At 47.6% G+C, this 72,089-nt stretch overlaps 1 protein-coding gene across 2 annotated transcripts; it reads right to left on the reverse strand.

Moving 5' to 3' along the window:
- Nucleotides 1–10,799: 10,799 nt before the first annotated feature.
- On the reverse strand, nt 10,800–54,789 carry LOC106744488. 2 transcript variants are annotated; one of them, XM_014619318.1, is made up of 4 exons: nt 54,685–54,789; nt 42,968–43,218; nt 23,875–24,290; nt 10,800–12,638 (listed from the first exon to the last, which is right to left on the reverse strand). In XM_014619318.1, exons 2-4 carry the CDS (start codon nt 43,095–43,097, stop codon nt 12,456–12,458), a joined length of 729 nt encoding a protein of 242 aa, XP_014474804.1. In that variant the 5' UTR covers nt 43,098–43,218; nt 54,685–54,789; the 3' UTR covers nt 10,800–12,455. The 2 variants fall into 2 exon arrangements, with proteins under 2 accessions (XP_014474804.1, XP_014474803.1); XM_014619317.1 differs by lacking the exon at nt 54,685–54,789 and adding an exon at nt 43,731–44,165.
- Nucleotides 54,790–72,089: the final 17,300 nt, after the last annotated feature.

The following is a 72,089-nucleotide window of genomic DNA, read 5'->3' on the forward strand; positions in this document are numbered from 1 at the left end:
GGCGGGCGGGGGTGGGCTCAAACTGGTTCGCGAATGTATGCAAATAGAAATGTAATCTGGTGTCAGCGGCGCGACCAATAATGTCAATCAAACGCACTGGTGGCCGAAAGCCAACAATGGGGAATTGGCGAGCGAGTATATGGCCCAGAGCGAATATGCAGTATGTAAATGTTGTCATATCAATGGGGATCTGCATATGGATGCACGCCAGATATACCGGGCCGCGTCTCTCTCGCTCCCTCTCTCTCTTTCTCTCTTTCGTTTTCTCCCCGCTGACACGCGCGCGCTTTGGCGACATGTGCACTCGGTTTAACTCCGGCCCCGCCATCCCCGCGCCCTTTTATAGTCCCCCTTCCCCCCTTCCCGCCGGTGAGATTTTCGAGAATTCGCGTGGAACGCGACTTTCATTTAGCCGAACGCGATCGTTATCGCGTTGCCTACCCCGCGATTTTCTCGAAATGCCCAACGGCGGAGGTAAAATTGGAGAGAAAAACTTGCTTGGGATTTTGCGGTCGAGGTCTTTGGACTAGCCGTACAGTCGAATGGGGTATAATTGGATTCAACCGACGAGATATATATTTGGGCCGATCGGGGGATTTTTCAAGTTCGATTTCTTCGTTCAAGCTTTATTCGAATGCGCTCGATAGGAAAATGAATTATTCATCGACCGAGCGAATCGGCGTCGTTATGTCTTCGATTCTCCGTCAACGTTTTGGCAGTAAAGTATGACCAGTTTAATGTGTGATATGCCGAGACAGCGGTGAATCTAACTTAACTTTTCTGACTAAGCGGACATGCTTTCCGCGCAAATGCCGGCTTCAATACGGGACTCGTTACCATGAATTCAGTTCCGGGCGATACGTCGTTTAATCATCGCGAATGCAACGTGATGTTTTCCCGCGAGAGAGACAGAGAAACAGGGAGGAACGAAGAGAGAGAGAGAGAGAGAGAGAAAATACACGGAATAACCGATGTATAGTTGGCGCGTGTTCGGTTAAATCTATTGTCTCACATTGATCACTGGTCTACACGCGGCGCATTTCAATCGCGCGTTTCCCCCGTTTTATTCCGCACCTGCGTGTCCCGCGTGCTACCGCCGCATCGCGCCCGAACGTTATTAAAAACATAGCGAGGCGTTGCAAATGTTTTCCATCGCGCATCCCCGTAGTAGTCATCTTCGCCCAGTAACACGTTGGAAGTGCGGACGCGCGCGAGCCCTCTATCTCTCTCTCCCTCTCTCTCTCTTGCATGCTGTTGTTTCGAATCGAGTTAATCCGCGGGGAAAAGCCGCGAGCGAAAACCGCAGTAAAAATGAGACTGGCAATAACCAAAGAGAACTCCCCGGCACCGCGCGAGAAACTTGCGACGCGCACTCGTTATTGTGAAGCGCTTTTTCTTACGAATGCAATAGCGTCGTGGCAATTTTCTTACTTCGGGCCGCGTTGAAGTGTGCGGCGCGATAATGAAGGAAAAAACAAACTAGTGAACGAGCGAGCGTATCAACGGCCGTCGATATTTCAATTTTCCGATTCGCCGGTGTACCGTTGCGTCACGTCGCGTCCGTCCGCGTCGGCCGGCAGTTACGAAGCAATCGCCACGCTCTAATCCGGCGTACGGGACGCACCGGCGTCTTGCGGTTCGCATTAGATTCAGAACACTGAATAGAACGGGCAGGACGCTCGATTGGTTTGCGGTCGCATCCCTTAGTAATGAGCCTCGCAGATGGCACGTCTCGGGAAACCCATTAGAACGATTCTAAACACCGTGACCAATCTCCGTGCGCCGATCGATACTCGAGAATCGGCCAGCCACTTCGTTTATTAGCCGCGGCGCGCGTACATACACTCTTCCCGCACGTCCGCGATTAACGACGCCTCGAGGTGACCCTTCGAATCTGACGTTGTTTCATCCGATTGTGCCATGCTGATAAAATTCGACAATAAATTCGACGTGTTGATCCTACGACGATATGTAAAGAGGAAAGATTACGTTTACAGCGGATGTTTAAAATATGATGACCGTTAGTATCAGTGCAATTTCTGTTGAATAAAGGACGATGCTTAAAACGGACTCATATTTTGAATATTATTCTGAGTGGTGATCATTATTGCCTTATCCTTGATATTTTCTATAGATTATTTTCTAACGTTTTCGAGATAATATAAATAATAATAAAACTTACCTGTGTGACGCGAGTCCAAGGATAGAACGAGGGGAAGCGTGTGTGACGGGAACGAGGGGTATGAAATCAAGACACACGTGTTAAATGCTCTCTTGCGTGTTCACATTTATTCAATAAAAAAAATCAAAACGTACAATAATGGTACGGTGGCGCATAGCGGCCGCCGTCGCGATCGACGTTGCGTAACGTTACGATATATCGATAACTATATAAAAGTGAAAAAATCTGTACAATGAAAGACATGCGGGTAGCGGAGAGATGCCCCCGTCCCTTTGCGTACCCCCATTGGCCGACGTCGCGCCTCGTAGGCGCCGTGTCACGAGAGAAACGAGCGTCGAAGGATAAGAACGGAAAAAAAAGGTGCATGAAAGTCGGCTCGTTGCAACGGCATTGAAGGCGCCCCGTCGACCGGTGGTCGGGCAACGGACGCGAGAACGATTCGTAAAAAGTAATCGACCACGGGGAGTGATAATAATTACAAAAAAAATGTTATGATTACATTAATAATAATAATAGTAATAATAATAATAATAATTACTGTAATAATTATTATAATAAGAATAATGCTATTAGCAGTATTAAAAAGTGATACAAACGCAGTAATCTGTGTCGGAACCCCCTCAAGTTTCTCACGAATCTGGTCAACGGAAGGGTGATCGCTCGATAACGCTCTTAACATCGTCGAAAATCGACCGAACAGACCTATCAGACAGTTTCGACGATAGTAATAATAATAATAATAATAATAAAAATCCGGGGTGATAATAGTAATAAATTCTTAATAGGTAGTAGATAATAGATAATAATAATACACGTCCGCGCACATAGTACATCTTAAAATCATACTCAATAAAATTAATAACATGAAAAATTGTCATAAACTAAAATCAAAAGTAATCAATAACGCACTGCCTGTAGTGACTTAAATAACACAGCATCGTATGATTAGGTCCGCGCGCGTCAGGCACGCGTCGGCTACTCCCTCTCTCTCTCTCTCTCCATCTCCTTTCCTTTCTCGTTCCTTTGTATCGTCACTCATCGCTCTCTTCAATCCGCTCGAGATAATCGAGAGCGATTTCGCGAGAGGAGCCGAGACACGTACCGACGATTGCGCGACCACATGTTCGGTTATAAAAGTAACTTGGATTGAACGTGAAGGAGGAGGGGAGGGTGCGAGAAAGTGAAGAAGTGGAGGAAGAGGAGGAGGAGACGAAAGGTCAGAGAGACGAAGTACGAGAGATTCGAAAGCGAAAGGGTCCCCGCACTCTCACGCGGATTACGCGGCGACCCCGGCTGCAGTCGCTGCTCCCGTCGCAGAAGACGGGAGGAAATCGAGGAGACAGGAGGAGAGAGCTCGGGGAGGGGGGAGGGGGCTCTGCTTGCTCTCCTACGTGCCTCAAGAGCACTCTCGGGCCGCTCGGAGAGCGACGCAGTTCGCGTCTTAAGCCGAATCTTAATTGGAGGCGAGACGAGAAAGAAGAAAGAGAGAGAGAGAGAGAGAGGTAGAGAAAGATATAGAGAGACAGGGGAGGAGAGAGAAAGAAAACGAAGGGTGATGAAGAAGAGAGAGAAGTGGGTCGTTAGAATGGAAACGGTAGAGATTGACAGAGAAAAATTATAGAGAGTCACAAAATAAAAAAAAAATAAAAAACAAAAACAAACAACAGTATCGCTTTCTTTTGCTTAAACCTTGCGCGCGCTAGGGGGAGGGGGGAGATTATTATTACATAATACCATATACTTGTATAATATATCACGTGACCGCCGTACATCTTCCGCTCAATCACTCGCGTCGGGAGAGTCGAGAAGCAAAACGAAAGATATACATATACGTCTTTAAAGAAAGAAGAAAAATAATAAAAATGTCGGGCGCGTGCATACATACATATACACATATACTCTCTCTCTCTCTCTCTCTCTCTCTCTCTCTCTCTCTCTCTCNTTCCCTCCCACACATATCGATAGAAGAAAGAAGAAGGAAAAAAGAAAGCACCTCAAGCGTCATGCAAGCGCTCGCATTATTTCTCTCCTCATTTATTTTGGTCGCTTCTTTGGATTGGTCAGCTGGACGAAAATTGATCGACGAGTTGTATTGTCTCTTTTCTGTGCTTTGCTTTCTTTCTCTTTTTTGTCTCTGTGTCATCGTGCACACACGCAAGATCGTAATCCTTCGACGGTCTTTTATAATCGTCTTATCGATTTCGCCTCCTCTCCTTCTCTTTCTCTTTCTTCCCCTTTCTCTCTCTCCCTCTTCCTCTCTTTCTCTACACGTCACGCACGTGTCGGAATTTATTTGCAGTCCAGACTCTATCACAAGGTAGCTGCGAGCTTTACATACGACTTGAGGAATTAATAAGAAGGGGAAATTGCGACGGTCAAAATTTCGTGTTTTATATCTCGAATACTACTACCATATCCCCATTCTCTCTCGTTCGCTTTACTCTCTTAATTCTCTTTTCTCATCCGAACCTCCTCGCTCTTGCTCTCTCTCTGACCGACCGATCGACCGATCTCTATGACTCTATTTTCTCTTTCGCGCGGCGAATAACGAACAGATCTCGGCGGTCTATATGGTCCACGGGACATTTGGCTACAAGTAACGCATTTCGTAGGCATTCAGAGATTTACGAGCTTCTTGCTACTTTAAGTGGAGCACGAAAGATTACACAGCGAAGGGATACAGGCGAAGTCGGTCCGCCGAGTGTGACTCGCTCGTTCCTCGCTCTCGCTTGACTTTTCCGCGGCTTTTCTTCGCTTTTCCCGCGGATCCGCGCGGATCACGCGAATTGTTCGAGAAAACGGCGTTAAGCGCTCTCTCAGGCAAGAAAGTAGGATTCAACGAGAACAGAGACGGTTAATTTGTATTGTATATATTTTCGAGATTTCGTGTGTGACAAAAAACATTACAGTGAAGAGGTAAAAAAAGGCGGAATAAATAACGACAGTGCGAATCGTCGGGCGAGATGGGCACGAACGAGTCGTCTCGGCTGAGACCTCGAGAGAAGCGGGATTTCCAAGTGGCACGGCGACAGACGATCGACCTAACCGGCTACTTTATCGGAGAACGCGAGAAACCGTGGCGAAACGGTTGGCACCTGACTGTGGCTGGAGCGACAGAGTAATCGCGCGAAGGTTCCCTTATACTTCTAGACACGAGTTAGTAGTACACATCCGAAGAACGTACAACAGTCATTTTATGGCAAACTTATACAGTCTGAGCAAACGAAATTTCTCGTTAAGACCTTAGACGATTACAATAGTATTAAAGGGCAAGGGTACGTGTGTGTATATGTGTCTGTGTGTGGCCGTTGAATGTATGTCGGGTGTACATGTTCGCATGTATATATATATATAAATGTGCGTGTGACTCCGTGTATAACATGTACACGGCGGGCTCGGTTTTCGATACATTCCAAATTTACGTGCTATTTGAACCGGGGCTCGTTCACTCGTTCGCTCGCTCGCTCGTTCGACGCGAAAAGATCGCAGCGCGGGACGATCGTTGTCGAGACTCGTGGGGATCCTTGACGCGAACGCGGCCCGCCCCGGTTGAAATACTGCTGGAAAGATCAAGTATCTCCTGTGCGCGTTACGGCCTACTACAATAATTTATTACTGGTAGAAGTGGCCTTATACAGTGACGAGCGCCTCGACCGGGGACGTCACGTTCACTCTACCGTTCGTTCGATCGTCCGCTCGCTCGCTCGTACCCGTCTCGCGTCGAACGACACATCCTGGGGGAGTTTCGGCGAGAAGGCGGACGAGAGCGCGTCGCCGCCCCCGATGCTCGGCTCGAACTTTCGGCACCTCGGGATCGCGATTACAGAAGAGGCGAGAGAAAAGCGCCTCTAAGGAGGAAGGAGGGAGATTGATCGATTATTTAAAAAACAAAAAATATATATATATATATAATATATATGTATGTTTATGTATGTAGAGGGGGAAATCTCGATCTTAGAAAATACGCGTCGTTAAACAAAAATACACGAATCTCAATGGTTGGTCCGATAAGACTAGTCGATTATCTCTTTACAGCGCCGGGGAGTTTAAGAACTCGAGCCATTACACTTTTATGCGCGCGACGAGTACATACTAACTAATATATAATATGTGTGTGATAATAATAAAAATAAAAATAATAATCATTGATGATAATAATAATGATCGATAATCGGTAATAGTACGTCGTAGGTGAATAATGAGTGCAAAACGCAGCGATAAACAGTTTTCGTTGTTATAAACCTATCTATTCGAGTAAGATCGCTACAACAACGTCGTTATCCCTCGTCTTCTCTTCTGCATAATGTTTCTCTCTCTCTCTCTCTCTCTCTCTCTCTCTAATTCTCTTTAATTCTTTCTCTTTAAGCTTTATAATTATATACTTTATTTAACTGAGGTATACGGCCAACCGAGCGCCGATACCGTCCGTTTTGACGGAACGTGATGAGCGGAAGGAAAAGAAAAGAGATTAGAATGAAAATCGAGAAGGAGAGACGACGACTTCTCGTTGTGCGCGGACGGGCGGAAACGAACGGCATCGGCCATTGAACTCGCCTGACACAATCGATACCTCCGGGAGAGATCATATGAAAGATTCGTTAATAAGATAATATTATTAATATTACGGTTACGAACTAGGATGCGCGCGGGCACGCGCGCGCGAACACGTATTATGAGGGAAGATTAAGAAGAGAGAATAAAAAGGAGAAGTGTGTAAAAAGAGAAATAAAAAAAACATTATCGCGGGACATGACGAGACGAAAGAAATCCGGTGAGAGAGACGCAAAACTATGATTCCGCACACGGTAGCGAGAGTACATTAGATCCTGTCTCCAGGCGGGTTTTTTCTCTTGCTCATAATGAAAGGGGAGGGGGGGGGGCAAAGGGGGTAATATTATATAGTATTCGTATAATTATTCGTTATAATAATCGGATATTTTATTAATAATTACGAGATCACAGTGACGCTTTGACGCGCGGGGATCTCGGATGGGCGGGCTGTCTCTGCCGCTGGTTCCGCTTTTGTTCTTTCTTTGTTTGTTTTTCTCTTATGCTTTTCTTTTTCTTATCGTCGCTGTGTCAGATGTGCCGCGCGCGAGATCTTCAGATCCCTCTAGATAGGACGTGACGCGAAGAGACCGGCTCTCTCTTCCTCCCTCCCTACCTCTTTCCCTCTCGTGGAATACGTAGAACTCGTCGCGTTATGTTCCGTCCCCTCCGCTCCGGAGGAGGGCGCGTGAAATTTATCTCGGTGTAGCCCTCGACGAGTGAGGCAAATCGACAGCCTGCCCCCCACGATCCACATAGTCACAGTTACAGCTTATTTCTCACCTTGGACCTACGTCCTTCGACCTCCATCGATCTCGAAGAACCGCCGTTTCTCCACCTCCACCATAAACACCACCTCTCCCCGCTATATTTTCTCTCGGGGTTCGCTCCCCGTCGAAATATACGACTATCTTCGCGCACACACGCACACACATACACACACAAAACGGGTTATCATCTCTCGAAACAATATTTCGATTATCCCCAAATATATACCATTTAAAATATATATATATATACTTCTTTTTTATATATATATATATATATATATATATATACTTCTTTCTTATATATATATATATATATATATATATACGCGTCTTCCATTATATAGATATACTTTTATATATATATATATATATATATATATGTTTACTCATATATAATTATTATATTTTCAATATGGCTGACTACTATCTCTAAAAGTGCCTCTACAAAGTGTACCATTTCTAGCTGGTAATTAACTGTAAACAAAAAATAATGGGAAAACGAACGAAGAGAGTAAAAAAAAAAAAAAGAACAAAAGAAGTAGAGTACCGGAGAAGAAAACGTAGTCCGTTAGTGCGTTTACGGCCCCGAAAGAAGCGACTATGTACATGCGCCTTGTTTTCTCACTTTCAATTTTCCTCCGAGACGTACATACACACATATATATATATTCCCATCTTTTCTCTTATTTCTTTCTCGTCAACGTTCCTCCCTCGCCAAGCCAAACGGCGAGGGAAGGCGGAGCGGGACTCGCGAATTCGCTGTGCCTTTTTCCCTATCTACGGAGTAAAAGGATTAAATGCGACCCTTTAGGCTAACTTGCGCGCGCGCGCCTCGTTTCGCCGCGCTGCAGGAAAACGGGAATTGTCCCTTTGGTCGGAATGCAACAACCACCACGAGAAAGAAACCGTTTCTCAGCGTTCCTCGTGGCTCTCCCCGCGACAGACGACAGACGATCACTACTTATCATATCAATATGTATACACGATAATCTTGTACCATTGCGTGCTCTCTCCGTGAAAGGAGCAAGCGGCACAGAGGGAACTCGACCCGAGCTAGATTCTACTGGCGGGAACGGGACGCGCTACGTGCCGCCGAATCCGGACCGACGTATTCCCCCCCACCCCTTTGTCGCGGTTGTCGGCGATTTTCAACAGCTCGCGCTCGCGCGAGTTTTCTCTCTCTCTCTGTCTCTCTCTCTCTCTCTCTCTCGACCGGGCTGAATTACCTCCGACAATTTTAACGTGCCGATTTTGGACGACGAATTGGCGCAAAATCGCGAGCACTCGGTGAAATTAGAGTTCCGCGACGGAACGAGCGCCTCTCTCTCTCTCTCTCTCTCTCTCTCTCTAAAACCTCTGTCACGATTCGGCATTTTTTCTCTTCCAAAAAAAATTTTCTCGCGACTAAATATTCGAATGAATTTTTGCTTTTTACTCTTTCAAATCCTCGTAAATCGTGAAATCGCTCGAGGCGCATTTCGAAAATTCTCCTGATGTTCGCCGGATCCAACGGGGCGGTCCACGTTTCGCGGGAATAGGTCTGAGCTCCTGACGTTGAACAACGGCTCGCGAGAAACACGACAGAATGTAGCGATACACGATGAGAAACACGAAGACTATAAAAATCCGCGCGTCGCAAGATCATAACGGCGCATCGCTGTGTTTCGCCGCTCGAACGGTCCCGTATTCCTTCAAATCTCCTTCTCTTTGTCTCTCTCTCTCTCTTTCTCTCTCTTCTTTTCTCTTTCTTTCTGTGTAACACTATATCTACTCGTGTCTTTGCTTTACTTTTACACGTCGTGTGGACATACGTTGACGTTTATTGACCTTCCAAAAAGCCGCTCCCGCGGAAGCGTCTGACGAGGAGTCGCTTATCTCGAGGTGACGGTAATATATCTCGCGCTCGCGATCATGTGCGTACATTTACCCCGAGACGCGGTCCTATCAGACGGTAAAGAGAAAAATCTGTGTGTATGTGTGCATGTGTGTGTGTGTGTGCATGTGTGTGTGTGTGTGTGTATGTGCCTATAAATAAATACTATGGTCCTATACACTGGAATATCTCGACGGAGAACGTCACGGTCCTATCGATAGGGAGACAAAGGGAAAACACGATGGACTGCGACCGGGCTGACAGCAGCCCCGACAATTTCGGTCTCTCCGTTTGCGACCGAACGAGAAAGCCCGAGATATACACGTTCCGCCCCTCCTCGCTCGCCGGGCCAACCCCGTCGTCCACCGTGGCCGTGCCGTAGAAAATCCTAAGAAAACTCGCGAAATGAGAAAGGGCGATCCCGCTCGCCCGCGAAAATTGAGACCCTCTGGATCGCGCGGACGAGAGCGAAAAAACACCGAGAGGAGAGACCGAGCACCGGCCGAGATACGCGCTAAGTTCGAGATCGGAGATTACGTTAGGTCGTGCGCAAACAGAGCGACGGCGGAGAGAACCGTCGACGCCGTCGATAAACGCGAAGCGCAATTGCGAAGCGGGGATGCGATATACGGAGGGAATCGCGCGGAAGAACGAGAATAGCGAGCAGAGAGAGAGAGAGAGAGAGAAAGATAGTGAAAAAGAGCGAGAGAGAGAAAAGAGGAATGAGTGAATCAAGAGACGGTTTCACCGACAAGCGAGAAAAACGAGAGGGAAATAAGGAGAGAAAGAGAAGGTGAGGAGATATAGACGAGTTATTAAAAAGGACACAGGGGAAAGAGGAAGAAGTGCTCCTTCCGATGTGCCGCGAAAGGCGTCCTGCATGTGACCAGGGCCGCCACTAATAGCTAAGCTACCGGAGATCATTTGAAAACTGTCCACGGGACTCGCAGCTAGCCAATTAAGATGCCGCGATCCTCGGCCTATCGATTATCTACTTTAACTATTAACACGTCGACTTATTACTGAGTGTTCACGTAATTACTTTAGATAAATCCCCTATACACACGCATACTCACACAGACACACGCGCACACACGCATACACACGCACACGCAGATTCTCTGTCTGTCTCCATCTTGCGCGTCCTTGCTCGTCTCCCTACCCCCTCCTTTATATCATTTCTTAACTTTTTTGGAATACACATCGCACTCTCTCTCTCTCTCTCTCTCTCTCGACGTCTTTTTCTTTACAGTATATATATGTGTATATATATATACACATATATATATATATATATATATATATATATATTATATATACACACACATTCCGTCGGCGCCGTAGCGACGTCTTGCGAGGTCCGTTCTCGACCGTCTAGCGACGACTTCTCCCCCCCTCCCCCCCCATCGAACCCCTTTCCTCTTCAACGAAGTCCAATGTGTCTCTCTCTCTTCCTCTCTTTCGAAAAGAGACAGAGAGAAGGAGTGAGAAAGTTCGCAAAGAATGCTTCGTCGTTTCATCTTCTCGCTCTCTCGATTTCTCGCCGACCAAGTGTCTCACCAACGAAAGCGCACCTCGCGAAACGTTGCGGTGCGACGTTGTTAAAAAAAATCCAGCTCGAGAATCGGCCCGCCATGTCGACGGGAAAGACCGCGTTATCTACAAGTTGCACACACCGAAGACTATCTCTCTCTCTCTCTCTCTCTCTCTCTTTCTCTCTACCGGCGAGACCAAGAGAGGGACGGACGCGCGAAGAGAAGACGGGGAATAAAAGGGGCCTGCGTGGGTGGTCCGCCCTTCTCTCTCGTTCCCGTAATCACACTACTTTATTTAATTCTCTTTATTTATCCGTAATGAGATCATCATTTGATTATTGGGTTTAATCCTCTTTGGATCTCGTCCTTAGCTCCCCCCGTCACCCCTAAATAATACCTCTTCCTCCTCGTGTCTCGGCCCGATCGCCGCGTAATACGCAATTCGGTCACTCTCGCCCCTACCCCCTTCCCCGTCGGGGGTTACCTCCCACCTAAGACTACAAGCCCGTCCTTCGACCTCCTACGCACCTATGAAGAAATCATTCACGGGGCGAACTGCCGGCGCGAACGGCTACACGTTCGAGATAACTCCTGCCCGTCCGCCCGTCGCGCTCTCGCGCGAGAATGCACCCGGTGGATTTCGATGTTGCCGCCTTAGCCGTTTCGCCGTCGTTGCCCACCCTCGCTTCGTCATCCGCGCGACAATCACAGTCGGCAAACTTGCTCGGTAGCGCGTGACGAACCGTGAGTCTCGACCGCGAAACTGTTTTGAAAGAAACGTTCTTTCGCGCATCTGGACATCTAGGCGTTAATCCCCCTTGTTAATTTCTTTTCTCTCCAAAACCTCGCTGGTTTCTCTCCCGTGCGTGAATTCCACGAAACCGCCCGCGTCCCGAGGGAACACGCTTAGAACGATTCTCGATTCGTCGAATCACCGAGAATCCATTATTCGCGCGGATCATCGTCATTTCAATCATCGCGACTGACCGGTACCGGTACTCGGCAATGCTTTTCTTTTTACTTGACATCAAGCAATCCCGACAGTCCCTCGGGAACCGATCGTGGTCGGCCGAGCGCATTCTCACCGCGGCTGGCGGACAAGCGACGATACAAAAACGGTTATACAAAATACAATCCGAGTTGTCGTGGATGTTCGAACGAGAGAGACGGCTCGTGACTTTCGACGCGCGCGCGCGTTCTCTCTCTCTTTCTCGCTCGCTTTCTCTCTTTCTCTCCCTCTCTCTCTCTCTCTTTCTTGTTCTCTACCTCTACCTCGATGAAATCCGCCGTTCGATCACGAAGAGAGACCCGGGCTGTGGATCCTCCCACTCTCCTCTCGACGACGTCCGACGCGTCCGCTCGAGGATTCCGGAACACCGGGGATCACCCCGGGAGAAGGAGTCGGTGGTTTTATGGGCGGTCCGTGCGGTCCGCCGCCTCTAACAATTCCCAAACGCCGTGTTGTGCCGGGTGCCGACACGGCCGCTTGATCGGGCCGCAGGACCGCCGGTGTCATCCGGGACGACGGCTGGGCGAGACCGGCGCGTCTATCGTAGGCGGGAGACGAGTCTCCAGCCGAGATACAGGGCCACCGTTGCCCAGAGGGTCTCGCGCAACGGTGCCGGGATCAGCAGCGACAGCAGGCTGTCGGTGGACGACGAGTTGCTGTTGTGACCGCTCGACAAGCCCGAGCCGATCACCGGCAGCCGCGCCTTCTCGATTTCGGCGTCCTGCAAAAAAAAACAAGCAACGCCGTCCGTTTAGTATCGTCTCTCTTGGTCGATTCTGATGGGATTGAAGCTCGTATTGATGGTTCTTACTTGGCTCTATACTTATGCAAGAATGATCCAACCCACACATGTACGTTTTGAGAAAAATGAAGATGAAAATTGAAATTTAAAACTTATCTCAAACGAGATACTCTGAGTCCGGAATTAGATGTGAGTTTTTCAGTTGAATAACGTTCACAAATACAAAGTCAAATATATCATAAGATTCAATTGAGAAACTCATTCTGAATTAAAAGTGCGATTATTTCACATAAGACGAGTTTCAACCTTTAACACCGGCCTGAATGTCGCTAATTTTGTCGAAACGTAACTCTGGCAAAACGGCAAAGTGTTGTGCATGGTGTGGATTTTTGCGATGTCGCGAGTGTCTGCGGAAAGTGTGAGTGTAAAATCGCGCGTCGAAATGTAAAGCGGCAGAATCAAGTGAAATGAACTCGTAATAGCGGTAGTTGAGACGAGCACTTAAGCCGCGTTCGAGCGTTTCTCCGCGAAAGCGGACGGTCCGAGGGGACTCGGCGAGCGGAGCAAGTTTCTTCGATACTCTCGCCAAGATTCGGCGACCTGTCGTAAGTCCTCCGCGACTAGACCCGGGAAGCTCGGGGAGTGCTACGGGGTCGAACGCGCCGGTGGGCGCGGGGTTAAGGGGTTTCCTAATTGGGAGTGTCCTAATTGGACGGAATTACCGACGATCCGGCACTCTCTCTTTCTCTCGGTCTTGTTTGCGGCTAAGTCTCCGGCGAGAAAGAAAAAAAGAGAAGAAAGAAGAAAGGAGGAAAGGCGGTACACGGTCGTTTTATCGAGTCCCCCTTATCCCTGCGAATTTACACGGAGACGAGGACGACGAGTCGTAGAGGGGAAAAAATCGCGCGGCTAAAGTCTACAATGTCCCGCCACCCCGGGTAGTTAATTCCCTGTCTCCTTTAGGAACCGCGCAAACCGCTCGCTACGACAACGGGGAAAAGAAGGGAGGAGAGGGGGGAAAAAAGTTCAATTAAAGCCTGCTTATTAACGACACTAATTACCCAATTAACTTCCATTCCGCTGCCGGCGCAGGCTACCGGTGTTGTCGGGTGTTGTCGGCCGCGTCTCCCGCCGGCGAGGCTTCTTTCGTGCCGGGAAATCGTACGAATCGTTCGCGCGCAACAAGGAATCCCGTTAGGACGATACTTACGAACGATACTTATTACCCAATTAACTCGCGCTACTTCGGATCCGCGAGTCCGATATAATGATTCGGTGCATTAGCCGCGGCTACGCGAAAGAGGATTCCGCCTTCGAGGGACGCGCGCGGCGACCCTTCCCGAGGCGAAATTCAATTCGGCTCCGCGTTCATCCTGTAAATTCCGCCGAACACTCGGGAAGATATTATATTACAGGATATTGTTATACCCTGATGCTACAAATGGTTACTCTATGTCATTTTCCATTCGCCGCTGAATCAGTTATATAATTGATATATCGTGACTTTGTAATTAGGAATAAAGAATAAAGATTCTAGTAAAATATATTTGAGGTAATTCTCGAACGAGTGCTTCTTTAACATGGAGAAAACGGCAGTATAGTTTTTTATACTCTTCGTTGAATTTTCAAAAATTCAACCTGCAGGATTAACGTGAAACCAAAATTTCGATTCGGGTTGCCGGCATTTCTCTCTTTGATTTGTTAATTGAGTTCATTCGTGATGTGATATATTGAAAGAGAAGTGCTGCCGTTCGAGTAATAATTACTTGACCCAAGTAAAATAATTACTCCAACACTTCTTGGCAAATATTTATTAGAAATAGAAGCATAATCGACTATATACAATATAATATTTCCTTCGTATAAGTAGACATTTACGTGTGTATTAAAAGAATTATGACAAATATTAAATTCATAATATTGAGAAAATTAGAATTTATTTTTGGAAAATATTTACTGGACCGGAAAATCGAAGCTCAAAACCAGTAGATTTCTTCAATTGAAATATCGCATAATTCTAGTAAATATTCTCTTCTAAATTTAGAGCCATTTTACATTTACATACAATAATTCGTTTACAAATGTTTACTGCGTTCAAATAAGTATTTACTACAAGATATTAAAATAAACTTAAATTGACGAAAATATTACTTGATTTAAGAGGCTGAAAAAGGATAATCGTTTACTTGATTCTAGCACTCTCTCTTCTGTGTATCAATGAGAATTTCGTTCATTTTCATCGGCAGTTTTCGCGGGATCTAAGAAGGATATTTCGCGGAGCACGTCTAGATATCCACTTGTTTCGGAATACGCGCTTAGACATACTTCACTCGGCAAAAATCGGGGTATAATGAGCGCACAAAGCACCCATTTCGTCGGGGCAGGCAGAGCCCCAGAAAATTATCGCGGATCTCGATTGACGACGGCCTGGTAATAATCTCTCGCGGCGAGAAAGAACGATCTCCCGCAACACGGGACGATTAACTCCGGAGGGTTCCTTTTGTTTCTCTCCCGCGCCGTCCGCCCTCGCCCGCCGACACTATCTCCACTCGATCTCGCGCGACTTCCGATTCCCGTCTCGTCTTAATCCACTCGGCGTGACCGGACGCGCAATAATAAACGCCCGGGGAAAGCCCAATCGCCGGCTAGGCGGCGGGCTTTTATGGGACGACCATAATATCTGGTCAGCGTTCGGAGCTCGAAGGGAGAGCGAAGAGAGGAAGAAAGAAGAGGAGAGAAGAGAGAAAAAGAGAGAGAGAACATACACACGCGGCTTCCCCGGGAAGAGGGAATGCACGCTCTCTCGCAATCACGTACGGGAAAAACATTCGATTCGCCGGCGCGTATAGGAGACGCGAGAGGAGGGATTATCTCGGAAGAGCATGAGGGGCAGGAGGGGGCGGGGGAAGAGCATAAGAAAAGTGGACGAAAACGTCACATTAAGGGAGAATTATGTGGCAGGGCGTGAGTGCGCCCGTGGGAGTTTCGCTCGTCAATTAATAGTGTCCCTTCTTCGCGCCGCAGAATCACGCGTTGATCTCGCAGGGCGAGTTTTCCACGCGGGGGAGAAGCGAAGGGGGGCGCGCGCACTATCCTCGCTCGTTAACGTTTAACGCTCGCGACTGGCGACCGGCCACCTGCGTCCGTAATCGACCGCGAGATGGACTTTCTCTATGTCTCTCTACGCCTCTCGACGTGCCTCGGCGCATATGAAAAGCCACGGAGAGATATCGGCGGGATATTTTATTGCCCTGTGGCGCGCGCGGCGGAAAACGCCTGTTTGAGCAATATCCACTTCGTCGTTGACGTGTGAGCGGGAAAACCTCGAGTCGAATTGTTTCATTTTTCCCCTTTTTCTCGTCAAACGACACGCATCGGTACGCGGAAAGAAGTATTGGATTCAAGCAATAATATTCACTCGAATACTCCTTAACAAATTTTTATTTCGATTAAATCAATTTTACTTGGACTAAATAAATAGATTTTATTTGGATAATTTATACTTCAAGGATATTTTACTTGATCCAATTTACCAAGGAGTGTTGCGATGATTGTTTTATTCGAATCCGGCATTCGTTTTCAGTGTACTCGTTATTAGCAAAGAAGAATCCGAAATGCACATACATGATCGTCGATTTCGATAAGAAGGGAAGGGGTAGAGGGCGAGAGAACGGTCGTTAATGACGGCAAAACATCGTCTACAATCGAAGGTGCATGGAAGCGCATTAGGACGGATTAGAAAGCAAAACCGTGGAAAAGAGACGCGCAACACGATCATTCGCCCGTTCGCTCGCTCGCTCACTCCGTTTTACAACGGATGAATCGTAAAATGCAAATTTCCCCGTGATTGCCCGCCGTAGCCAGCCGCGACCGATTCCTCAATTTACATTGCGAAAACGCAATGTACGCGAAGGAAAATCAATATATCGCTTTACCGTGCTCGCCTGCCATTCGTGAGCCATTCGCGAGTATTCGCCGACGAAGCAACGAGAGAGCAAGAAAGAGAAAGAGGGAGAGAGGGAACGAGAAAAAAGCCGCGAGAACGATTAGCGCGCGGAACAATAATTCGTGTGCTGCCTCGCACGGTCACCAAAATAAATCAATTTGCCGAACGGCGCGAGAGATAATCGCCGGCGAGTATCGGCACTCAACGAAACCGCGCCCGCGGCGATTTATCTCGCGAATTGTCGATCGCCTGGCAAAAAGGCGGCAGATAAAAAAAGAAACGCCAACAATTACGCGCGCTCGCGGCTTTCGCGGGAGAACGCGATGCGAGCGATTAAACGAACGTCGTAATCCCCGTCTTCGTTCCGCCGTCGGGAACGGCGCGATAGAGAGAGAGAGAGAGCTTACGAGCGCGCGCGTACCGTGCCGTGCCGCGCGACTACTGGCAAGATAGATTATTGTGCAACGTAATTGCGCGGTTTGCCGTGGAAACGGCCAATCGCCCCGGTGCGCTCTAAGGTTTTGCCGCGGACGTAAGAAAAAGCCGATGGAAAACAGAAGTTGCGGTCGGCGCTCGTTTGTGTGCGCGGGCCCGCGACGCGCTCTCCCTCGTCGGGGGGGATCTGTCCGGGAGATGCGCGGCGATACGCCGGTAGCGAAAGAGTGTGAGTCGCGAAGAAGGCGAAAACAAAACGCGCGCCACAGCGTCGGCCGATCTATCTTCCTCCCTTTTTCTTTCTCTCTTTCTTTAACGATAATAAACGCACTTATCTACGCAGAAATAAAAAGTGCTAGAATCAAGTGACCGTAATTATCTGTTTTTCAGCCTCTTAAATCAAGTATAATAATACTTTGATCAATTTAAGTGTATTTCAACAGCTTATAGTGAATAGTTACTTGACAGTAATACCTCAATTTGTAAATGAATTACCGGATGTAAGTGTAAAATGGTTCTAAATTTAAGAGAGTGTTTATCAGGATTTATGTAATACTTCTTTTCCATTGAAGAAACCTTAATGGTTTTAAATTTCTACTTTTCGATCTAGTAAATATTTTCTAAAAATAGATTCTCTTAATATTAATAAATTTAATATCTCTCGCAATTGTTTTAACATGTACAAGTAAATTGTTATTTATGCAAAGAAAATATCGTATTACATTGTCGTCAATTATAATTCTACTTGTAATAAGTATTTGCCAAGTATTTGAATAACTATTTTTCTTGGATCAAATAAATATTACTTGAACGGTAACACTTTTTTCAGTATCTCTCCTTCTCTCTCTCTCTCTCTCTCTCTCTCTCTCCGTTTTCAAATTTAAACGAAATTTATGTAAAATACATGACTTTTTAGTTTAAGTTTTAGTTTTTTTTTAGGTCTAATATCGCTAATTCTCATTGCGACCACATTTCCTTTTGGGTTAATTTAGCCTATGCAAGGCAAATATCTTAACGAATTGATTAAATTTTGGTTGAACATTCTCAGAAAAGTTCGATAGAGTTCTAGAATGATAATAAGCGTTATTATCTATCTAGTTATCTCTCTCTTTCGATCGACGAGGATCGAGCGAGCGCTTCCGAGAGACTCGTGGAGACGAATAAATCTCTCATTTACTACGTCACGTTATTATTCTCACGCGCGGTCGAGTACCGATCGTCGCTAATTATCACGAACGAGCGCGATAACCAGGCGCGCGCAGCTAGATAGTACTCGTTACCGTCGTGTATCGCGGAAATTACTCGCGCGACTTTCACCATTTTTCGCCGGGTCGCCGCTTATCGAGCGGATTATTATTATGCGCGTCGCGCCGGCACACATATGTACACACATGGGACGTATGTGGGGAATATTATATAAATTATCAGGATAAACAGGGCGCCGCCGGGCGAAATCTCTGGAACGGTCCGGACATGATAATAATTTTCTCGTTTCTTTAAAGCGTTGCACTCCTTCCATCGGGAGGGAGGGGGGAGACGCAAAGAGAGCGGTTTCGCCCCGCATAACAAAGAGTTGTAAATTCGCACAGGTTACGCGCAGTAGCGTTGGAGCCGCGAGAGGATAACTGGAAGAGTGTGCGTCGCGGGGCACAGGCGAAGGTGAAAATAAGACGTAAACGAGAGTTAAGCGGTTCGCGTGCGGCCGCGGACCGAAGAAATATCGGCTTTCTTGCGCCGAGCAGTCCCCCTTTAGCGGCGGCGGTGGTTGTTCGACTTGGCGGCCCCGGCTTGCGCCATCGCGAGAGATCCGTTATCTCACCGCGAGGAGGGTATACTAATGTATCAATTTGCGCGTCGGTCAGATCGTTTAAACAACTAGATAAATGTCAGGCGAGCGTGCGCGTTCCGCCGCTTCTCGCGCGCGCGCCATGCGGATATGCGCCACTTCGACGCCTCGCGGGAGCGAATCCGGATCATCGGGTATCCGAGAATTCCCCTTCCAGCGTGAAAATATGTGAGAATATTCTCGGAAATTTTTCCTGCTTGGAATATCGACACGTTCGAGATATATACAAGTTGCAAGCTTTCTGTATCAGATCAATATCTAACTAATCTAACTAATCTAGTTAATCCAGCCAACTGACAGCTAGAGATGTCACTTAGAGACTTTAATCATTTTCATTGATATACCGAGCACATATTGAGCAATGCTCCGATTGATTTTCGCGCGTACTTTCACTGTGTAAAAACTTACAATTCTGTGCTATCGGTAAAATGTAAGCTTTGCGGGGAAAAAATCAATATTCGGTCGGTAAAATGTTCAAACATGACGTCACTTTAATTCGACTTCAATCTCGAAGTTGAAGAAAGACAAAGAGAACAGGGCGTGCGCACCGATCAATTTTCCCGCGGCGGGAAAATCGCCCGACCTCTCCCGCGAGGTTTTCCCGAACGATGGATAGACGACCGGGGGGGGGGGGCGGCCGNTTTACGCAGTCAGCGCCCGCTCACCCGTAATTCTGCATTACATAAAGACATCGGTTAGCGGTAGGTGCGACCCTCCCGTTCGGAGGTCAACGAAAACGCGGCGAGAACGCGCATGGATATTCGATTACCGAGCCTGTTAGGAGTGACGATCGCTCGGCCCCGTTCGCGGCTCTAATCGAAAGAGCAAGACGGACGAATCTCTCGCCCGCGATAGAAGGAGCGAGCGACGGCAGAGCAGGAGGTGGTGGAGGAGGGGAGGAAGGGGGCTCCGATTGCACGAGATAATTGAAGATAATTTTCTCGGCCTGTGGCCACGGCTCGTGCTGCCATGCCCACTTAACTTTCACGTAAGGGGATGTGGCCACTTAGCCGCTACATGCTCGCTTACTCTCCATGCATATGTAAAGCACCGTGCGGTCGGTGGTTTCCCGTGACGAGTGGGGAAAGGCGAGAGAAAGAGAGAGAGAGAAGGGAGGAGAGGGAGAGAGTGAGATACGAGGAAATCGTCTCCGTGACTTACGATCGTCGATGTATCCCGGAAGCTTCGGTCGCGAAAAAAAGCGCCGGTGTGAAGTTGGCACCTCACTTTTCAGCACCGCGAGATTTCACGCGATTACGATGGCCTTTGGGTTCCAGACAAGTCCTGGTAAGTTCGGTAAAATTACTGAAAAAATGACGCTTCGGAAACCGATATCTCATATTTCGCAGGTTCGGGGAAGCCGCATCTCGCCGGCGAAGCTCGACCCCGCTCGATAATGTATTCACGGCGAGCCCCGTGGCGCGAATAGCACGTCGGGGATGACGTATGGCGCACCTGTTGTGCGAGGAAACGTCGAGCCGAAGGTATCACGTCAAATCTGACCGGCCGGAGACGGAACGCCGTTCATAATCCGCGAAATTGTCCCGACGGGCGAGGTAGACGGAGAGGGCCGAAATCGAGAAGCGGAAATTGAGGGACGCGCATTTTTACGGCGCGACGTCAAAACGCCTCGGCGTCAATTTTCGCGCGAGACGATCCGCGCACGTATCCGAACACGCGCCCCGAGCAGCGATGTTGCCACCGTGGTATTAATCTGACATTTCAATTTCTCCGGGCGCGCGCAAACAAGAGGAGGAAAGCGCGAAGGCGACCCCGTTCGAAGGAGATCCTCGGCGATTCGTATTTAACGACGAGGCGCGTTCGCTCCTCGAGTTACCGAAGCCGAGGCACTTCTCCGATCGGTAACCGATCTCCTACGGCCGGAGAGATTTCTTCAATTTCACGGGTCTGTTCGCCCCCTTCAATTACCGGCACTTAACCAGCAATAATTAGACGTTCCGGGATTGGGTATCACGCCGGCGGAGCTTTAAAGCGGATAAAAGCCAGGAGGAATAAAAGAGAAACGCCCTTTCCACCTTGTTCGTCCTTACTCCTTCCTTCTCTTCCCCGTCTCTTCTTCCGCCTCTTTTTCTTCTTCCTTTTCCTATTAATGTCCCTCGTACTCCCGCCCGTTCACTTTCCTTCGAACCACGACGGCAAACGAGAGTTGCCGTGAAACCAGGAACAATTGTCTCGCTCGTCGATAAATATTCGATCGGCCTTTACAACGATCCCTTCGGTCGCGAAAGAGTAGACATCTGCTAACTCCGTCGGGGGGAAATGATTGGAAACTTGCCGCGATAACGATAGACAACGGGAAACCATTCTCCAGATCGAACTCTTGACGAAGATCGCCGTCCGCGACGAATTTCTTAGCCTTTCGGTTTAGTCTTTCGGCAAGAGATGTGAGTAGTTTGCAAAAAATATAAGATCCCTTTGACTGCGAAAATATAGTCGTGGGAACAATCATTTCTACTCTTTCTCTTTTTTTTTCTTTCTGCGTTGCATTATTTGAATTTCTAATGACCAAAAAAGTGCCTGAATCAGTACCTATATAAAAGTGTAACTTTATTATAAATGTTTTTCGGATTTCGCGTTAAAATTTCTATTAATATTTCATTTTCTGTTCCTACGTTTGGGGAGATTTTTTGCAGAAAACGTACGATCAATTTATCTGCATCGAGAGGAAAGATATTTAAAAAATAGAAAATATTCAGTGAGTACTACAACCGCATTTACTTATACTAATACATATGTATCTTCACACGAGAAAAAATTGTTTCCAGATGAAAAATACACATTCTTTTCCAAATCCGTAGATGGAAGCAATTGCTTATTCTACTTGAATAGAAGAATTTGGAGATTTAAATAAATACGTTATTAATAACCAATCGAATAAACATTTTTTTATTTTGTACACGGAGAAAATGTCGTAAAAATTACTACAACAGTTTGTAATGCTGGATTATACCGGAATTATTATCGATATTATTACGCGTGTTGTAATCTTTAGTAATGTGTGCACAATGACATACATATTAAGGATTACAACACACGTCATATTTTCAGTCACAATCTCACTATGGTGCGGCATCACAAAATTTTATGGCAACAATATTTACCGCAATACTTCCTCATAGACATTTTTTTCTCTCAGTGCATCTATCTACCTATCTTTTTCCCCCTCTAGGCTCGCCAAAGGAGCGGGAGAATCGAGCGGTTGATTCGCTAATATCGCGCGGACGCGCGCGCTTCGTCCGCCGTTAATCTCGAGGATGACGACATCGCGCGGCTCGCGTGCCTCCACATTCGAAATATCTCACCGATTTATCTCAGCCCACACTCTCTCGTTTCGAACCGCGCTCTCTCGGGCAATCGCCACTTCCTTTCTTCCGACCGCAAACACGAGGCGGAACCGTCGTAAAATCCTGGCGAAGGACCGCACCGCCAGTCGGCGATACATATTTGATCGAACGACCGCCGTTCCGCTCACAAGAGACTGGCCGGGGGTGGGGGGCTTTTGATGAAGTGCCAGTGGCACACGGGGACGTACACACGGGGGCCAATACTAGACGTCTCGGCGGTGGCGAGCCGATATTTATTGCGCCCGCGGGACCTCGCGCCGGTACTCTGATATAACTAAATTCGCGTTTATGGCCCCCCTCCTCCCGCCCCAGCGCGGTAGTTTCTATCTTTCTTAAGGAGGAAACACACCTAGAGCCAGAACCGGGCGCGTTAAATCACTCGCGGGGGCTATTAAATCCGGGATATCGTGAGGAGGATCCGAGAGAGCTGGGCGCGCCCGAGAGATCGATTCTCGAGCGTTGTGACGGGTGAGTAGATACAGATAGACAGTGTCGGGCGGATACGAAAGCTCCGTGAACGCGTCTCGGAGCGGTAAGATGGACAGACTTGACGAGGAAGCGCCGGCTTTTGGCTAGTTTCCGATCGTTTCGAGTGATTCCGAATGGCTTGGGGCTATTTCGAATTATTCGGGGGATTACAGTGTCGCGCCATTTCGTCGCCCGTGGCGCGTAATTCGCAAAATGAAGCAATAGGAACGCGCTATTATCCGCGAGGGAGTGGAATTTTTCAAGCTAAACACCCGTCGCAGGACTTCTCTCGCGTGCTGCGCCCGCGTATTCGTTACGTTTTATAATACCCCGCGACGAGGGTGGCTTTATGACGAATAAAAGCCTTCATGGGGAAGATGAAATTGCGACGCGTGGAGTGAAAAGTTACACGATGGCTCCCGTGCGTGCGAGAAACGCGCGCTCTGCAATTTTTATGCCAGGCGGTTTACACCTGTACTCCTCTCACCATAAACGCTCTTGTATTATGCCATCAGTGCGGCGCGTCGATGGCGGCGGCTCGATGGCGCGGGTAGAAGAGCGATGATAACGCCGGCGTGTCTATCGCGAAATTAACGACGTGACCCCGCGAAAAAAGTGAAGGAAGAAGGGTACTTAGGAAAATTACAAAGAGCGTAACACGACGTTAAAAAGAACAATGCCCCGATATTATTTGACGCGCGTTGAATATTTCGTGGGCGTTAATGCCGTGTCGGATTATTGATTGTACATAAAAAACATTTCGCGTCAAAATCGAGCTTTGTTAAAAGATTTTTGTATTAAATTTTTAACCGTGTGTTAATTTCATATATTTATGTTATCTCAATACAAATTTTGTATCGTTGAGTCTCTCGATGTTCAACATGTGTGAATGTTGAAATAACACATTTCATACTTCAGTGTCGACTAACACGTTATGAGTATTAATTTTGTGCTGATTTTTGACATAATATCTGTGTTATTTTCCAATATATTCGCCTTGTGTTAAATTAACACGAAAATGTGCAGGGACCGTTTGGGACGTGTGAAACGTGTTAAATTTAGCAGAAATTTGTTTACTAAAGCGTAAGGAGATTACGGTTTGTGTGCGATAAATCTGCGAATCAACGTGTAATAACGATGAGAGCTCGCACTGACCTTGGTCTTGGACGCGTGGAAGTCACCGGCGATGTTCCTGAGATTGGCGCCCACGCTCGCCCACTGCCTTTCGTTGAGAGTCTGGTGGCCGAGGTGGCAGCAGCAGGTGCTGCCGTTGCTGCAGACCACCTCGATCGGGCCCTTGTCCAGGACCGAGCTCTCCGAGGCGAGCCGTCTACGTGGTCGTGGCCTTGGGCTCGGCAACGGTGCGCCACTCTCGGGAAATTGGAAGGTCGCGTCTCTCATCGGGCTGTTGGGGACGGAGACGGTCACCTGGGGCGACGGCGGCGGCAGCTGGTCCACTGCCGACTGCACCAGGTCGGGTAGCGGCAGGTTCGACAGATCCTCCGTGCTGGGCTGCATCAGGATCACCAAGTGCTGCCGGGCGTAGTCGCCGGATCGACGAGGCGCCCGATCTACGGAGCAAAACGTGAAATCTCCGTCAAGATTCAAGTTTTGCGACATGAGATATTCTTATCTGATAGTATTCAGCTGCTACCGCTCGTCGCGGACAGAATTCTTCTCGGTGACCGTTGCAGTTTTAATTCTCGCTGCCCGAAAGAAAACGATCAATTTTCATGGAAAAATTAAGTTGAATAATTTAAAGATTAGACTCAGAGATCAAAAATAGATTTAACGTGAGCAATTAAAGATTTATATAAGTCCTTAAAGATTCATACTATTGAAACTTATAAACGAAAATGTGCGAACTAAAACGCAGATTATAAATATTGAATTATGATTCATTCTTACGCTGTGACAAGCGAAACATTGTTTCCCGCAATGCAATTCGTCTCACATCTTTCCGATTCGTTCGTGTCAATATCGAAATAACACTTTTAATCGGGCTTATTTCTAGCCTTCAGGAAAATCCCATTAGGTTTCGACGGAAAAATAGGATTGGAAATTTTAGATTTAAGTCAGATTGAAAAATTCAAGGCGTTAAACTCGGTCGTTAAATTAATATCGCGAAATTAGCCGACGAGAGATAAGGAAGCGTTTCCCGGTCGGAAACGGAGCTGTTCCAATTTTCGAAGCGCGCTTTGCCGCGTGCCGCTACGATTTTTCTACATGGAGATGTTAACGAGTCGTTCGACAATGTCGCTCCCCGCTCCCTTTCAGCTGAGCGCGCCATCGCTCCCGAAGCGGGAGGTGTGAAGTCGACGGCGCGACACCGCGCGCGCGCTGCGCGAAAAAAGTCCTTCGACGTCCGTATCTCGGCGAAAAATCGACGAAGGAACGCGAGTCAAACGTCACTCTCCTCGGTATTTCCAGCTCTATGCGCTCGTGCCCGTCGCTTACACTCTGGTCGTCATGACAACGAAATTTTCTAGTCCCCACGCACCATGTTCGACTCTTACAACCGGAAATTCCGTTTCCTTCAACCAAAACTCGATTGATTGTCCATTGTCGGGTGGATTCAATTGAATTCATTTTTCAGCGTATCCCTATCTCACTCTCTGCTGCTTTCTCACTTGCGGAGAACGATTATTTTCGTTAGCTGCACCGAGAGAAGAAACGCGATGTGCAGCAACGATCGCTTCAAAATTTACATCCTGATTCCTCCCCCTTCGCAGTTTCGGCATTCACGGGAATCGAATAATCACGAAAATGGGGGCTTCATCCCGAGAAAACGAGTAAACTTCGGCGAGCAAAGATTCCAAGTAACGAATATTCTCCTCGGCACGTCGCGGATGCGATATACGCCAAGACTCGCATCTCGCAGTCGCGTCGTTGCCCGCCTTGCAATTTCTTCGACGCGAGGCGTTACGTCTGTTATGCACGGAGTTGCGAGTTTTCTCGCTAGTCATGCTATGATACGCAACAGTCGACAATCGCGGCGACAGGCAGACAGACGGACAGATGGAAAGAGAGAGAGGAGGCGTCACACAGCCGGGATCAGGCGAATAAGCGAGCTCGACAAACATACATCGGTATCTCCGCTTGGAAAAAACGTGCGTTATCACGCGCTCGCGGCAGACTGCCTGTCTCGCGACTCGACGTATACGCGCGCTATTATTTTTTATCTGCCTCGACGGCAATTTCGAAGAACAGTGTTCATCGATAAAGCCGCGTCGTCGTCGTCGTTGCCATCTCCGCTACCGGGACACGCTCTGCACGCGTTCTTCGTTCCGCTCATCCGCTGCTGCCGAGAGATATGCCTTCTTCATCGCGTTATCGTTTGACGCAGCAGTCCTATCGAGAGTGAGAGAGAACGACTGCGTTGCTTTTTGCCGTACGAACGTAAGGAAGATCTCGAGTGTGTTTACACGATACAATAGACACTTACAATTCAATATCTCTCAGCCCTACAATTAATACCAGATAAGGCCGCAGTGCATCGGTAGTGGAGTGGCTTCTTTTCTTGATAACGATAATAATCATTCTCCGCAGATAAGAGAGCAGAGTGAGATAGAGATACATTGAAAAGTGAGTTTAAGTGAATCTATTTGACAAACGAGTTTTGATCGAAAGAAATCGAATTTCTAGTTATGAGAATCAAATTTGGTTCGTGAGAAGTAGAAAGTTTCATTCGAACAAAATGCGTTTGGTTGTTCATTATCAGGTAAATTCAACAAGACTCATTTTTCAGCGTAGATAGATAGAGATAGATAGATAGATAGAAGAAGAAAGAGAGAGAGAAAGAGAGAGAGAAAGAGAGAGAGAGAGACACCTATCGCGCGTTACAAAGCAGGATCGCGATACACCATCGCGGCGGCGGCTCCCGGCTGCAACCTTGAAAGCGCATCTCGCGCGACTCCGGGCGAGTGAAAGCATCCTATCCGCGGAAAGGCGCTTTACCATGCCGTGGGGTTCCAGAAACATTTAGACACGGCCACTTTTCATCTCGCGCGATAGATGCGCACACGTACGTAAACGTGGGCCACTGCCGCAGCTACGAAGAGCCATGCGTGACAAAATAACAATTCCAGCGTAGCTCGCGGCCGTCATTGTCTCTCCGTCGTCTTCTTCATCCGCCTCTCTCATATCTCTTTCTCTCTCTCTTTTTCTCTCTCCACCGTGTCTCTTCCCTCGCACGAGTAAGCGCGCGTCCGCACCCGCTCTCTCTCTCTCTCTCTCTCTCACTCTGTCTCTCTCGCGCGTGGTTGCATCCTTGACATTTCGAGTAAACGTCCGTAGTGGCTCTCTCGGAGTTCTCTTTCACTTGTGCAACGCGCTCTCGTGTGCACCGGCCACACATCGTCGCACACCGGCTGCGTTCGATTATTAAGCGCGCCGACGCGATGGCCGTTCGCCGCGAAATCTCGCCGATCGTCGTCGCAGTGCGTCGAGTCGCGCGCGCGTGCTTTTCACCGCTTGCAAAATACACGCGAACGGCGAACGCTCAGAAGCGACGCCCCGTTGCTTTCTACTTGCTTTTCCAGCGAAATGTCACTCGCCGGCGCGACGGCGTGAGAACGAGCGAGCGAGCGGGAAGCGCGCGCGCGCTGGAACCTTTGGAGAGATTTATAATAATCGGACTCGATATTTATTATTCCGGAGTCGCGCGCGCCGAGGGATTTACGTCTCGGCGCGCCTGTCTCTTCCCCGGCAGAGATTAGCTCTCCGCTTCGGGTCTTCCCCGGCGCCGGTCTTCTAATCGACTTCGTTAGCGTCGAACGCCAGAAGTTATAAATCCAGCGTGCAGGTGTGCATTTCGTAAGGTGGAAATTGCGAGAAGGATCGGTCGATCCAGAGGGCGGGCCGATAAATCGCGAGTGGTGTCTCAGAATTTCGTGTGAATGTGAAAAAAAAAAGTCTCCCTCCCTCTCTCTCTCTTTCTCTTGAAGAAAAATGATTTCTAATACACTGACAAATCCATTTAGTACAATTAAGTTAAATTCTTGCTTGAATACGGGCAAACAAATGTTTCGGTTATGAGAACCAAGGTTTGGTTCTCCGAACCAAAACTTTTTCTCATTTTCGTTTCACAGAACCAAATCTTGGTTCTTATAACCAAAACACTCGTTTGTCCTTGTCCAAACAAGAATTAAATTAAATTCAACTAAACGGATTTCTCAGTGTACATTCATAGTCATTAAAAACCTTTCCTTTCCTACTTTCCTGCTTGCTGCCTCTCGTGGGTTTTATCTCTCTCGGCTATCTTTTTGTGTCGCACGTATGGTTATCGTCACGCTTCTTAACTAAATTAGTCATTTATTGAATTTACCATATAAGAATCTATACTACTTCGTTGAATTTTCTGAAACAGTATTATGACTTAATTCTCTAATTTTTACTCTATAAGTGTTTATACTACTTTACTATTTTTTTTGTTTCTAAATTACTAGTTCTTATGTATCAATCTAATTTGTGCCTGAGGGGAATTCCTTTCCCCAGAGCGCCAAATAAATAACGTTTTCTCTCTCTCTTTCTTTCTCTCTTTCGGAAGAGCGATTTCGATTCTTCGTCGCGTGCGTATTTCTGCTTAGCGGTGTCGTTCGTTAAGTACTACAATAAGTCGCATGTCGGAGCGCAGCCGATGCTTCGGTGAGAGAATTTATTTTTCGCAAACGAATGCCCGCGCACATACGACGTATCGTATAACAGGCTTTATCAAAGACGCCCCCCCGCCCCGTTCGTCGAGAAGAGCGACTACACCGTACCCCGGTCGTGGCATTTTTCGTACATCACCTTTGTTGCAGCGGCGCGACGCGTTCACCGAAAGCTCGACGCGGCAAATCGCTGAAAAGGGCATAAAGTTCCGGCGGCTCGCGCTCGCGACGTACAAAAGGCCGAAGGCTTTCGCTCCGAGCAAAAAGTGCAGCGCGCACGTGGCCAACACCCGCATGCACCGCTCTTCGTGGTCTCGTGTGTGCACTTGGCCGTGTGTATATGTATACACATATGTATATTTGGATCGAGCTATGTGCGTTCGAACAGAGGAGAAGGATAGAGACGTTGACCGACAAAGAGAAGAACACAGAGGACGGAAAGAAACGTGTGTGTGTCATGTGTGTGTGTGTGTGTGTGTGTGTGTGTGTGTGTGTGTGTATATACGAACGAACGTGCGAGAGAAAGAAGAAGATAAATAGAATAGCACGGAGTGAGAGAAGAGGACGGAAGAACGACGGAGAGGAAGAGGAGGAACGTCAGTCAACGAGAACGACAGAAAGAGAGAGAGAGAGCGAAAGAGAGGAGAGATAGACAGAGACGGAGACTGCCGGTAGCATATGCGAGCATGTGAGTCACATGGAGCGCCCTTTGTACATAAGTGCAACGCAACTTGTTACAGTATATGTAACGGCCTAAGCCAGTTTCGACTGTGTGGGTGTACTCGCGCGCGCGTGTGTGCAAGCGAGAGTACGCGCGCGATCCACAGTGAACGCTAAACTGCACAAAGAACTCCTCTCAAGGCCGCCGGAGCTGCAGCGCGACGCGATACACGAATGTACGCACGCACGCGAATGCGTAAATGCACCTCGACCGCGGCTCCTCTCCGCGCGCGTGCTTACTCGCTCTTGCTTGCTCTCGCTCGCTCGTCCTCGTGCTTTTTATCGCGCCGCGCTTTTGCCATTTTTCCGGAACAAGGCGACAGATACGCGAGCGAGTCGGCCTGTATAACTACTGCGTGTGACGCGAGCGTGCGCGGACTCCGCGGCTCGACCGTGATTTTCCCCGTTTCGGGGTCGCGTCGAAGGCGCGTAAGTGCGTTCCGACTTAGCTAATCGCTCGCCTTTGGCGACGTTTTGGTCATTCGAGGAATTCTGAGTCGAGTCTCCTTGCGCATTCGGTGTGCGAGAGCTTTTCGAGAGATGTTTAATTCTCACTTGAATGATCGTGTTCACGCTCGCGGGATTTCTTTTGTCCGACTGAACGCGGCGGTAGCGGCAAATTGAGACGAGCAAGTGTTCTTATAGTTTTAAGATTTCGAAGAAAGCCCGTCTTTTTCCCAATTCTCCCGCAGATTTCTCCGATCCGCGTCCGAAGGGTGTAGAAATTCGATCGGGAAAATTCACGTATCGGTTGAAAGCTGACACATTTATTTCTTTCGTAAAGGAGATAAGAAGTCAAAAAAATTCGTACGGAAATTGAGGAGAAATCGTTTTTCCCCAAACTTTAATACACAGTAAACGATTTTGTGTTAAATTTTTTTAACACCTCTCACGTATCCGAAATGGCCCCTCGAATTTTGGTATCAATTTAACAGTAGGTGAATTTGTTGAAAAATAATACAAATATTGTGTCAAAAGTTAACATATAGTTAATACGTTAATCGACATTGAAGTATAAAATGTGTTGTTTTAACACTAACACATGTTGAATATCGACTCAACACAAAAGATATTGAGATAACATAAATACAATATGTTAAATCAATATACGTGTGTAAAAAATTTTAATAAGGACTTTAACACAAGATGTTTGTCGTCGCGATAGATTCTCTTGATCTATTCCGATGAAACCGAGGCGTCCATAATTACGACTCATCCGCTGACTCAAATATCGGGATTCCTTAGATAAGAAAGTAGTTCGACGAAAATAGAACCGTTAATCCGTTCTCGCCACGTGGACAGTAGCTCTCCTCTCGAGGCACGTCGTCGAACAAAAGCCGCGGATTCGTTTGATGATTCGCACCTGTGTGCATGTGTGCACGTGTATGTGTGTGTGTGTGTGTGCGTGCCTCTCTGCGTGTGCATTCAGGTCGCGCACAAGTCAAATATAATATATGTCCGGCGGTTTCGAGGGATTCGCCAAAGTGCGCGCGCGCCTTCCTCCTTTCGAGAGGAAAGGTCACGCGTAACCATGTATCGAGAATCGATCGCGGCGGCGAACAAAAAGGTCGGACCCGGCGGCGCACACACGTACGTCGTGTGCGTTTTACAGTTGATTAATAGAGAGCGTCATTATCTATCGACGATTTCAGCCCGCCGACGATGTACCGCGCCGGCCGCGTTATCTTCCCGGTATCGCGCGACAGCGCGACGCTAAAATAGAAAATGGAGAAAAACACAAACGAAAGGGAAGAAGAGAGAGGGAGAGAGGGAGGGAGGGGAAAATATGAAGATGAAAAATAACGGCAGCGCGCAATAATGTTGCGTCAACGTCGCGAGCGATTACGAGACGAGACGAGCGCGGTGATATTAGAGAAACGCCGCATCTTCTCCATCCGTCCGTCCCCGTTGCCCAACACGTTGCGATCGCACTCGAGATTAAATTATCCCGTCGATCTTGACTGACGGCTCCGCAATATTCGATAATAAAATCGATAACGCGCTGATAATGTGTCGCGGTTAGCGCGGTGAACTGCGAGCGAACGTTAGTTTCGTTCAATAGACTCATTATTTCCGGAGAATAGGGAATACAGCATTTCTCTCTTTCTCTCTCTCTCTCTCTATCTCTCGTTTTCTCTCTCCTCTTTGGTGCAATTGCCTCCACCTGTGCGAAATAACCGGGTACTCGATGAGTTCGAGTTACTGACGGAATGTCCGGTAGGGACAACTAGGTCAATATTGACACTAATTCAACCCGCCTTGGTCGAGCGTGCTGTTGGTTCCGCAATGCAGATAACCGTGTGCAAAGCGATCGCCGATGCTCTCTCTCTCTCTCTCTCTGTCTTCCCCTCCCTCCCTCCTTCGATTTGTTTGCCGCTTGCATCATGTATCAGAGCGTCGCATCACGCGTCGACCATGATGTAAAGGACGATGCATAAATGGACCGATTTCGGCTTCCGGAATTGCGAGTAAAAACGGTGTGTTTTCTCGTAGAACCGTTCAATCCGATTCCGAACTGTTGAATCTGATTCTGACCTTCACAAAATTTTAATTAGTCAGGAATTTTCCAAGGGCCAAAATCGGCCGTTCTCGCTGCGGTGACAGCGATCTTCGACCTCCTCTCTCGCGTCCCTCGCGCGTTTTCGTCATCACATTCGCATCTTCACAGCTCCGTCTGTCGATGTGCACCTTTCGGACAAAGTTCGTCGGAGCCGTCGGTATCCCAGCAGCGGCTACAATTTCCGACAAGTCGAGCCGTCCGAACGATCACAATTATCAATGCAGCGCAACACAACGGTCGCCCTCTCGGTCCACCCGTCATTATTCCGCGAGTCCTCGGTAATAATCGAGCGAGTTTCGAGCGGAAATCGATTCCTCGAAGAGCGGATTCGCCGAACGAGGCAACGAGGCGAACGAACGAGCCAGCGAGCGACGCCGTAGGCGCGCTTCGGGACACGTGCGGCGCAGGGATGCGTTTCGTGAGTCGCGAAAATTAAATAAAGTACTCTCTTTCCACCGTCCCCTTCCTTACCCGCACGGGGCTACATCTCGCGATCGTCTAATTCTTTCGTCACCCATCCGGAGACCTCGGATCCCCGTCGTCACGGTTTCCTTCGTTCTCTCTCTCTCTCTCTCTCTCTCGCCCCTTCCCCCTACCGACGGCTGTCGCCCCCGCGTTCTCTTCTTCTCGCTCGTCGTCCCTGATAAATTCGCGGAGCGTGATTCGAGCCCATCGCTCATGTGCGCAGGTAGGACGGTGAAATAAAAGAACGCGACGTAGAGATCCGCCTGGTGCCCTCGAACGAGTCGTTTCGTACCGTCCCCCTCTCGCGACGACGAGGTTCGCGAGGAACGTCCCTTTTGACATTCTTTTATCGTTTACGTGGGAGTAATCGAGGACTTTCTCTGGAAGCTACCCGAGGAGTGCATCTCACGTTCACGGGGCTTCGCGTTCACAAGCGCGCGCGATTTTAGAACCCGCGTCCCCGTCATCGTCGCGGCCGCTTATTTTCGACCCCTCGGAGAGCGAGAGCGCGAGAATCGGGCGAGGGCAAGCCGAGCACACTAATCGCTGTGGTATTTGGGCGCGGAGTCTTTAGTTAGAGCCGTACGGCTCATCGGTGCGCGGCGGAAGGCGTGGAGAAACATGGACATCGTCGTCGCAGCGAGCTACGTCGAGCTGCGCCGAGATTGTTATCTCGTAAAAATCGCGTGGACCGTTAATTCAGAGAGAGAGAGAGAGAGAGAGAGGGAGGGCGTACGCGTGTTACCATCGCACGGCGAACGAGCGACGATAGCGAGGAACGAAAGCGAGAAATTTGTAAGGGAAAGGGTTGAAGGCGTGTAAAAAAAGAAAGAGAGGGAAGGAGGGAGAAGGAGGTAAAGAGCGATCGGTGCGCATGAAAGATCACAAGGACCGAGCGCGCGCACTTGACTTTCACGCTCGATGAAATTTCGATGACCGACCGCGATAAATATATAATAATCGGCGCAATCAGCGCGAGGAGAGAAAGAGAGAGTGCGATGGAGAGAGGGCCCGCGTAGATAAAATCTACCGAATTACATGAGCCGGTGGATACGCGTGCCCCTATCTGACCGGCCTACCAGAAACGGCTTTAAGGGACCGTAAAAATGTTTTACACCCGCGCGCTAGAGAGCACACGAACAGTGCAGGGCAGACAGGGCAGGCAGAATGGAAGAAAAAGAGAGAGAGAGAACGAAGTAGGTATTCTCCTCGATGAATATTAATGGCCGCAGGTATAGTTACGGGACTACCGAAATTAGCGAAGAGCCTGTTGACTATTTCAATCGGGGCGCTAATTAACAAGCCGGAAAAGACACGTCCGCCGGAGATAAATATTCATTTGCCGTTGTACGAGCAATGTCCTTCTCCTCCTCCTTGTTAGCTGCGAAATCTCGCGTACGTGATGAACGATCTGAGAAAGAGCGCGAACGGAGGAAATTCTTTTTTTTTTGCGATATATTAGGTCTGTTCTTTATCGCTAAATTGGCTGTATTAATTTGTACACAATAGACCCCATTAATACTGTACCCATGTTTACATTGATAGAAAATTATAGTTGTTTTCGGCATCAAACGTACCCTTTTTTATTTTAATCACAAAAAATAATCAGCAGAACCATTTTTCTAGCAAGTGTTACTACAGTGTCAGTGATGATAATCTTACACGCATGCTGCTACTACTATAAAATATTTAGCGCCGAAAAGAACTATAATTTTCTAGGCATAATGACGTCGAAAATGTTCAATCGGAAGCGTTATTCGTGCATCACGACTGTGAATAATTTGATGAATCGGCAACAATTTTCCAAAGCAGCGATCATGATGTATAAATATTCGAAAATAAATATTCTAACGCACGTAATTGGCAATTCTCTATATTATTATGCCTGGAAAATGAGACAGCATTAATAGTCTACCGTGCTAGTTTTCTCCTCTTCTTTCTTCCACCAAGTCTTAACTGCATATCTATCTCTTTTTGAGATCTATAAATGTACACTAGTTCAGCGGAAAAGAACAGATTTATCGCTCGACGTCGCATCCGCGCGCGCTCGCCTTGCGACAACTTATCGGAGTGCCGTTTCCTGATACTCGTTTCTCGATTATTAACCGTTACGCACTTTCGACGTATTAAGTGTCACTGGCGATATTACGACGGATTGTTCACCTCGCTATCTATATATGTAATTATCGTATTTACCACGTGATTTCACACGAATGTAAATATCGTCTCAACATCGAAGGACGCACAGCCGATAATCAGAGAGCGCCGGAGCAACGCGGTCTAGTGATTTTTTGTCGCCGCATAGTTGTAGACGCACTTTGTGTGTGAAGCGCGTTATTACGCGCGTTTCTGTATTCCGGCGATCGTCCTCCTTTGTCTCGACTATCGGGGCGCTTGCATAACGACCGCACGCGTACGACGATTAATTGAACGCTCGGCCGCTTTCCATCGGCCGGAAATCGCCAGGACGTGCGTTTATCGTTATCTCTTTAGAGATGCTATTCTCGTGCGCGCGCGAGTTAACGAAGCGTCTCGAGGAGAAAAACGAGGAGGTAAATCGGAAAGAAAGAGAGAGAGAGAGAGAGAGGGAGGGAGGAAAAAGGGTAAAATATTCGATAAACGAATATTTTATGACGGACAGGTTGACGAAAAGAAGCGACATCGCATGTCCGTCTCGTGACGAGATAAAACGCGTTTTACACGTGAGACTATAACGGATTACCGTCGACGGCGAAGCGACGGGAGAGAAAGAGAGAGAACGAGAGACAGGAAGAGATCGCAAAGCTCCTCCGTCGTCCGAGGGATGCGATGAATTTTTGAAGAATTCTGTCAATAGCAGTCGGTCTCGCCGATGAATGGCTCGCGGAGACCCGAATGACGAATTCCTCTTCAATATTTCATAAAGTCTATAGACTCAGTTGCAGTCACTGTTCTCAAACCGACCGCATCGATCGTCGCCCGTCCGCCGCTATTTAAGTGGAATATATCTCCGATATAAGTAGTCCGAGTCACCGCCAAAGTTTGCACGCCAAAGTTTTGCACGTCGTCGCATCGACGCGAAAACGCACAGGCGCATTAGAGTAACTCATAATTAGGCCCGACTCGACAATCTTTCGCCGTACGATGAAAACTTTTGATTCAATTGCATCAAGAGCGCGACGAGAGCTCGCAGTCGGCTCGAGGAGACTCGCCACGTTTGCGGCGCGGGCCTACTCCGAAATCCCGAACAGCTGTTACGACACGAGGATTTACGAGAGAGAGAAAGAGAGGAAGGGAAAGACAGCGAGAGATAGACAGAACGAGAGAGAGTAACGTAATACGAAGTTCAGTGTCAAGTGCGTATCGCGTTACCGGCCAGTCATCCGATCTGTCTCGTAGCGCGAAATTGAACTCCGTCCGATTAGAGCGATCGTGAGCATTCGATTCGTCTTATCGGGACCGCTCGTGGGAAAAGCAAAACGATGAGAGGAGATAACGAGATAAGAGAAAGTAGAAGAGAGAGAGAGAGAGAGAGTCATTATTGTCCGATTCGAGTTAGGTAGTTGGCTCATAAATTTATTTTCTTATGAATATTTTTCAAATTTTTAACAGCGTGTTAATCGAAACGTCTGCACACGTGTAAAATTTGGAAAAAGTTGATCGTATCGAAGCTGAGATAATTGAAGTCAATGTTAGCGCTATTTACACATATCACAGATATGAAAACAGCTTCCAATATCACGTTTTTAATTCTAGCAACCAAGCTACTTTTATAATTTTGATGAAAAATGTGAGGACGACGAAAGAAACTTGTAGAAATATAATTAAAAAAACTGACAAGGTCATTTAATCATCTAATTTTCCAGAAATTGATATGTAAGGATTCGGCGATATCGTTTGCGTTACATTTCCCTTTGTGACTATTCGTCAAGCATCTTTTTAAAGATAGAATGGTTAGGTAACTTTAAAGATAGATAATAAATACGTGAAAATGCGAAAAATACAAAAAAATATTGAAAAATCCGACGTCACGATCATTTCTTTAGTAGCGCGCAAGGAAGACGAGAAGAGAAGCAACAAGGGAGGAAAAAGCGGGGAGAGAGAGAGAGAGAGAGAGAGAGAGAGAGAGAAGCGGCCTTAAAATACATTCGGGACGCGCGCGTAATCGCGATTGCCACACTCTCTCGCGAGGCGCTCTCGCCGTGCGACGCGATGACGAGAGGGGGAAGTTTTCTGCAAATGTTACGAGGAGACTCCGCGGGACTGCCCACAGCTGTTCCTATAAATAACAACCCCCGATTTGATGCAACCACGCGAGTGCTCGCGGCGATTCTGCATCTTCTCTCGCGAAAGCGCGGCAAACTATGGTTATTGACCCTCGCGGGCGCGCGTGTGCGTGCGGCCCGGCACTATTTCCGTTCGTGAAATAATGGGCCGAGAGGCATCGTAACGTGTGATTTAAGCGCGCGCAGGATGGAGCGAGAGAGAGAGAGAGAGAGAGAGAGAAGGAGAGGAGTCCTCCGCGGGTCAGGGCGTCGACTGCGTAATCCTTGGCCGATCCGGGAAATGTTTATCCTAATTAGTCGTCGAGTAGCGCTCGTGTGTGAATAATTAAAGGCGACTTATAAATAATGATCGAGCGCAGTACGCGGGCGAATGACGATACGAATAATCCTGAGAGAGCGACAATCTCGAATTTATAACCTCTCCGGTATTTCTTTCGTATTCAGAGCGTCGATTTCATCTCGCGGGCGATATCTGTTATCTAATGATGAAACGATGAGGCACGCATTATGCGTATGCGCGCGAAACTTCGCTGCGCGGACAGATTTCACGAGTGTGCTCGAGATTTCAGACGCGCTCGTCGGGCGGAAAGGTCGCCGATTGCGTAATTTCGCCGGTAATATCGCGCCGGAGCGTCGCGCGGACGGAAAGAGAGCGAGAAAAAAAAAGGGGGGAAATAATAAGAGAGGGACGCGCGTTGAAAATGACGATGCAGGTACGATCGGAGGTTCGGCGATGTGTTATTATTATTGCACACGCGTCGTGCGCACACACGCACTCGTGCAATTACGTTCTCTCACACCGATGCGCGCGCGCTCGCTGGCTCGCGCGGCTTTATTCGCACGGCAAAGCGAAATGCGATAAAATATATTGTACAATGAAGCGGAGGATTTATCCGCGGATTACATTATCCATCACGGTCGAAAGATTAAATCTCCATAAATTATGCGCTGTGTACACCCGGCGTTGTTCATTAGCGACACCGTTTCGAACAGCCGCGAAGTGTTACGAGAGTAATGCGCGGTAAGCGTTACCGCATATATCACACGCGATATCTGCTCCTCCCGATACGTTTTTTCATGCTCGTAGTTACAAACGTATATGTACACACACACACACACACACACACACGTGTATTGCGGTCAGTCTGCGACTGGAGGAATCTTCGATTGCAATTATCAAACCGCAAACGCGATAACGAAGGAAGTGAGACAAGAGCGTCTCCTCCTCGCGCTTCGACATTTCCGCCGATGAAGCTTTTCATTCGTCGCTGGAAAAAAGAAAGCCGATTGCCAGCACGGAGAGAAATAATCTTGCTGTTGTAGCGAAACCATCGTTGCATATTGCGACAGCGATAAAATTTAGTTAGGTATAACCAAATTAGCGAATTATTCGTAATTAGAATACACGGACAGAAGAAAGTGATACATTTAAGTAAATACTTTCTAAGGAATATTGGAGTAATTATTTTGCTAGGATTAAAATAAATGTTACTCGAATGTAGCACTTTATTTCTTTCAGTATGCTACATTAATGAATCAAGTGATATTTGTTTAGTAATTTACTTAATCCAAATAAAATAATTACTCCGATATTCCTTAATGGTGTTTCCCTATATTTACTAACTTGTTCTTTCAGAAAAATAATGTGTACATTCCATAAAATATATCCAGCGGATGGCAACTAGTATCCTCAACAAGTCGTTTTACCGTCCACTTAGTAACTGATGGGTTTTGCTGCGATAACACGAGATTCGCTGCGCCAGCGAGTTATTTTTCTCCGTGTACGCATTCAATTTTCTCGACCGACCGATCGAGCGCGCGACAGCGATTTCGCAGTGATACCCGCCAGAATGCCCCGGCATCGCGATCGCGCGATCCGTGAGGTATCCACGCGGCTCTGTCGCGGCGGGAAGGAAACCGCTCGGAGATTTCGCGACCGGCCACGTCCTCGAGTAGTCCGGCTGGCTCTCGTCTCGCGAGTTTTCCACTCGGTTTACAGCGCATAGCTAGACCCGGGCGAGAGGGGGGAAACGAGCGATGGATGATGTCACGCACTTGCGGTTGATAGCCGCAATCTCTCTGCGAGGTGCGTCGGCACGATCGACATTCGAGATTCGGACTTGGCACCGCCGGGCTGCATCGCGTTTTATAGCGCGTTTTACTGCGTGTGCTGCGGTGCTGACCAGTGTGCTCTTTCTCTCTCTCTCTCTCTCTCGCTTTCGCTCGCTCGTTCTCTCTTTCTCTCTCTTGTACCCCGGGTTCCCTCGCGTATCCACACTCCGGCCACGATCCTCCTCGCTCCTCTGTCCTCCTCTCTTTTCTCTGTAAAGGAGGCACGACCAGCGCGGCGCAGGGTCACGGCCGGACATCGTCTGCCGTACTCTTTCTCTCTCTCCTTCTCTATCTCTCTTTCTCGGTGCTCTACACCCACACTACATCTGTTCTGCCTGCGTAGCGCGTTCCCCCTTCTCTCTCTCCCCCCTCTCTCTCTTATTCTGTCTTTGCCTCTCTCGCTGTGCACTCCCGTGAAGCTGAATTTCACTGTGCGCCGAATATGAGCCATCGCGATCTCGCGAGGACTCGTCTCGCCTTCGCTTCTGTCTATGCGAAAACTAGCGATGAGTGCGTGCGTGTCCCCGTATATTCCTCTCTCTTTCTTTTTATCCGTTAACCGTTCAACGCATAACAAAATCATTAATATCATCGAAACGTCGGAACGAAAACGCGGAAGCAATTCAGTGCCATTATTGGATTTGGAGTCACGATCCGAACGAAGATGTGAGCGTGCGGGGGACGAATTAGCGACGAAAGTAGCGACGGTCGAATAAAGAACTCACTTGGAAAAGCGATTTTCCTAAGCGGAAAAAGTGTGAGGGGACGACTCCTTTGAAAACGGCGTGTCATCACTCGAGTTAACTATCGAAAATTCCTCGTAATGGGCGTTTCCAGACGAAAGATACACGAGTCTGGGGTTTTCATGTGCGCTCGGCGCGCGCGCACACACTTACACACTTACATGCACACACATAGACCCTTTTTTCCGATCAAATCGCTGTTTGTCCAGGGCGACCAGGTGCAGCGACGACTGGTAGTTCCGGGATTTTCCTCGGTTTTCCGAGAAAACCGGTTTTTTTTCGCTCTACTACCTGACCATATAGTTTTCGGTTTTCGGCGCAGTTGGTTGACGTCGTAAGCTTTCCCACTGCGTCTCGCTACCTACCGAATGTCACCTTTAGAACAATCGATGATAGGCGGGACCGTTCTGACCGCAAATAAATCACTCGGAGCAGTCGTACACAATAACTTTCGATATTTCACGCTGCGTAGCGAAAAACGAAGTGCGTAGACGATGCTACGTCATGGAACCTTGGCAAGGTGCACAGAAAGGAGACTCGGTTTGTGTAATCGATGATTTCTGTTGTCCGGGAATGTCAGATAGGAACTCGCTCGTAGAAACAAACAAACTTTCTGTAAGGGAAGTTCCTGTTCAGTCAATTGTCCTGTTATCTTAAATTTTTAACGCGTCCTATTCTTCAGACGATTATCTTCCGTCACACTAACCGTCGGGATGCTGTGTTTGTCACCGAGTTTTTGTCTGGTCCCCATTTCGTCACACGAACTAACGTTTCCTTTCTGCGCACGTAGAAGGTGCACAGGGACAAATCATTTTGCCGTTACAGCGAAACCGTCGTTATCCCACTGCATATTCACTGCGATCTCGCGATGAAATTTAATTGGCATAACCAATCAAATTAGCGAATTATCCGTAACTAGAGAAGAAACAGTTTTGCGTTAACAGAACAAAAAATATCCGGCTGAGTGTATTTATCTTTAGGACACGTTAATTTGCTGTTAGGGCAAAGAGGGAAGTGTTTTCCTACATTTACAAATTTGTTCCTCATAACAAATTAATTTGTAGATTCGGCAAGATAATCCGGGGAACGGCAATTAATATTCCTAATAAATCCGTTTTGCCGTCCATAAAATAACTGACAGACTTCGTCACGACGGGATACAATTTATTGCGCCGGCAAGTTATTTTTCTCCGTGTAGAAAGGAGCGCATCGTAGATCCGTGACAGAAGTAGACAATGAGAAATGACGAAAGCATCGTCGGAAGTAACGACGCGCTTTTCTTACTATTTTTTTTTCCTCTTTGTAACGAGGTCACAAAGACGTCACATTCGCCGAGAAACCCACGCGATCGCGGCCGAAACGGAGCTCTCTCTTTCTCTCCCTCTTTCCCGCAGCGATTCTGCGACTTTTGTCAATCACCTCCGCTAAGATCGCGCGCCCGAGGCGTTGTGCGGAGTCGCGAGAATCGTGCGAATCAACGTGTCCGAATTCTCTTGGCTACCTGACGCAGACCGAACGAGATATTTCGACGGTGACTCACAGGGGAGCAACGACCGCAATCGATGATGGGATTTTCGCGCGATATGGTGCAATACTCGCGAAATGATCATCCGAGATTCTCAGGAGACTCGGCGAATTCTTGAGACGGGAAGTCCGCTGGTAAGCGGCCCGTCATTCCGACCGTCCTGACGTCAAACAATTCTAAGCTACACACGGAAAAAAGTTTGGTTGGATTTACCAGGCGATGAAGAATCAACCAAACGCGTTTCGGTCGAAAGAAGTCGAATTTCCGGCTCTTATGAACCGAATTCGGTTCTTCTATCCGGCAAATTATGTAGCTTAGAATTGCTTGACGTCAGGACGGTCGGAATGACGGGCCGCTTACCACCGGACTTCCCGTCTCAAGAATTCGCCGAGTCTCCTGAGAATCTCGGATGATCATTTCGCGAGTATTGCACCATATCGCGCGAAAATCCCATCATCGATTGCGGTCGTTGCTCCCCTGTGAGTCACCGTCGAAATATCTCGTTCGGTCTGCGTCAGGTAGCCAAGAGAATTCGGACTCTCTCTTGAAAACGCGTTTGGTTTGTTCACTTTGTCAAGTGAGTTCAACCAAACCTTTTTTTTTTCCGTGCATTTCTTTAATACCGGGAGTGCACACGACGCGAATACGCTCGGGAATTTTCGATCCGAAATCGCGTGCACGAAAAGACGCTCTTCTCGGGATGGGCTGTGACGTGCGAGGGGGATTAATCAGCCAGCAGCGGCGCGGAAATTAAAATGTCACACACGAGTCCCTCGCGTATTTCTTGCGCTGCTCCGAATTGTTCCCCGGCGCAACCACGTGTTGCACCCCGGAATACTCTACTAGCCGAGATATTATCGAGCGGCCTTCGCTGCGCGCCGCGTTTATCTCGTTCGTCGGCGGCTTTTTCAGCGATACCTTCGACCGTCTATCCGATATGTTAGTTTCGCAGATTCAGTGGGATTAGCGACTTGAGCGATTCACGAGAGCTTTAGCGAGGCTAGTAAGCTCTCACGTCGCTTGGGCTTTTTGATCAGTGAGTGAGTCGGGAAATTGCTTTTTTCGATCAATTAGATATATTTATTGAACATTTCGTCATTTCAATGTTTACAAAGTGCCGGGTCTCGGCTCGCACATTGATTCGCTTATCGTTCTACATTGTTCACACACAATTTTCGATTCGATTACAATTTTCCTACTCTAAACTTTCCTAATGTAAACGTAAAAAATAGAACACGTCGCTCCGGGTTTACACAATTACGCTCCCACCCTTCGGCGAACATCCCGCGCTTTCGGCGCTTTAAAAAACAAAAAAAAGAAACCTATATCTCGACTGTCATGCGACTCGTCAAACGACCGATGGTGATGGTCTTACAATAGTCATATGTAAAAAAAAAAAGTACAAATTGGCAAATCCTCATCTACCGACATCATTGCTCTCGGCGCCTGCCTGTATCCTTTCGATCATCGCATTGTGATTCATCTCGAGAAATCTCACGCTAAAATTTAAACGCTCCTCACGAATCGTCGCCGTCAGGACGACTCCTCGTACGCTTTCGCATTCTCTTACGCTCTCTTGAAAACGCCAATTTTCCTCTTCATGGCATCATGAGAGGTACGAACAACCTTACGGCTCTCGACCACGATTTAATCTCTAGATACAATTTTGGACAAATTTCTGTGTCACAGCTGATCGAACAGTAACAATCAAGTCGCCGTATACACGGAGGGAAAAGTCTGGTTGAATCAAGCTGACAACACAAGCGAACGAATCGCGTGTCTTGGTCGAAGGGAACGAACTTTCCCGGCCATAAGAACCGAACTTGGTTCGTACGAGCGAGAAATCCCTCGAACCCTCGAAATCATGTTTGTGATTTTACATTCGCTCGCGTTGCCAGTCCGATTCAACCGGACTCGTTCTCCGTGCAGTATCAAATCTCCGATAAGAAACGTAGGGAACGCAGTTTCCTACACGCGACAAAAGTCGGTCTAACTGTCAGTCATTGGCTGGCTGGCTGGCTCGCTCGCTCGCTCGCTCGTTAACTAACCCGGTTAGCTAACCAGTAAGCTAATTATCTAGCTCTCGCAGCGTCCGACTTCCTGATGATTGAGCCCATCGCGCGCTCAACGATCCAACCCTTCGAAGCGCGCGTAATCGCACATTTCTATGTACGTCAGTATAAGAAATAATAAACGGAGAGACTCACGATTTCGTGACGGATGTTGGGCATTCCTGCTGCGAAGTGCTCGGTGCAGGGCTGCGTAGAGGTCCAGCATCAGCGTCATCTGATGCGAGTCCGCCTCGCCGTCGGTGGGCAGCGCGAAGGGTATAGCCATGCCTGGTGTGTTGATTCCGGTCTTCTTCCTCCTCTCTTCTACCGTCGTCGATCGCACGCGACCGTCCCGAACTCCGTCAGTGACCTTTGACTTCGGCCCCACCGGTCTCGCTGTCGACGCACTGTAACCGAACCAAGCAACGTTCGCGGTTTAGCTCACTGAGCGCACTCGAGAAAAAATCTGACGTCCCTCCTCGCGCACAAGTTCGTCCGGCGAACGAAATCGTCGCGGAGAGTGTCTCGCTGCGTGACGCGACCGATATATCTCTATCTATCTAGGCTAACGCACGCACGCACGCACAGAATCGCGGACGCGTTACACGCACGTGACCGTACAGTTCACCGGCGCACGCTCTCGGCGTGCATCTCGTCGCAGATCGCACGTGGGTGCGATGTGCGCGCACGCAACGCCGATTCGGAGGCGATCCGTCCACTTGCCAGACGATCCCTGTCGAAGGGTTCTCGCGCGGTGTCTCTCGAGCACGCTGCGAGAGGTCGATGATCCTCCTCTCGCGCGCGCGACTCGTTGGAGTCACACTCGGTTCGACGCGGTCACGACGACGTACGAACTTGTCTCTCTCGCTTTTTGCGTCGCGCGACGAAACTTGTACGACGAGCGGCTGTCGCTTCTTACCTTGGAACACTGACAGAGAACTCTCTCTCTCTCGTGAGCACAGAGCACGGTGTGCGGAACTTCGCAAAGTACAAGTCCCCGAGAACACGGGGGGAGGGAGCGCTCGTTTTTTTATTCCGAGCGATCTCCGATCGCGGTTCAATGTCCTGTGACTCGGTTGGGCTGCCTAGCACCGTGCGCTTCACGTGACAAGGGTAAATGCAGCACAGACCACAAATCTCGAGCACGTGCGAGTTGCCTCGGGGTTGCGCGCTGACACGTCTCACCGCGATGTCGGGGCTGGCGACGCGACGTACACCGTGACGCAAAACTGTGTCCTCTTTGGCGCGATGTATCACACGCGGGGCTGCGCGCACGAAACGAAGAAAGAGCCGATGTGCGGGGATAACACGAGATCTCGACTGAGCTCAGGTAACGAAAAACACGTCTACACTCCTCGAGGTCTGGCGCGGTAATGATTCTGTGCTTTCCTAGCCACTCGGTACGCACGTTCTGCCGGCTCCCCCCCACTCGTCCCGTGCGGACGATCGGTCGCGCGGTGGGGACACGTGCGCACGCAGCCGCCGAGAGGCTGTAAAGTAGGAGTGGGGTGGACAGTCGATTTACTCGGGGTGGGGGACGCGCGCGAGGAGCGTGACAATACATTGTCTACTGCTCCGAGTGGTTACGTTTGAGCACCAACAACCACTGCGAGAGACCGTGTGTGTTTTCAGTCGCCAGATAGCCGCGACGCGCGTCCAGAATTCCGTATGAAAGAGAATTTAATACGTCGAAAGGGCGCTTCGGGTTTTCTCAGACTCGTCGGAAAAAAGAAAACTGCCTCTATCGTAGCGGAAGAACTACAGTTTTACAGTTTCGGAAAAAGTCATCTTTCAGCGGATTCCTTCTTCCATTTCTGTTTCAAGGGTGCAGACATTTGTTTCAGAGGAATGTCTATGGTTAAAAACCTGCTATATTTTTCGTTTTTCTTGTAAAGAAGAGAAACTTGAAAAATCCGCGGAAAAATGAGGAAAAACGATTGTTTTCTGAAACTTCGAAGCTATACGCTGAGAAAAGTGTATTTAAAAATTTTCTTTTAGGATATAAGGTTTATTTCTCAGAAATAAATCTTACTTTTGTGAAATAAGCTTCTCCCTCTCTTTCTTTCTCAAATAAATTTTATATCCCACAAATAAATTTTTAAGTATTTTTTCTCAGTGTAGAAGGAGCGACCGCCCGACTAATCAAACTCTCCGTTTTTTTATAATTTTCCGAGATTCGTGAACATCGAGAACGTAAATATTTTTATAGATAATTCAGATCCTCGCATTTTTCATCCGCAATTAAATCAGACGAAGTTGCTCGCGCGCGAAACTGCCTCGGCGAATATCGACGTATGCGGCGCGCTCGTCGGAAGATGCAAGTGCATTTCTGCGGCGTGTGCGACACGGTCTCGGACGTAGCGGAGCGTGTAGCATGTAGCGTGGCGGGATCTCGACGAGGGAGAGAGTGAGAGGACTCACGCACACGAGCAAACCGACGCTCGCGTGCACCTCCGGGCCGCAAAGGCGCGTATGACACGACGAAACGACACTCGAGCGCAACTGCGCAGTTCACGCGAGTGCGAGCTGCACGGGGGTGGCTGCGACCGCAAATCGGAAACGTTTACGTTGCCTCGGTTACTACTCGAAGACCGAATTAATTAGAGAGAGAGAAAGAAAGAGAAAATAATTATGATACTTGCACGAAATATATCCGCATTGTTCGAGCGAATCAGTAACAATTACCACAAAATATGTCGTTGAGATAAACACATGTCAAATCAGCACATGAATATGTTAAAAAATTAACACAAAAATTGCAATAAGAACAGATTTTAACACGAATACAGAATGTTCTTCTACTGTGTGGTATTAAGTGATTTGGTTGCAGCAACCAAACAATTTAGTTGAAACTATTTAACCAACATTTTGGTAACAATCAAATCCTTCTTCCAGTGTTTCGTTTCTTATCAAATCCTTCTTCCAGTGTTTCATCTCAACGTGAAATTCCACCTATAAATTCGAGCTGTGTCAATATTTGAAAACAATATTTAAGTATTCTGTTAAATCGTGACGCGTTCTCAGTGGAAAATTGGCAGTGTCGCGCCGTATCGCGCGACGCGTTAACGAATGAAGAGATTTAGTTGGCGCGCGCAATAGAGTACCGAGAACGGAGCTATCGTCGGTATTGACGATAGATAATATCGCAAAGCATTATCGATATTGTCGGGCTCCGGCTGTTCGCAGACGGCGGTAATAGACGGACGGAATAATAACAACGAGAGCCGCGCGCAGTGTCAAAGATCAACTTTAATCATTCTGACGAACTAAAAGCGGCATTAATGAGCGCGGACGCGTTTATAAGTAATTAGGATGAGTGATAGACGGACATGAGCTTGACTGGGCTGAGAAGGGGGAAGGGGGGGGGGGTGAGAAAGAAAGAGAGGGTTCAGGCTTAATTTCGCGATAATTCGCGACGACGCGAGAGCGATATTCATCGACATCGGCAGCCTCGCTACGGCTGGTTAAGTTTTTTTTTTTTATACGGCCAATGAATGGGTGAACAGAGAAACAAGAGCGCACACAATACGCCTCTATTGCGCGAGCTGATTCACAATGCATACGCGATGCACCGCCCGGCCGCTACAATGCGGCTGCATAAATAAATATGAGCATTTGGTGCTCGCGCGCGCGAGCACGGTGGCACACACGCACAATGCGCGCGAAAAACGGAATCCCGTATTCAGCGCGAATCGAAAAGGAAGTTCACGGTTATTATCATATTAATGTCATTCTCTTTTATTATTATACGCGGAGCTCGATCGATCACGCGCGTACGCGGAGATGAAGCGCGACGTTGCACGTCAGGATTGAAAGCGATCTAACAGTCGAATGTCCGGGAATCGCTTTATCGATTCGTTCACGATACCTCTCACATGAAAACTTGGAAAAGAGAAAGGATATTAGTGAATATGTCACTGATTGAATCAATTGGACAGCATTTCGCCGATAATCAGTGAATATTCGATAATTTTTGGCGGAAACCAAATTCCATTTAGGTCTTCTCTCTCTTCTTTTTTTTTTACGGATTTTAGCCATATACAGTGAAAAATTCACTGCAAATCGCTGTTACACGTCCCGTAGCAGAAACATAAATACAAATACATATACAAAGTTATTCATAAATGCATGTCCATATTTCACAGAATAAATCTACACACTAGAATGAGTAAAAAAACGTCATATCAACGTCATGTCCTACATATCTTAGTTTACGAGTTATGGGTGATTAAAAAAAATGTTCGAAATGTCCGCCTGTCGTGCGTCAACACACGCTACTGCATACCTTAGCAAAAGGTGTGTCTTGATCTTATCTAATGTTTACAAATAATATCCATCAATATGAATCAGACGTGTCGATCCATTACATTTTTATTTTTGAGGCTATTTAAAGAAAAGTCTATTGTGTATGATCACTGCTCATTGTTCATTTGCGAAAAGGGATACAAGATGGATTTCAGACCGTTCTAAGAATTCCTGGTATTTTCGAATTAATGCTCAAGGCATGCAGTAACGTTAACGCATAAGGCGGATACTTCGAACATTTTCTTTAATCATCCATAATACGAACACTAAAATATGTAGGATATATGTTCATGACATGACGTTCTTTACTTATTTTTGCGTAGATTCATCCCCTGAAATATGGACATGCATTTATGAATCACCCTGTATATATTCAAGCACATATCATATTTGTAATAGTTTATATCACATAGCAAGCTCAAGAGCAGATGTATCGGGTTTTCGAGTTCCATCAGAGTAAATCTATTTTTCAAATACTGCAATAAATGATGTAAATTAAATTAATTATAAACATAACTATCTATCTCTTTCTCAAATTTTATTGACGGAAATTGCTGCTGCTGTTTTTAAGGGACTTTTTCAGCGAAATTTTACTGATTTGCAGTGTTATGTTTACAACTATATGACCACCGGTAACTAATGGATTGCTTCTCAATAATACACTGATTGCACTTTAGAGAATAGTTTGATCGATTCGTCATCGGCGAAGTGCACAAGTTGTACTCGGGCGAATTTCGGTCGTTGTGGTGGAGAAGCGCGGATTCGCATGTGGGTCAAATGGCCTAAAGAGAGCGCGATCGCGTGCCATTCGATGGACGAGCGTGGCCGCAAGAGCGAACGGATTAACGTCAGGAGTGGAGCGCGACATTGGATACATCAGACGTAGGAGTTAAAGGCCAGGTGAATCCGGCCGGTGCGTCGAGAATGACGTTACAGGGAGATGACATTACCACTACGGAGAGAGTGGAAACCGGAGTCGGCGAGATGTCCGACCGTGTGCACCTCGATATCGACGTTTATATCGCGCGTCAATCATCGCAAACGCCAAAACAGCTGTGTTTCCATGAAACATCTCCATTGTCGTGAGATTGTAGCTTCGATACATCTTCTCCCGGTAGGAAAACCAATTGTGTTATCGTTACACAAGCATACATAGAAAAAAGTGCTAGATTCGAGTAAATAATTACTCCAATACTCTTTAAGCAATATTCACTTGATCCAGGTGAAATATTTTCCAAGAAAATGATCCGAGTAGAATACTCGATCAAAATAAAATTTACTTCATCCAAGTAAAAATTTGCCGAGGACTGTTAGAGTAATTACTTGCTTGAATCTAGCATTTTTTTCTATGTACGATTTGCTCGACGTCAAGCACATATAAAAGGAATACGAATCTAATATTTTCTGCTGTTCTTTGCAACACACATCCAGAGCCTGTAAAGGCCAAAGCATCAGGGACACTTCCGAGGGCACCTCCGATGCAGTACGTGACAGTTGGATACACGGCAGCGTGACTTTGTGGCAATTAGTGCGATAAGACTCGTCAGACCTTTCGGTGACTTTCTGATAAGTTGTCCCTAATGCGCTTCGTCCGAGTTGCACAGGAAATCAGTGATAAAAGAACCCATGGTCGCACAATCTGTTACTAATGAGTTTCGTTTGCACTTGAGTTGCACAGGAAATCAGTATACGCAAAGCAGATAGGAAAAGCCAGAAAGCAACGTAACGATACCAAGATCTACGATCGCGAGCAGGGCGGAATCGCGGGCCGAGGCTCTCGCGCAACACTATGCCCGCCACGCTCCTCCTTTACCTTCCGACACAGTCCGCCGTCCTTACCAATCATCATCCGCGATAAATCGATCGGCTTCACGGGCTTTCGCGATCGCCCGCCGAGTCGCAAACGCGACTCTCCTAACGATCCACGGCGGATAAGTACCGGCCTGCCGGGTGCTGTGCAATTTTCCACCGGCGGTGGAAAAATCGTGATCGCGAAATCTATTAGTCGCGGATGCAAATGTCGGCTTAATAACCGCCTGCGCGCTCGTCGAAGCCGATCGGTGAGCTGGCGTCGGCCGCTTCTCGCTGTACACGCGCGCTCGGTGCTGCAAACCTTAACGATCCCCGGGAGTTTAGCCGCCTGCGAAGTTTTTCTCTCTCCCTCGGTCTTCCGCAACCCCTTCGTGAACGCTCGCACAAGTCGTTTTATTTCGGCGGAGAAGAGTATCGCGCACACAGGGGCGGTAGCGCACCGGTTAACCGGCCGGTTAAGCGGCCGAGATTTAAAACCGGTAGCACACCGTACGCGCCGCGGACCGGGCCGTGTATTTTTAGAACGGCCACCGCGGTCGCGTGGGCGGATGCTGGTCATCGGTCCGGGAACCTGTGCCACTTTGTTTCGAGCGAGCGCGCCCGGACGCCGCGATCACGACGATCCTGTCGGGCGATCGGCTCCGGTTCGATGGCGTAAAAATAACCCGCGAACAGAGAGAAGGAGAGAGAAATCAATAAATCGGTTGAAAAGGGGGCGATTGAATTTCCTTTTGCGGCGAGCTGACCGTAATGATGAATTGCAATGCGCGCGTAACGACTCGCGCCGCGTATTCGTAATTGAAGTGACATAGACTGCGTCTTCGTTCACTTTTACCTTTCCCATCGATACTTTAAGGCAGTTGTATCGTAGGATTTTCAGTGGCGGTATCAAAGGACCCTTACATAAGAGAATTTTGTGATACTGAAGTTTTTGTATAATGTTTCCGTGTTAGTTTTTGATATCACAGTAGCTTTTTTTATTCATCTTCCGTTGGTCGCGATATTTTTCGCCCGTGCACGGTCGCAACACAGAGGAAAAATGAGTTTTAAATCAAAAACAGATATTTTCATATCTACTTAGTACTCGGCTAATAGACCAGGCATTGCTTTATGACCAAGTCATAAAGCAATGAAGAACAAAGAGAACAAAGAAAAACCATTGACAAGGACGAGTTCGGTCTTGAGGCCGTGCAGCATACGTCGTAGTCTGAACGCGTATCTATTGGACGTTACGACTAACGGAAGATTAAAATCCTAAATGTGGTGTAGAAGAAATCAGAAATAGAAGTTAAAAATGGGATACGTCGACCTCAAAGAACACGTATGAAAAAAGTCATCTCCAGTCGGGAATACTTCGGCTTCCGAATGGCCAATCGTTTTCTAATTGCGCTAATAATTAGATTAATGAGGTTTAATATATAGTGAGAGTTTCAACGGATTCTGAAAAAAAAAAACTCATATTACGCTACAATTGCCGCAAGTTGTCGAGATGACGATAAGCGGGCTCGTAAGAGAGCTACCTCGCTCGGTAATCAGCGGTTAGATACTCATTCGCGACGGAGGCGCGAACCGTTCGGCGTTCTCTGTGACGTCAGGATCGCGCGACTCATCCGGCGATGCAAGCGGGATTAATTTCGCGCGTTTACGAAGCGACGAACCTCTTCTCGTACACACCGCGATTGGTTTACGCGTCTCGAATTGCGTCACTTGTTTGTAAGCGGAGAGGCGTACCAAATCGTATCTATCGAGAGATAATATCCCCGGAATGATTCATAGATCGGCTCGCCGATAGAAGAAAACACGTATTCCCTCGCGCAGACACGGGAAAAGTTACGGACGAGAAGAAGAAGGGGGAAAAAAAGTGTCAGAGTCGAAGGTTCCGCTATTAACGAAGCGCCTTAATTATCGGGGCAATTATATCGTGGAAAGAGCGTGTTATCGCGCTCGTGTACGCGCGCGACACGTGTCCACCGTGAACAAGTTCGTGCGGGTTTCTTGTCCTTTGCCGCGCATCACGGGCACGCTGTTGCCGTCGTTTACGAGGTTAACGGAAAGAGCAGCGTTATTAAACGACGGCTGTAACGGGTGGCCGGTAAGAACGGAGTTGTTTGTGCGTCGCGGCAGCCTCGAGAGCGGGAAGGAAGTTACCGTGTCGCTGCCGCGGATTATCATCCTTTTAATTACCATTTCCAATATCGCGTCTTTCGCTTCATATTTCAATCGCGCCACGCGAACACGCGAAAGCACTTGCACGAATGACGCGCAAATTGTCCGCATCTCCTCCTGCCCCGCAACATTCCCTTTCTCCACCTTCCTCTTTCTCTCTCTCCTTCTCCTCCTCTTCCGACGTAGCCGCGATTATAGCAAGGCGCGCGGAAAAAAAGAGCCGAGAGGTGACTCAACTTATCAGGTCGATGTTACGAATTGCATTTCTTATCACTTTTATCGGGTCACCGGTGCGTTCACCCATCAGCGCCGGTTCATCGAACGCAGATTTCGTGCGTCGCGTTTTCTGCAAATATTAGATGTTTGATCGGCCGGCCTCTCTATCTCTCTCGCCCGTCCTCGAATATACATACATATATATTTTTCGCGAGCGGGCGCGACCTCGCTCACGCGAGGCTGATATCGGGCGGAAAAAATAGGAAGCTGAAAATAATAGAGAGCCGGAAAATCGCGGGTACCGTCCACCCGCCCGTTCGAAGCGCGTCGCTGATCGCGCCGCGAGCGATGTTTTCGACTTATCGAGTGACGTTTGACGATCAGGGTAGCAGCGATTTCACGAAACGATTGGAACAAACCAGCACGAATGAACTTCCCCTTTGTGAATCCGGACGAAAAGCGACAGTTCGATGCCTTTTCGACGCGCTCGGCGTTTCGTACGACGATGCACGACACGATGCGTTCTCCTCGTTATCGCTGATAAGCGTTCGACAGAAAGAGCTGGATAAAAAGCTGGTGGGATAAAAAAGGAGAAAAAACGAGTCAGTCGACGATAAGCGATTGCGCGAGTAAACATCTCCAAATATACGCACACGCATGCACGCACTCGTCGCGTGCGCCGTATGCAAGTCCCGCTGGTGGTGCGTGACTTACGCGCACCGTGTGCACGCCCTGTACGTGTGCGCGCACACACGCGCGCCCACGGATTCACCGCGCAGCTGGTGGTGCACGACTAATATCCGCAATTTTGTAATTTCAAAGCGTCGCCTACGTGCGACGCCGCGCCAACGGCAGCAGTGAAAGAACCTCGTTCCGAGAACGTCCCGTAACGTTAGTCATGAAACCTTCGAGATGCATTGACGCACGTATTACGCTGATTTCCACGATAAGTGAATCCCAGTGTCAAGGCGGAGCGAGCGAGCGAACGCGAGGAGAGAGAGAGAGAGAGAGAGAGGCCCCCTGGTGTTCGAATTAGTGTCTCTCGAAATAACCGAGCCGCGAGTAGATTGCACGAAATTGCCTTCTCCAGCCCCCCCTCCCCCCCTCCCGCACCGGTTCGTCGTGCTGCTCGGCGCGCGCGTAATTATCGCCTCGTCGTTTTTAAAACGTCGCTAGACGCCGCGAATTGGCGGAGACGCGTCTCTCCGCGTGCCGAAGGAGAACACTGTTAACTTACGTATCGCCAAAGTTGGAAGTGCACGTTGAAATAATAACCCTGCGTAATTACGAGGGACATTTCGTGGCACGTACCTCGAGATCTCCCTCGTAATTACGTAGGGTTCTTATTTCAACGCGCGCCTCCGACCTTGGCGATACATGGTTGGTAGTGAGGCGACAGGACGACACTTGATATCGTTTAAACAGTTTTTTATCAGCTTACGCACGGAGAAAAAATTATTAATTCGAAACTCATATTCTGATATGTTAACGTGATAGATAAGCTTATATGAAGATAAGATTTGCTTTACGCATGAAGAAATTTTATGGTAGTTTCACTAAAATATCATGTATTCTTGTATTATTTAAGGATAATTTTCACGAATTGAGAGGGAAAAATATCGGTCAGAACGGACGATATCTTTAAACTAAGAATTGTATCAGCTTATACATGAAAATATAAATCTTAAGTTGATATTCATTTTTATTCTGTACAGAACATTTAACACGTTGACTGCCAACTACGAGATATCTCGTAGGTTGTTTACTTGCCCAGGACGCCAACTACGAGTTATCTCGTCGCTTCATTACTTGATTAAATCAAATTGGCTTCTTAGACCAGAATCGTGGAAAGTTCCGTGGCAGTCAACGTGTTAAATAGTAAACTATCGTTCAGAGTGTCAAAGTAGCATCCAAAACGTGTGTCCTTTGCGCTCGTCGTCGATATCAATTGTCTCGATCGCGATTAATAATTTCCCTTATCTATCGATTTATTTGCTCAACTCTATCGCGAGCGAGCGAATAGCGTAAGTAGTGGAATTGCGTTGGGCTACGTCAGCGAGGCGTGATTTCAGCAGAGCGTAGCTTCCGCGTAGCCACGAAGGAAGGCGTGAAATCGTTCGGAGGAACGACGAGGGATTTACTTGGCCATTTCGGAAGGTCTCGTTATTTGCGTACGCATCCACATCGAACGATACGACACGCGAACGATGATCGTTAAGGCCGGAAACGGCGTCTTCGCGAGGGTGTTTGCGGATGTGGTAACGAAATCGTCGCTCCTTGGCCGCAAGGTTTCTCGTCTACCGCGTTCTTGCGGTCTCTCAGGACGGCGGCGGTGTCCCGCGAACCGTCACGATAAATATCGAACGTAGTCGCGCGATCACGGACAAAATCCCCGCGCAAAATCCCGTTTTTGTCGCGCCGCGGACGATCGGCGGACGGCGATGGTTTTTGCGCGCGCGTGTACGCGCGCGCACGACGGGACGAGTTTAATAAACGTTTCGGGACAGGATTTTGGTTTTTCTCGCGACGCCCGAGATGCCGTTTCAATTTTACGCACGACAGCGGAGCTTGATTCACTCTCGCGGCCCCGTCGTCGCGCCGGACGTCGACGTTGAACGCGCGATCGTGCGCGCAGCAAAATTGACACGGAGGAAACGTCAAACGCACACTCGCGAGTCGCGGGAGAAAGAGAGAGAGAGAGAAAGAGATATCTGAAGATCCGACAGCGATGAAAAGGAGCGCGCAAACAAATGAACGGACAATAATTGGACTCGCAGGTGCGCGGATATGCGCATCCCCGGTCCGCGCGAAGGAGAGAGAGAGAGGGCATACATAATGTGCGGGTACATACGCGCGCACTTGAGGATAAGTATTTGCCGGCGGCTATCATCAGGATCCAATTGAGACGAGTGCAGTTTAGTCACGACAGGACAGGTATCATCATCGACTAATTTCGAGATAACGTGGGCATTAACGCGACAGCCTGCGTATCGTCAATACCCGTAGTAAGCGCGATATCGAGTCACTGCGCGGCCCTCGCTTACATAAAGATTACGCACGGCTCTCTTTCGGCTGACGTAAAAATCTGCGGAAGATTAGAGGCCGTGGCGCTCGGTCGCGTGGATCGCGTTATTTTTCCTCGGGAATATCGTGCGCGATGAAATTCCACCGGAAATTCGACTGTGGTGAGAAAATCGGAGCCGACGAATCGAGCGGATTACCGACTACGGTGCGAAATGCGCAACAACGCGAGGTGACGATTCCGACTTGGGACATCGGAACTGGGTCGAATCAGAATATAGGGGATTGGGTAATGTTCGCAGCTGGGGATAGTGGCGCGAGAAGGGCCTTGCGTCTTTTGAGCTCTTACCTACCTTTCTTTCCTTGACGCGTCGACAGCGATAAAGACGACGCGTGCCTCACTGCGACGCAACTTAACTTGGACCTCTGCGGGGGTCCTGCGGACTGCGGTGCGCCTGACCACGCGCGTCCGAAAACACGTGCTCTGAAACAATGAAAATGAAACCATGGGTCATCTGTCCGTCTGCACCTTTCGGTTTTCAGTCGTCTATCTGTCTGTCCGTCTCTTTCAACGCCTGACATCGATGTTTTAAGTTGGCCTTCTTATCAGCATTTCTTTCTTTGCAAGGGTCTAGACTAAATTATAGTTTTCTCGAAGGCTCGGAAACAATTGGATTTTTTCCATTTTTTTCACGGATCTTTTCATTTTCTTGTCTTCTTTACGGGGAAGAATCAATTTTGCAAGTTTTAACCGAACGCGCTTTTTAAACGGGTTTTCTTGTCTTCGGAACGGGAAGCGAAGAAATCTGCGGGAAAATTGGAAAACGCCCAGTTTTTTCCGAGCCTTTAAAATTACATATCAAGTGTAAGCCTATGTTTCTATCGCGTCTAAACGTGGTATTTTTCATTATGTTCGTATGTGCACCGCACACGCCGAAAGAACAATAAGTTGTTATTATTATTATTTTACGTTTCTTTCTGTCTTGCGCCAATGCATTTTGTCGATTTCGTTCGCACGACTTCGATCGCTTTATCGAGATGATCGTAACGTCAAGATAATTTCTGAAAAGCCGCCAAGCGCCTGCATGTGATGCAACTTTCAGGAGTGACCTTGGCGGAAGACACGTGTTATCGCGCGAGTCTTGCGGTTTTCTATACTTGAACACGTTATTTTTCTTGCGAACGATTCTACTTTTATCGCTTTTGATCGCTCGCTTCCCTCTTCCGTCCATCTCATCGTGCTTCATCGTCGCTCAAACACATGCGCGTTCTCTTCTTTTTTTATATACACAAAGAAAAGTATTATTGTATTACGAAGAAAAGCAATTCGTTTATTTTTTCTTCTTTTAAGTAATGATTATCTTGAACACAGAATATATTTTCCAGATAATATATGATGATATATTCATCACAAATATATTAGAAAAGCTCATTATCATTTATTCAAAAGATGAGTTTGTATTTTTTTTGAAAATATTATAAACTTGATTGGAGAAAAGTTAAATTCGGTTAATTTGAATAAATAAACCTAAGTTTTAGTTTTAGCGTTTCAATTTAATATTTTTAATTGAGGCAGTAAACTTACTGGGATTCCGAATATATCTTGAATAGATTTTATGCTTATGATGATAACTTATGATATACCCGCAAATATATAAACTTACTAAATACTTGGAACACAATAATATTTACTTGAATGCGGTATCTATTTTCCTGTGTATACATAATATTACGTCACAATGTTAAATCACTAATGCAATCGATACTGTACGTCCGAACACTCCGCGTTCTCGAACGCCCTCAAACTTCCGATAAATCTGAAGATTAGTCACCGATCCGAGAGATTCGAAAGGCATTCACTTACCACAGTGCGGTTAGCTGTCGCCGTGTGAACAATCTCGATGCAGATGTCTGTTCAAGTCGTGATCTCGGATCCTACTGCGCGTGTTTCTCCTCGTTATGAATTTTCCGCCCTTTGTGATACGAATCTCCAAACTTGACGTGCGCTAACGAAAGTAGTTGCCAAATTGCGTCTAAGGTCCGGAGCGTAGAGTATTTATATCCTTAACGGAAGTGGAGGGATATTAAAGCAAAATCGGCACACGTGCCGTCACTTGTCTGTATCCAATGACTATTCCGCTCGTGGGCGGTGAGGCGGTACAGAGGTGGGGAGGAAATTCATCGTTGGTTCAGAGACTTTACCTTTGCCCGGCTTATACCCGGCTATTGGTAGGCTCGACTGGCGCGTCATCTGACGTAAATATTCGTTTTCTCTTTCTGTGCAACGGGGAAGCGCCCTTTCTGTCATGAGACAACTAAGGAGAAAGATAGAGAGAAGCGTCCCGGGGTAAAAGTTCGGTTCGGGTTCAAAAGAAGGTGGAAACGAAAATCGCCTTAAAGAAAGAGAACCGGGAGAGGGGGGAGGGAGGAAACTTATGATTTGAAGGGGGGGGGGGAACTTATGATTTGAAGCGGTAACAGCAGTTTCAACCTTTGCCGTTTGCAACTTTTCAATTTGACGCTACGTGCATAAAATATAGATTTTATTAATCTTAATGAAATAAATATAAATTAAAGTACTTTAAGTGGCTCTTTTGCTTTGGTACGACAAATTTAAAGTTTTAAGTTTCGCTTGAGGGGATGCCATATCTGAAAATCTTGCCGACAGAATATTGATTTTCTTTCACACAGTTTACGTCTTACCGGTCGCACAGAATTATAAATATTTCTATACAGCGAAAGTACGTACGAACATGAATTGTAGTGTTCAATATGTCACGAAAATGATTAAAAATTTTAAAACTGAAATCTCGACTTGTCAAATAGAATAAACATTTACCTAAAGCATAAATTTTGCAACTTGAACATATCTAATGTGTGTTTGCTCTAATAAAGAAAATTTCGAAGAACATTTCCGTGGTTTTATAATTGTACATCAAAACCTAAACAGATAGGAAAAAAAATATTGCCTACATCGGCGAATTTGATAAACGTCGAAAAAATAGCGACATAAAGACGATCTCCCAAATGTTATGTTTGCCTGTATCACTACCTTATCAACATTTACCTCGTTAATATTTTTTAATCAATACTTTTTATCCTTATCACTCCTTGTCCACGCCAATGGTCATTTATTAGAAAAATAATCAATCGTGGTTGGTCAATTTGCTTGCTGCTTACGTCTTAAAACAAGATTGTGGACAGGGTTATGCCTATGATATTCACTTTAAAATCAAAATAAAATTGTGGTGCAGCCGGTTATCCGGTAGCATTAAAAATCAAGTAAATTAAAAATTTAGTTTTTATAATAAGAAAAGCGATAATCACTCGGCTTTGATGATAAGATTATCACGTATATGTATGACGTTAAGTGTATAGTGTCTTGAGGAATATACTTAAAACAACATCGCGCCGCTGTCAGATAAACCAGATTATCCCTAACCAAAATTCGAACTCATAAGTGCTTTCACTTTTCGAGTACTCGGAAGCAAAACCTTTTTTGAACGTTATCATACTATTTTCTTCATTATTAAAATCGTATTATTTTTCCTTACATAAGTATTGGGTTAATGCAAAGTTAATGCAAAAGTTCACTCTGTTTCTTAATCGAAATATATGTAAAACATTTATTTATTTTGAAATATAATGAATCAATTAAGTATATGTAGTTTTATTCGATGACTTCCATCTCTTCGATAGCTGTATGATGTTGCGCTCGTAGAAATGCTATAATTTCTGAACAAAGAGTAGATTAAGAAATGAACGCACGATTTGCATCAAACCAATATTCCAGGCAGAACAAATTTCTAAAAGATGCCTCAAAGACGTCCAAAAGACTATTTCTCTAGTTCTATTTTTTTTTAGATATCTTATAGATAATCTTTCGTCTGAGTTCTTCTAGAAGAAGTTCATTTGGAAATTTGTGCTGAACAACAAATTGAGATTAATCCATGTTAATCACTTTCGAAAGTATCAAGGCAAGGCGAATGCAAGGCATAAGTAAAATTATTGGACTTAAATATTTTATCACAGACATTTCATATCTTATCTTCCGCCATATATTCAGATATAAAGATCAGGTGCAAAGTTCGCAAAGTGCTTATTTTTCGCGGACCTTTCGCCTTTGAAATATTATAATTTTTTAACACCCGAAGACTCGGAGATCTCTAATATCTGGAATTGACATCCCACTGATGCGTACGCATTTACGAGATCTCACGACGCACGATACATTTAATGCGCATGAAGTTTACGCGGTGTTAAGCGCAACTGATAAGACGTTATCGTTGTGCAATCAATCGAATACTCCCACTTCGATCGTCCGATCCGTCACCTAACCGAGCAACATTTAAGCGCGTTACGTTGCAATATTGTCCGTGTCGAGCGGCGAAAAGCGTCGTCAAAAGCGAAAGGCATCGGAACGGATTGAGCGAAATATCAAGTGGATTACTCAGAAGAGACCGGGAGACCTCAAGGAAACGAAAGAAAGAAGGGAAGAGAAGGAGGGAAACTAAGTGATCCTTCCAAAGAACAGGTTCGTGCCTAGCAACCGACTCGAAGCAAGACCCAAAGCGCGGCATCTCCGGGGACCCTTCCGTACCGCCTTGACCGTCGTCGTTTGCTCGAAGTTTGGACGAATCGAGCGTACCCCCGCCACTGGGATCCCAGCAACGATGACTCATCCATGTGTTTGTACGTGTGCGTATCGTCATCGACACCTGCGGTGTGTGTGCGAGGCGTATGTTTGTGCATCGCGTAACCTCGTTATGATGCGCCAACTTCAGTTAGCCAAGTCGCGTGATTGAGAGCGAGAAAACGCGGCCGACTACCGCGCGGATTTCGTCCGCGAGCGGATTCTTTGTCTTTCCCTGGCCGGGCTATCAAGGTCACCATTAGCCGGGGAGGGGCGGGGAGATTCTAATTGGGAGCGCTCGCATCCGCACCGCGAGACGATAATATACGCCCGATGCAAATGTTCAATTTGTTGGTCTCTCGTCCGAAGCGTTAGACGGACGACGACGCATCGGGTGTGTTGCGGGTTGCCACCCGTTAAATCACGCGACTTCGTTTTAGGGAGCGTGGATGTTGCGTAACACGGCATTATGCGCGCGCTAACGAAGTGGACTGTCGCGTGACGTCATGCCTTCGCGATGCCCCGGCCCGAGAGAGGTATCGCGATCTGCCGCTTTCTGTGTCACCGTGAAAGTACAGTCACACAGGGCCGTGTTCGAGAGAGAACGTCATCTTCGCGTAATTATTACCCGAGTTGCCGCTCGAGAACTCGACTGCGTTGCCCACTGATTCGTTCGGGAATTGGTTCACTGTTCAACACTGTTAATGCCAGGATTAACAATAACGCCGGGAAAGACCGGTGTGACTGAACGACGCTTCGCAAATTTTTAAGGATTAGCAGGGTTACTGTTAATGGACGCAAACCCAGACTCAAGAAAGACGTATTATAATCCTTTTCGATAAAAATTTAGGATTAATTTAACTAGGACGCCATCTTCGAATGCATCCCAGCTGGGGTCTTCATGTTTTTGTTCGATTTGAAATCTCGTTACCAAAGAAGAAATGTGACTTAGACTTTTGGACTTGGATTTGGCCCTAATCCCACCTGGAACTGGCCCGCCGCCATATTAGATGTCTTTATATTTTTTTACGAGCTCACAATGTAATCCGGAATCTTCCATTCTGAAGGATCTCAAATCTCGAATGTTTAGGTTTGTCATTTCGTCAGCTCATTATATACATATATATCCCGCTGTTCTGCGCGATTTGTCTTATTTATATGTCTTTCTGCCAGCCCTTTGTTACTTTATTGCAATCTCATTGTCGGCTCAGCTCTTTGTTATTTGCGGCTACCTTTGCGTCCCCCGACACGTTCGTGGAAACAAAAGGTACTCGACCCGGGGATTATTTTCTTCTTATTTCAGGTAACTGACGAACGGACGGATGCGTTTCAGCTTGTATCGCGAGGTAATTAAGAGATGTTCGCGGGCCGGAAGCCGGGCCAGCGCATAATTCGGTAATAAGGCGCTTCTAATCGCGGCCGCCGGATCTGCATTCACGTACGAGGCGCGATCTCGTTAATTTCGCACGAAAACGACGAGAGAGGCGCGACGCGACGCGACCGGATCGAGGGGGGGGACGGCGGTTTCGGGAGGAAACGCGCGCCAGGAAACGGGAAGGCGATTTTTCATGCCAGGATGTGAGGTTGCACCGGGGCGGCCGATACTTTTGCGCGATAACGCGCCAACAACCGGCCGCCGTGCTTCGGCCGGCTTACAAATGCTCCTCGATACGTGTGTATTTCACGGGCTGCGCGAGGCCGCGACGCGAATCTTTTCCCAGAAGTCGGGGAAATAAAGAGCGGCCGCGCAAAAGTGACGGTACGTGACACTGCGGTTAAAGGGAAACCGCAAAACTTACGCATTTATCACACATTATAGCCGACCTGGAAATGCATACGCGATTTATTAAACGCGCGCGCGATACTATCTGGCCGACACGGGGAATACAAAGGCCACGGACGCATACTCGTAAATCTGCGGAAGCGCGATTTTATGGATTATAATAGATCTATTTCTCTCTTTCTCTCTCTCTCTCTCTCTCTCTCACGGAACGTATCCTCGGCGTATTACGGTGACAGCATGTAGCGTTCGCGAAAATTGATTTAACGGACGCGCTCGCACCTTCCTCCGGCCGACTTTCGTCGAGCGCATTACCGTCTGCCGAGCGGAATTTTTACGAAGTATTAACACGCTTAACCCCGTATCGCCGTAAACGCGACACAGTCGCCGGTCATTAAAAGCAGTCGTTCGGCGAAGGTGATTTTACGGGCGGCGAGCGACCACCCCGTGTGCCAGCCATTCGCCATTTAATTAATCGCAACGGAAAATCTCGAATAGACCCGCGGTTGATAATGACGGTAGTGCATCTCGTGAGACGCGCACAGACATGCAGCCAGACAGTCGCCAGACAGACAGACACCAGACGGACGGTGAGAGCTTTTTTTTCACCTCTTTAAGGCCAGCCTTAATATTCTTACTGCTGCTGCCGCCACCATCGTCCGTTCTCGTTGTTATCTTCCCCGCCTCCGGAACGCGTTTCGAGAGACCCGCTTTTTATTTTCCATCTCCGGCTTCGTCGAGACCTGGTTTCAAGATTGTACTTTATATATATATATATATTTATATATATTTAGAGTGTACTGTGACGAGTGAGATAATATCTATTGCCACCTTCAATATCTTCGAGAAAAATACAAAATATTTTATCAACGACTGGATGAAAAAGAGAAAAGTGAAGGAAGTTTATATTTACAAAAAGTGTCCGAAACGACGACCATTACGTATGATTTTCCTTAGATTAATTTTTGCTATTTTCATATTTTGAAAATATTTCAAAATATATATTTAAAGAGACATATAAGATATATATTTAAGATTATATTTAAAGAAGATGTATATATATATATATATATAAAGCTATTGGTTCACATCCTGCACAATATTGTGGAGCTTCGACGGCCAGATATTGAAAACGCGAGTCGCAAGATTATTAAATTTTCCCGCGGTCACCACGTGAAAAATTGATTAACGCTGCAATTGCGTCACCATCCACCCGCTCACTCGCCCACCATGAACGATACCTCGCGCTAAATCAAGAAGGAGGACGTTCGAGCTCTACGCACGCGCGCATGCACGCAAGAACATGCGTACGCGTTCGTAGTCCTCGCCATGATAACGCGAGCCACTTTGTGATGTAGTAACGCCTAGTAAGATGCGAAAGTGGACCTATTCTTAGGAGTAAGGGCGTCAGTCCGCGGCGGGAGGGCATCTCTGAACGACGCAGAAGCGATTCTCAACTGCGCAAAAGATGCGTCTCTTCCCTCTTTGTGATTTTCCTACGACGGAACCCGGCGTATTATTGCCCTTCTACTCAAACCGGAGTTGGTGCACCTGCATTGAAACAGGTCCCTGCAGATCCCTGCAGGTCCGGGATATCCCCCTCCCTCCACCGTCCTAACTCCTCCACTTGTTGCTACCTGTTCTTCCCAAACCTCGATTTTTCCCATGTCGTGATTTGCAATTTCCTTTGGAAATTAGGCAAACAAAAGATGAAGTAAAAAAAAATGTTACAGCCTTGTTATAATTATGCGGGCTAATTCAAAAGAATCCAATTGGGTTCAGAGTCACGTCGCTTTTATCGTCTCTAACCGACGATTTCAGATCGAATGTCATAAAAGGTAGGGACAGAGTTGCCAGTTTCGATACACTAACAGCTTGCAGCAGCGCGTGAGGGGATACGCACACTAGCGAGCGGCCGTGTCCGTGTGCGCTCAGCATTTCGGCCAGCTTCAGACGGTGGAAGAGCGCAGACATCTGCTATAGTTATAGCTTGGGAAAGAAAGGGACAGCAGCAGATTGTGTCTGCGCTTTTCCACCGTCCGAAGTTGGCCGAGCGCACACGGCCACTCGCTAGTGTGCGTATCCCCTCGCACGCTGTTGCAGGCCGTTAGTGTATCGAAACTGGCAACTCTAGGTAGGAAGAGTGTTCTGTAGGATTTTGGATCGATTTGTTGGTATCGTCACGTTATCGTGTAACAGAGTTAAAGTTTAAATTATTATTAATTGTTTTTTCGTTATATGCAGACGTAATCTGAGGAGGCGAATTTAGGGAGCACAAGAAGAAAGAATGTCTTCACATTATCGGATCGCTTGTCTGCGGTTTTTTTTCTTAATCCTTTGAGGGCGGAGCAGCGCAACGGGAAAGCGCTCTACGCGTTTTCATCCTAATTCTGATCGTTCGTGAAATACGTCTTAATGTATATCCTCAGATACCTCCATGAGTAAATTATAGATGCTTTAGTACTTGGAAAGAGATAATTTTATGGACGACTTAGCTTAGCTTAGCATCGCAATAACAACTTTTGTAGCAGTCTGACCTGTAACAACCTCAGAAGGTTCTAAACTTCTTGCCAATAATCTCTTATAGATCTGAATAATCACTCTCGAGTAAAAGACAAAGAAAATCGGGAGGACGACCATTGTACGTGTTTCCAACGTTAATTCGGTATTCATTTCTCTTCTCTTCAAGCAATCGTACTGCACATCCAAGGACCTGCTGGATTCTGCTAGCGGTAAAAAGTGACTCAAAAGTCGTTTCGCCTGTCTCCAATTTCTTCGCCGCTCGATTTCTAATAAATCTGGAGGTCCCGGTCAATTTTTGAGATTTATGATTTCAAAAATACGGAAACGTTTAGGAAAAAAGTTCGACCCTTCGTCACATAACTCAAGCGAGAGTATACCTCGTCTACGTTTCGGGACCTGCCCAAAACGGCAAGCCTAATCGTCTTGAATACGGAGAATTTTCTAAGTCTCTCTCACTCTCTCTCTCTTTCGGGCGACAATAGAAATGGTTGTCGCTTGCTGACAGATGTCACAGAGCTCGTGGGAGCGCTGAATTGGTCAATCTTTTTCGTGTTAGTTTCACCTCTTCAGTCAGTACGCACACTTGTGTAAACATGACCTAATACTGACCAGCGCGAAATAATAAAGTCGCGGTGTTATGGGACGTTTTGCGGTCAGGAAAAAAGCAATCGCATCGGCGGCAACAAAATGCTGCGTTGCCGTTTTCCTCAGACATTTCTTACTTGAAGAATTATCTTGCCTTTAACGAAGTGTCATTTTCCTTGAGAAAATTCTTCTCAGTTGACGTTTACATATCGCCGTTAGTATATTTTCTTTCAGCTTTCTTCCCCATGTTTTCTTCTTTCACTCTCACTCACTATAGTGACGCGTGTAACTCGTCACAGATTGCTTATGGCAATCGTCACAGAGTGGCTTATCGCACTGAAATATTTAACCGTTCCTTCACAGTTCAGGCTTCCCACTTCTGGAACCTGTTGCCGGAAGTTTTAGCAAGTACTAGAATATTAGAATTCATGTCTTAAATTCAAACGCGTATTAATGACTCATCTTATCGAAAAGAAAAGAAGGACGGTAGCTGACAAGCCGCTGTATGTGTGATCTATCACGAAATTTGACAAAGCGTTTGTGTTTATGTACTGTCATCACTCTTTGTTCATACTTCTTTGTTCACACTTCAGTTTGTGTCGCTTTGTTCGTTACTCTAACTTGTACATCGGTGTATGTATCTAATTTATATTTTAGTTTGTACATCGGTTTCATATAAATAAAAATACATATAAATAAATTCAAATAAAATAAAAATAAATATAAATAAATTCATACTGTTACTTAACTATTCATTCAGTTACACTTAGCAACTACTTATTTTGTCTTCTTCTTTCTTTTCACCGTTTTTTGCAATAACTGTGATGATAACTTACTCTACCAGACAGCCAATCATTATAATGTGAACATAATGTAAGCTGTAAGCTCAAGTGGCAATAATCTCAGAGCATAAACAAACACATACATTCTCTCTCTCTCTCTCTTTCTCTCGCACATATTTTTTTCTTTCCATTTCACACTGCAGTTCGATTTCGTCGGGATATTTTCTAAAGGATCTGCAGCGCGTCTTGTAATAAATGGTGTGAGGCCCCAAAAACTGGTCAGTGGACGAGCCTCCTATCTTCATGGGATCTCCTCCTGTAAGACGACAAAAAGGTGGCTCTCCCTCTCCTTGTCCTCCACGCGCCCGCGAGAAAGGTTCTGGTTCTTGGAATCGGCCGAGGTTTTCTGAGAGTTTCAGGACCCATACTGCGAATGGCGAATCACAGGCATATTTTGGCGATCCTTTACTGTGCGTCATTCGAGCAAGAACTGGTTGTCACTCCTCACACGCGTGATCGGATTTTGTCGACGTCGGGAACCCGATCGAACTCGGACGACGAAAGGTTCCTATGTGGTAAAGTAAAATCGGAAAAACTAAAATCGGCCAGCCAAATTCTTTTATGTCACACCTTCCGGGGTCTACGCAGGGATCTTTTAAACAGGTGCGTTACCTGCCGTGAATGGCTTCGGATTGAGGATAGTGATGTCGCAATGAGACGCACACAACGTTGCGGTGACACGCAACGTTGGAAGTATTCGGACTACCTCGACAATATTATTTGCGATTTCATCGGAGGGGAATCATCGGTTTTAGTAATTTACCAGTAATTCATCCAAGGAATGATCCTAATTTCATCTGATTTTTTTCTATCGCTCTTATTCTCTCGTCTTACGATCAGACGAGGGAGATATCGGATAGCTCGCGGGACTCGACGTTGACTCATGCACCGTGCAACGAGAAATCTATTATTTCCTGTCCAATCGCGTCCCACGATGGCGCGCATCCACGTATTTTAAAACTCGACTGGCCGATCAATAGGAGCAAAAGAACGGCGGAACGATCGTTTTGCCGGGACGAAATTACATTAGCATTAAACGCGTTATACGGGCTACGTAATTATAGTGTGTAGCGGACAGCGGGCATTCGGTATATCGGAATAACATCGATAGAGAGACGGATCCATTACGGGTTGAAAGCGACGCGCTCTCGTGGAAGCGTCTCTCTACAAGTCCCTCGGCAGCTAGCTTTTCTTTTTTTTGCGCTTTCGCTTTTTTATTTTCATCGTCCATAAAATCCTTCTCTTGGCTTGGCCCAACGGAAACTCGGGGGATTCGACGTAAATATAGCAGAGAGAGAGAGAGAGGACCGTTTAAGGCTGCTACACAGCTGCGGATTAAAATTCTATAAATGATACATCCTCGAGATAACGTGGAATAAATCAGTACGGGGCTGGAAATTATACCGTTAAATCGTCCCGGGCTGCCAAACGACACGGTTCAAGGGAAAAAACAATTATAAAAGGCGACCGGCCATTCGGAGAGACGGCAACCTTGGCGGAGGAGCGCGCGGTGCGAGCGAGCAAAAAGGAGAGGGGCGAAACGCGCGTATTTTCTGCGGATCGTCGCGAGGATAGAATTAGGGCAAGCTAGAGCGGTGGTTAGCGTGGGAGGGTGCGGCTAATCACAGTAATTCACGTTATGGGAGCCACGAATAGGGATGCTCTCCAATGTGCCTTCTACACAGTGCATTTTAATAAACGCAAGAGAGAGAAATACCTGCTTACCTGTCTGCCCGTCTACCTGTCTGCCTGTCTGTTCGCCTGCCTATCGGCGAAAGAAAGAGAAACGACAGGCATCGAACAGGGTGCAGTCGGGGGTGGCGCAGGGTGAGGAAGAGAGATAGGGAGAAGAGAGCCCTATGGTGTTGCCGTATGGGAAATCGCCGGAGGCGATGGTCAACGCGCGCGTAATCGGTGGGCGTTTCGCGGGTTTATTACGGGAAGCCAAAAAGTAATGATGAATTATTCTAAAGTTCGCGCTGCAACCGCAATGTGAGGAAAGCCACGAACGAACGGACGGACGGAACTCCTTTTCGCGGCAGGGCTAATAGCGCTCGACCGAGAGAGAGAGAGAGAAACGTCGTCCCTTGACCCCGCGAGGGGGCCTACGCGGAGGAGGGCAGGGCAGGGCGAAGGCAGAGAAGAGGTATAAACGCGCGTCCACGGAATCGTCTACCGGTTTCTCTCTCTACTGTAGAGGGCCCGGGGAGTGGGCCCTTTCGGAAATTATGGGTTAGTGAGGCTACACCGCGATCCTCGCTTCCTCCCTCGCTCACTCGATATCCTCCCATTCTTCTCTTTCCGCCGGCCTACCCACCCTCCGCCCCGCTAGGTCCCCCGGTTACAATCTCGGCACGTGATTCCACTTCTGCGACTGCACCGATGACGTGTCGTGTCTGCCGCTCGACTTCTTACGCGTTCCCTCCGTGCGCTTCCCCCCTTCAAATCCAGGTATCGTTCTTGCGAAGTCGAGGCTCCCCGGGAATGAGCAACGCCGAGTCGCTTCGCATCGGATAATTGCTTAGATCGCGACGGTGAGAAGTACGAATGACGTCAGGGGAACATTTGATTCGTTCGTTATTTCATTGTTTCATTATTCATTTATTATTTCTTTCGAATACCGTTTCATATCCTAAAAGCGACAATTTTCACATGTCTAAATAATTATGTGTTTTTATTTCTCAACGAGCATCACTAAAGCATTTTTAGGCGAAGGCTAACATTTTTTCGTGACTTTCATCTTTCAGGAGTGTAAATCTACAGGGATTTTACTTTCATCCAACGCGCTGAAAAGTTATAAATGTTTTCCTTCAAGTGGAGAAATGGTATGCTTCCTAAAGAAAGTTATCAATATTGGAGGTTAAGCAACGTTCATAATAGAAAGTAGATGCTTGAAATAATGTCCAAGCATTTTTTCCGGTTTTGTATTATTTATACATAGCGAAAGAAGTCCACAAATGATCCACGAATCATACGGCGTTAGCGAAAAACAACGCATGGATAGTTAATAACGGCCGCGAAGATCGATGAACTGGTGAATTTCGTCACTTCAGACGGTTACAACGTGGAAGCGCCCGCGGAAGTTGGTATTATCTACTTGCATTCGCGAAGAGGAACCGGCTCTTCCCCAAAAAAATTACGGGTCAGTGATGCCACGTCAATCATCGCTTCCTCCCTTTTCACTCTCCGTCTGATTATCCGTTCGTGCTCGCGCGGTGGACACACTCGCGACGAGTCAATGACATTTTGCGCGCACCTCCTCCCCGAATCCCTTTAACTTCATCGCCGATTTATTCCGCCGTCGCGTTTCTGGTCACGAAGACGGGCGTTGCTTCACGCTCGATACCCCGCAACAGAAAAACAAAATACCGTGTCGTCCGCGGAAGAGACGGTTATTCATTAACGGGGTGAAAGTCGCGCACGATGAGGGGTTCCGCGACACAAAGCGACACAAAGGGGGGAAATCATCGGGTGACGCCGAAACCAAGTTTTCGACTCTCCTCACAGTGATTCGGCCGCAACGTGGAAAATGACCGTCCCCGCGGCGAATTCTCAAACGCTCTTGCGGCACGCTTTGTCGTCCAGTTGCATCCGCGGCGCCGACGCCGAAGAAAGCATATTTTTTAACCGAGTGAAAATAAAGAGGCCCGTGGAGTCCCGGCTAATCCTTTCCGGACGTGGAATCCGGGGATCGACGGAATCCTCTTTACAGGTAGAGATACGGGAGAGTATTAGTCGGGAGGAAACAAGCACGGCCCGCCGCGATTCTCGTTTCGTTTTTCGTCCCCCTCCCCCTCTTCCTCACCGGACGATGAATAATTAGAGAGGTAGCCGGTAGTTTTTTCGCCGTCCCCCGTGGGATCCGCAAATATGAACGCGCGACCTGCCGCGGGGGGCCGCGTGCGCTCGTTATCTCGCTGTTTCAGTGAGCCGCGTCGTCCGAGTGAAAAAATGAAAGCGGAAGAAGCGAGGAAGGAAAAAGTGGAACGCAGTGGAAAATACGAATTCCCGGTCGCCGGGAGTCGAACGGCCGGCGTTATCGCGAGCAAACAAGTGCGAGACGGTGTAGCTGAGGGCGCAGCTCCGCTTGAGATAAGGCGGAGCGATGGGAAATCGCGTTGAAATAATATTGACGAGAGGAGATCCGGGTACGTGATCACGCGGGATCGGCCTTCCGTGAGGGTAGCCGGAATCGTCAGGAGAGCTGACGACCAACGGGCGTCGATTCTATTTGTTTTCGCTCATTGAGAATGATGACTCGCGCGCGCGGTGAGCGTCGCGCGAACGCGCATGCCGTAAACCGCGTCAAGCTGTCGGCTATGCTGCGTGTAATCCCCGTCGGATGCTCTTATCAGATTTCCTATCTAAAAATAGCGCGTGATTCAGCGGCCTTCTGAATTCCGATCGCACCGTCGTTCCCTGACGCTTCGTGTAATTCCGTGAAGATTCCGCTGAATTCTCCGGTGTCGTTCCGCGTATCGAGCCGTCGGTGAGTTTAGCCGGCGCGGGTGGACCTCGGTGTTCTCGCGCGTACATCCTCGAGAATGTCGGCGGCTCGATCGATATCGCGGAAATTCAGTGACGGTATTCATAGAAAACGCTAATCCCCGATGGCGCGATGCACCGTTATCGCGGATTATCTTATCGAGCCGCGAGAGATTGCATTTTCAAGGACGTGCGCGCGCGTCCAACTATGAGATTTCAGCCGAGTATGCGGCGAAAGGGCGAATCATCGGTGTGTGTGTGTGTGTGTTACCTGCCTGCACTTCTGGTTTCATGAATTATGCGTCACGTTTTAGGAACCGTACGGTCGGTTCGCGCGGAGGGCAATGTCTGATTGTGCAATATTCTCCCACCCGGTCGTCCTCTTTACGCCGAGGCTCTCGCGGGAGAGCGCGCTCTCGCGCCAAACGAATCAGCGACTACCGGGCTTCGGGCGAGGATATGCGGCGAGTAGTGGTAGGGACCAGAGTGAAGAGAGAAAGAAAGAAAGGAGGAAAGAAAGAGCGAGCTTCTGACTAACGGATGAGGCGAGAGAGAAAAAACAGCTCGACCCCGCGGAACGGAGAGAGGGGAAGGTGTGCTCGTTGGACGATTGTCCTTGCAACCTCTTCAATTCGTTAAAATCAGAAGGAAATGGTTTAACTGTAAAGTGACACAAATGTGACATCCGCCGATCACGCGACGTTTCTCCTTTCCTCGCGGAATTCTGCGGTCGATGCCCATCCGTAATACCGTTCGATACATATTTGTTACGTGGAAGATATCTGAATTAGAAAAGACAAATCGAACGTATCTGAACGCACACATTAAGAAAAAGTGCTATCGTTCGAGTAATATTTACCCGATCCGAGTAAAGCGATTACTTGGCAAATATTTACCACGAGTGGAAATATAATTGATATTTATATGCCGCTCGATTTAGCAAATTGTTTCAGTTTTTTTCTTGTTATTTTTCTTGATTTGTAGACGATTCGTAACGATTGATGAGTAAACAGCGAATGAAGTAGAGAGAGACAGGTATCCGGTGAGTAACTGAGAAACGAGGCGTGATCGGGAGGGTGGGTGAGCGTCACGGTCGACTTTCCACGCTCGTCGCGGACGGACGCGTTATTAATCCGTCTCTCTCTGTCCCGTGGTGCGGTATCGCAGTCCCCGTAGCCGGCGACTTCGCGGAATAGTACTTTCGGTTGGTTCGCCTCTCTCGGCGCGGCGCGCAAAAAAACGATCCTCGACATTCGAGCGCCGCCTTCGGCTTTCCGCGGTCTCCCTGTCCTTCTCTCTGGCGCACTGATGGACACGATTAACCAATTAGCAGCGGTGTGTTCCACTTGCACATGTATCATTGCCCCGCAGCTAGCACGCCCGCAAGTGGCCGGCCGGGCTCTCTCTCGCTCTGCCGAGCGCATTGTCGGCGGAGAACGTAGAAAAACGATTCGTTGTTGCAACCTGAAAAACGTGACCCCCTCGCGGTTTCCCCGGGAAGCCGTTTTCCACCGCGATCACGACGACAATGATCCACGCTCGAGTTTTCATTTCGCGTCTGCCGTGGCCTGATATTTCCTTCTCGAATCTTTAGTCCCTCTTATCGACAATCTTTTCAATACAAACGTGGGGGAAAAAATGTTACATTTAGTTTAAGTATTTCTCTTTATGTATAAATAAATAACAAACAATGAGATATATAAAAATGCGCAACAAATAATTGAATTAAGTTTAAAGTATACAAGTCGGAGAAAATATTTCTCACAAAGGGACCGTCCAACGCAATGTTCTTCGATCAATCGTCCTGCGAGGTATTCTCACATTTCCGAAAAAAAGCGATCGTTTGATTAACCCTTAATATATATATTATTCCCCGGCCTCGTCGCCGACGCTTTTTATGGAAACCCTTATTGTAGGAACGGCGAAATGTAGCGCGTCCGGTCCGGCGGCGACGGTTCTCGATTCAGGGTCCATAAAAATTAGTCTCCCGCCGGCGGGCCGACGGGGTTAATGTATTCGTATGCACCAGCGACGTCGGCGTCGGCGACAAATGTCGAAGTTCGTCGACCCAAAAATTCTTCGCATTCCACGAGGTCCGCCACGAACAAGTGCCCCCCCTATATGCCTAGATCTAGCCCGCGTACTGCATCCGTTTCGCGCCGTACATCGTCGTCGTCGTCGACGGCCGCACCATCACTCTGCGCCGATGACTCACTGGATCGCGCGGCAAATTCGCGAGGCGTACGTTGACCTGAACATCGGCACCTCCGTTCGCCATCTTGCCTATTTCTCACACGTGCACCGATCAGGTGGTGCGGATCGGACGGTGGTGGAAGGTAAGGAAGGCCGCGCGATGAGGGGAAGCGCGAGAGCCACGAAGAAAGGACATCGAAGTTCCGGATGACTCGGCGACTAAGAACGTGCTTTCTTACACACACGTGCGCGGGGCGCGTTGCATTACGTTATACCGTTAAGGGGGTAGCTGGCTTCGGAGCGAGGGGCCTCCCGCTCGTCATCGCCGCCACCACCATCATCGCGATCATCATTATGTCTCGGGGCCCCGATGAGTCATCCGACCGTTGGTCCCCACTGGAGGAGCCCGCAGGGGCGCCTTCTCGCGCGGCCAGGCCCCCACGCTACGTCGCCACACAGCCAGACTAGCTAACCTCGTTAGATCCCCCGTACACCTTGCACGACGCTGCTAATTATTCCGTGTGCAACAGACGGCGTGTGTGTCCCTGCTGCGCCACGGATGCCGCGGTACGGGAAGTCGGCGTATTATGCTCGCGCGAAACAACGTAGGGCGCACACCGACCCACCGCGCGTCTTCCACCAGTTGCAAGCGAATTGAAAGGGACGCACTTTAATCTTGACAACAATGATACATAATAGATAATGAGAGAGATTGTA

The sequence above is a fragment of the Dinoponera quadriceps genome, unplaced genomic scaffold, assembly GCF_001313825.1.
Source record: "Dinoponera quadriceps isolate SergipeBrazil2010 unplaced genomic scaffold, ASM131382v1 scaffold777, whole genome shotgun sequence".
In the NCBI taxonomy this organism is placed as follows: Eukaryota; Metazoa; Arthropoda; class Insecta; order Hymenoptera; family Formicidae; genus Dinoponera; species Dinoponera quadriceps.

What these genes read in the sequence shown, in the direction of transcription:
- LOC106744488 (XM_014619318.1), bottom strand. Translation starts at nt 43,097, where the DNA reads ATGGCTATACCCTTCGCGCTGCCCACCGACGGCGAGGCGGACTCGCAT. An exon ending in CCAACATCCGTCACGAAATC is followed by an intron (nt 24,291 to 42,967) that starts GTGAGTCTCTCC and finishes TTTGCTCCGTAG; the next exon opens with ATCGGGCGCCTCGTCGATCC. An exon ending in TCCACGCGTCCAAGACCAAG is followed by an intron (nt 12,639 to 23,874) that starts GTCAGTGCGAGC and finishes TTTTTTTTGCAG; the next exon opens with GACGCCGAAATCGAGAAGGC.